Source organism: Paramormyrops kingsleyae, chromosome 13, assembly GCF_048594095.1.
Source record: "Paramormyrops kingsleyae isolate MSU_618 chromosome 13, PKINGS_0.4, whole genome shotgun sequence".
In the NCBI taxonomy this organism is placed as follows: Eukaryota; Metazoa; Chordata; class Actinopteri; order Osteoglossiformes; family Mormyridae; genus Paramormyrops; species Paramormyrops kingsleyae.
Genome location: NC_132809.1, coordinates 32,406,536 through 32,478,624, shown reverse-complemented (window position 1 = coordinate 32,478,624; position 72,089 = coordinate 32,406,536). Strand labels below are relative to the sequence as shown.

The following is a 72,089-nucleotide window of genomic DNA, read 5'->3' as shown; positions in this document are numbered from 1 at the left end:
TATCCTTTCAACCCCAACCTGCTCCCCACCCACTAACACCACCCCCGACAGCACCATGCCCCTATCGCTCCCTTCCAAATCCTCACTTCCAATCTGCCTCATTCGCAGGGTGGGAGCTCAATTGAGAGCATCACTCCATAACAGGTAATGACATGGCATTTAATGATACTGTCCGGAATGATCCAGGCCTCGCTGACAAGTAATGTGTGCTCATGTCGTAGAGATAAGCATGGCTGAGTGTGCCGAACACAGCGGCAATACTGTACCCCTACCCACCCTGTCACCAGATATCATGTGACTTATGCACCACCATCCTATCTGGCTTCTCCTTCACTTTGGGGCAATTGGAGCATTTTGCTGACGTACCTAAGTAAACCGGCAAAGTGTAAAGGAGAATATTAGTGGCTGGGAACGACTACTACAGACGGGGATTAAGGATCCATAGGCTTTGCTCTGTGGCTCGATTAGCCAGTATTACTATGGGGACCTGGAGGATCATGGGTAGACAGACTGAGAAAAATACTGATGATGGAGTAAAGTGAGGGAGCCTTGATCGATTCCTCTACACGTAAGTCTGATGCAAAGCTGCTAGAAACAGGGGAAGTCAAGTGAAGGGCTGGTAGGCTATATAAGAGCAAGACAGGCCGTTTGGATCTCCCTTTAACGCGGTCGACACGAGTCATGTGACACAGTTGACACGAGTCACGTGACACAGTCGACACGAGTCACGTGACACTCGTCTCTCATAGGTGAAGCTTACATTGTTGTTGCTCAGCATGTTAGGAGGGTCGTCGGTTCAAATAATATAATCCCGGCAGAACAGTCACATTCCACTGGGCATGACCTTAACCCCCAGAATGGTCCAGGGACGCCAGATAAATGGGTAAGCCTGCACTGAGACCCCAAGATTCAGTCTCACTGGCATATATGATATACCTGTATATGTGTGTGTTTGTGTGTCTCAAAAGAGAGCAAGATGGGATATGTGAAAAGAAGCATTCCGATGCATCTGAACTCGTGCAGATGGCAAATAAAGCTAAAGCATCATTTCCTTAATGAAACTACGCTGGTATTTTACCCTTTTGTTTCTATTTGGCAGATGAGGTATCAGTGATGTGTTTGACGCTCATCGTTATGGCCCACTGTCCGTCTGCAGTGACAGCAGCATCTACGGAGGCTTTCCTCCGCTCACTCCTCCTGCCGCCTCCTTGCTCGCTGCCTTAGTGCAGACAGGTCTGCCGACCGCACGGCAGTGTTCAGAAACCAGCAGTAGTTTCTTCTGTAATACTCAATGCAACTTTCTTTAGTAAAGGAGCCATCAGTTGAAGAAGAATATGGATCATTTGCTAAATGGAAATGCTTTAATTTGAGCAGAAATTAAAAGATAGTAGCAAGGTGTTGAATGCATCGTATGGCCCATCATCTGCGTTCTCATCTGCCCTACATCTGTAAAAGCTTCATCGCTTTATCTCTTTGTCATTTCGAGTTCAGAGCCTTTTATCTGTGCTGCAATTTAGCTGTGTCTGACATGGCACTCGCTTTTATTTTGATTTGTTTTTCTTTTTTTCTTCCTTCCAAAGTGCCATCAATGGAGAAGGTCTGTTAATTTGGCTTGGTTGTAAAGGTGTCCCTGTCAGGTCGTCTAGTTCCCAGCCCTTAAAGAACCCCCCCCCCCCCCTCTCGCCACTCCCAAGACGATGGATTGGATCCCCTGCCACTGGAGGGTGAAACAGCCACTTCGGCAAACGAGCTTTGTCACAGATAGCCTTAATGACACCTTCAGACAGAAAAGCATGAATCTGAAGCAAATACTCACTGGCTGTGATAATGAGCGCCTTAGTCTAATACACTGTCAGAACTGGGGGAAATAAATGTAGGCATATTCATCTTGTAATTAGAATGTACCTAAAATATCTTATGATAATAATTTATATGGTGCTAATAACCACCTTTCTGGTCATTTCATAGTTGAATTAAACAGTTTAATTCAGATTTCTTTTTACTCTTTTTTTTCTTTAGCAATGAGTGGATGCTTACCCCTGCATGCGTGTGTGTATGTGTGATCTACTTCTGGAGCTGGTTTGTTTCTATGTCCTTGTTTTTTTTCTCTCAGGGTTGCCGTTTCTGCTTCCTGTTCTTAGTAAACCGCTAAAATCAGGGCTGGACCGAGAGTATTTTCTTTCATGGTTTTTTTTCCCCGCTTACTTCTAGGTACAGAAGAAACAAACAAGGAAAAAAAAAACGTAAGTATAGCAGAGGGAGAAGTGCAGCCCAAGGCCACCCGCAGAATGAGACTTTAGCAACATAAGCAGTCAAAACTTGGGCGGAGTTTTGCATATATGTCCCAAGGTTAACGAAATAAGCTTCTGCATTAGCACCAAATGCAAGCACCCATGTCTGTATATATGCACCACATGAGGACACATATTACACATGAGAAAATGGCTGTGGATGACAATGAGCTCCTAAGGAAGAGGACAGGCAGGACATATCATGGCAGGGAAGCTAAGGTACAAGAACCACACTTACATTCTTCAGAGAGACACGAAGACACGCATTTGTCCTCTAACTGAGCACTACTCCATCCCCCAGCCCCCAACACTCTAAAGCTGTCTTTTGGTTTTATTGTTTATTCTAGATTAGCAAATGCATCAAGATTATTTAATGATGTACAGTAGGTCTCACAAATCACCCACCAGCTCAGACAATCATTCACTGGCAAATATTTTACAACACAATTATTTCCTCCCTGACAGAAATGAGCTGCAGATGAAAACCCACAGCAAGCTAATTACGTGGGTGACGGCCGTGGCGTTTATGAAGAAAAGGGGGGGAAAAGAGAACGGGAGGAGCGTCTTCAACTCAACACTGCGGCCTGGGTCGCCTCATCAGCCGAGGCTGGTGCCGTGGATCAGCTCCGCCTGCTGAACCCAGATCCGAGTTGGCAAGCCAGCACACGCACGCTTGACTTCTCACACTGCCAGACACTGAGATATAACCTTTTCCCTTCAGCCTGGGCAGCTCATTTGAGAGAGTATTTGGGCCTGTAAAGCAAATTAATGCACTAATATCCAAAATGTACCCTTGAAAGCACTTAAGTATCCGTCGTCCTTTTGGCACCAAAAATATGAACCCACTCCATAAGCTATTTTTCCCCCCAGTGATAATGATCTGCCTGACAGTGTGGGATTCTGTATGTATTTGAAATGATCCTCAATCCTGCAGGCACGTATCACCCTATAATGAGAGAACTGCTAACATGGCATGTTCTAAGAAAGATGTTCCAGGTTTAAGGTGCATTGTTCTAGGCTGCTGCTTAATTAGCTTTTGTGATGCAACCCTTTGTTTTGTTGCAGTTTTTTTTTTCTTTTTTTGATGCAGTCCTTTTGCTAGCCATATGGGATGTTTGAATGAATATTGCTAAAGCCCCAAAGTAAGTAGTAATGAAACAAAAAAAAAAAAAAGATTTATACTTGCTAAAAGTCCAACCCAGCAGCCATAATACTTTTGACATGAGTTGAAATTCCATTGTTGTGCATCAATGACACATAGTCATTTTACTTAAGGTTTGCGCTTCTTGCGGATTATTATCCAAATGTGCAGGCCCTCTAGTTAACTTCCTTGCTGGGCAGAAGCAGGTGGGGGGGGAGGATATGCTGACAGGCCCCTCCGCTCCACTCCCTGTCCCAGGGCTGTGCCAAAGCCCAGATCCCTACCATAAGCAAATCTCTTCTCTGTGTGCATTGGTGCTCCTGTTAATTGCCATTAAGGTGCCCAGGGCAGAGGATACAGTACACACACCATGTGTCGGCAGGTGCTGGTGCGGTGGCTGACTTGTCAGAAAATAAAATTTTCCTCCTTTTGAACTACGTTTTTTGATTTAAATATGCAATCAAAGCAGATTATCTTTCATCCTAATTACCTCTGCTTATGATTTCATATGGTGTCTGGTCTTTTTCGCAGATTTTTTTTTTTCTCACAAAATGAGTTAATGTTACTATTATTCTGTTTAAAATCAAGGGTTTTTGGTTTTTTTTTTTTTAAACCAAAAACCAAACAGTCAGAAAACTAGAGTATGTTTCTTCAGGGTTTTTTCTGCGTCAATATCGGAATCATTGGTGGCACGAAGTGACAGCCTGTTGGACAGCCAGCTCTATGGCTTGGTCCGGGTCATGGGTTGGGTGCGGCTCGGAAACTTACACCCAGCCCAGTGATGTGTGGGAATCCCGAATGTGGGGACACACACAGACATAATAGAATTAGCCTAACTGCATCTCATTGGACCGCAGGAGGAAACCCGCATGACATGTGGAGAACATGCAAACTCCACATACGCAGAGCAAAGATAGAGCAAAGCGCCAACCCTAGAGCTGTCAGACAACAGCACCACCCACTAAACCACCATGTACCAAGTGAGCCAAATCCAATCATTTGCGCAATGGGTATTTCACAGAGACCCAGAACATTTGATGTGGAGATTAGTTAAGATCCCACCTATTCACACACTATCCACTTTACCTCTCTCAGTCTAAGACACCCTTTGGTCAGCAAAGAAGGAGAGTCTCAAAGATAAACTATATTAAGACATTCTCAAGCAGGCGCTAACCTACTTATGGCCATCATTACTCCTGGTGGTGTGTGTGTGTGTTGGGGGGGGGGGGGGGGGGGGCGCTTTCTTAACAGGCCCACTGAATAGGTAAATGGCTCACACAAGGCCAAGGAAATCAATGTGTATATCTGTAGTAGTGGCTGACTCGAGATGAGCTTGTCAGAGCCATTTTGTTATTGCTCAAGGAGTCGGCATCGACCGGGCTGTTAACTACCCAGAGACGGCGAGTAACAATTCAGTGAAAATGAGCTACCCTGTCCGCCAAATCTGGATGTGCGTCCTTGGAGTACTCTAAATAAGTCACACCTTGTGTGACATTTTAAATTGCAGCACTGATACTAGCAGGATTCTGGTCTCTGGCAGGACCGGGGCTCCATCAGACACTTGACGACAATTTAGCGTTTAAAGACCCACTTCCCCTTTCTTCCCTCGAACATGAGGCGTACCAGTAAATATTCAGTGTTTCACACTAATATTTTGAATGCTTGAAAGTTACAGTCGCTTAAATATCATAATAATATTCAAGTTATTTTGTGCAAACAATTGATCATTTACTTGGGAGAGATATCCTACTTTGTTTAGGAACATTCTGCTACGATGTTAAACCTTGAGATGAAGAGTCCAGAGTAGACATTACGTCATTAGATAATTTGATTTAGCAGAGACCCTTACACAAAATGGCATACATTTTGTACAGTTTTACCTTAATAACAAATCTTTCTGGAACAATCGAGGTCAGGCACTTCGCTTGATAGTAATGAACACAAATGCACCTGATTGGCATCTCAACATTCAGAGCTGTGTCTGATTTCTGAAACAGACCCGCTTCTGTAGCATCATTTGGATGTCATGTGACATCGTCCCTGGAACCAATCACCACCTGCCTTGAGATGACAAGTCAGCAGTAACATTTGCCGTGTACTTCTTTTTTTATTGCAATTGTTGTTTAAGTGCTTGGCAGCCCCGAAGCATCTATCTATCCCAGAATCAGACTGCACTTCCACACAATCCAAGGGCTCTATAGATTATATATTATACACCCTGTCTATAAAGCAAAACATTATGAGAATGGAAGGATTTGAGAAGATAGCAGCAGGAAGAATTGCAAAAATATTGGGTGGTTTAGTTTTCACAGTTTCCTCTACAGAAAATAATAAAAGCAGGAACTATTTCCTGTGTCCCCTGCTGTGTATAATGTGGTATTAAAGCCGTATTTTGTGACATCGCTGGCAGATATATGGTGTGTCCTAAAACAATATGAACTGTGTGTTAAGATATAAACTGCTTACATGGTTGAAATTCTTGAAGGAACACTTCAGTCTAGACGTGTGATCTTATATACAATTGTTTGGGCAGAATTTCCCCTGTGCAAGCAGATGGGGGGATACTGCCATAAAGTATTTTAGGCAGGTGGCCAGTTGCATTCCATAAGGTTTATGTTGTTATAGCATGTAACAGGTATGATTTTCACAGATACAAACGCTACTATTTAAAATGGAGACTGCATTTGTATAAATAAATATTATATATCTCCTTCCTACTATAGATTCCAGCCTTTCTGAAGGGTGTTCCCTGAGGATTATCTTACTGCCCGACTGAGCAAGGGTAGAAAAAGGTAAAAAGTGCATGGAGGCTATTCAAAGCGTGTAACTTCATAAGCAGTCATAGCCATAGCTGAACACACACAGACAAAACACTTAGTCTATACAAAAGGGTACCTATCCAAAATAGTTCCGGTATGTAGCTATCGACTGCGGTTCTGTTTCTTTGAACATGGGAAAGAGCAGCTGCGCGTAAGGAGGTGAGGGATGAAGGCACTCTGTCATGCTGTCGATGGACCATGAGCACAAATGTGGACAAGCAGGGACAGCTGATGTGCTAACTTCTGCAAGGGCTCCCATTACTCCATCGGGGAGGGCGGGGAAATGGCTCTCCGCTCTAAGGAATGTTTGACAGTAGGTGTTTGGTTTTACTGGCAGTGCGGCACCATTTATCCCTCCTGACAGTCTCTGTTAAAGACATAGAGTCACTCCCACATTGTTCTGCTGAGATCTGCTGTCCACTCTTGCTTTAATGAACCTGTGTGAGGCAGGAGGGCCTGGGCCTTTTTCACACCTGCAATCAGTGATGGCTACATGAGCATATTGACAGTGATTTCAGATAGAGGTTAACATGACTACTAGCTGCTAAGTGGATTTCCATTTACTGCAGGGATTTATAAAACATGGCGCTTGCATTTAGATGCTTAGATGGCACGTTTTGTTATACAGCAACTTACGGTTTTTCTATTCATTCATATAGCTGGTCTTTGCTGATCCGGAGACTGTGCTGTTAGATAAATGCTAGAGCTCAGTAGTTAATTTATGTCTCATGGATTCTTAAGCAAGGCCTTGTTCTGGGTCCACACCTTCAACCACCACTCCGCCCACTGCAATTATATGGCATTTACATTTATTTACTTAGCAGACTCTTATGTCGAACGTGACACACAAGGAGTAAACAAGTGCAGCTAGGCTGAGCTTCCAACAAAAAGCCAGTAACAAGTGTAAGTACTATCAGAGCAAAATAATTTCAAATATAGCAAGAACCTAATGGGACAAGTCAATCGAAAAACAAAGTAAAATAGTAAGAGCATTCAAGACACAGGAGATACTAGCCAAGGAACACAGAGTGAGGTTGGCTGGTGGAGATGATCTTGAATGACATGGGTATGACTGATCCCTCTGGAAAATTTAAGAGAGAATCTAAAATCATGGTGAGCGTATTGTTTTTTGTTTTTTTTTTTGCTTAGGTGGTATTCACTATGTCTGGCTTAGTGATTTAAGTAGCAATGAACACTGTGTTCCTGCTCAACCTCCAACAAATGACTAGTGCCACTGAAGACTTGTCCGTGCAGCGTTGATCTCAATGCAAAATGAGAATGTTTTCGCTCATCGTGGAAAAGCGTCCAGCACCCTGACAGCTGTCTGTGATGTCCAACCAGCCAGAAGATAAGCACAGCTCCATCCCGGTGCCCACATACCCTAGTGTCCGTCTTTCAGTGGCAGCGGTCCATCATAAAAGACGGGCAGTAGAGAGGACAGCCCCCCGTTTCCCGCTCCAGGGACATGCACTGCTGGCTTTCGTCTGCCTTTCAAACCCTGCCAAACTTTTTAAAGCGTTTCTTTTCAGTTTATAAATCGCGTCCCTGGCACTGAGGGATCCTGGCAGGTCGTGTTGACAGGTAAATCAAAATGATATGAGTGATGGTGGGGGGAAAGGCATAACAATAGGGAGCTTGAGAGAATACAGGTGTTTAGGTTTACAAGACAACTGCTATTGCCGGGATATTTGACAGCTGCTGATGTTATCAACAAATGGCGAGCTGTTATTGGCTTGGGTCTGGGGGGCCACAGGGCCGTTCTCTTAGCAACGTCTCTGTGGCTGATAACATTTGGCTGAACTTTCAGATGTGAAACTCCACGCTGACTCTCTCACACCAAAACCCGACAAAACCGATCGGGGAGTATGTGGAGGGGGGGAAGGCATGCGGCTGGGGGAAGACAAGTAAAATATTATTGACTGGAGTGTTTCACGTCTATTAGGGAGAAAGAGCAGAAGGGAGGGGAGAGGCGTGAAAAGCTGACAGGCTTCACGATAATCGGGGAAACGGAGTTCGCCTTCAGTGAGAGAGGAAGCCCTATTCTGTATGAGAGGTCACCATGAACAACTGACAACAAGTATGAACTGGCAAATAGAAGTGTGGTTAACTTTGATCCTAACAGTGTCCACTTTAAATGTTATTTATAGGTGTTTGATTCTCTCCCGTCCTACAGCAACACATAAGTGACAAACAAAGGCTAAATATTGGCTTTTGGGCCTAGCTAGTAACATCCCACTTGAATTGAAACTTTGCTAATAGAATGCAGCAACTTAAACACCTTGCAGTCATGCCTACAGGAAAAACATAAACATATTATGATATAGTATCTCCTTCAATCATTTTTGTCTTTCTGTAATTGTATGATTAAACATCTACTTGACATGGCCTGCTCATGTAGCTATTAGCATTATCCGTTCACATATCAGTCCAACCACACATTCCACCTTTGACAGTCAGCAGTTCTCTGGTTTATGTCAATCCTCTGAAGGTTATTTGACATCGGTCCAGAAGCTTCTGCAGCAAGCTTCAACATGGAGACAACTTCCCTCCCACGCCTCCAGCACGATCTTGCAGCTCTCCCTCTACAGCACTTTACACGTTACAGGTACAGGGTGGTGGTCATTGTGTCCCTCAGCCAGACTTTGTAAATAATGAATGCAAACAAAAGGCTAATTTGAATAGCTGGAGAAGTAGAGTTTTTCAGATCATGACCAATTCAAATATGTAAAACAAACATCTTTACTTAATCTAAGGAGTTTTAAAAAATGTGACATAACATTTTTTCAGTTGTATTTTTACAATAAAATGCCCCTCAGTGCTATTCTCAAAATATAAAACTCTCAACCAGCATATTTTTTGTAATTATTGACAGGCTACCAAGCATGCAAAGTTGTATTTCAATGCTAATTAAGTTGAATTCCTCCAATATTCCTTTTAAAAAATATTTGCTTTTAAATGAGCTCCACTTTTCATACCTCCTTAAGGGAATATGTTTAATGTGTTCCTCCTGGATGTTCTATATCTACATTTTCAAACTCTTACTTTTAAAAATACTCAGAGGACATATCATTGGTTTATACAACGCTGTTGCCCATACATCATATAGGTCACTTAATCATGTGCTTGTTTACAGAGTCTGCTGGAAGTTTCAGCATAAGTTCAACATGCTTTCTTCTGTAGATGTTTTTGTGCTTTAATGAAGTCCATTTTCACCATTGACAATTTTCTCTTATCGAGGTCATTACGAGCAGCAGCATGTTCATTTTTGCAGTGTTACCATTGAGTGTGTTAGATGTCCAATTAAGGGTCGAGCTACTCCTCTACACTTATATCCAAAAAAAAACAACACATGCTTGATTTACTTTTTATATACTGTAACACAGAAAGTATTAAAAATGAACTATCGTCCACTTAAGTCTCAAACACATCCCATTGCTAAGTCCACTCTGAAACTTCAGATGAAAATAAAAACTTCTTTTATTAGTTTTAATGCAGCTGTACATTTTATTGAAACCATTTAGATAATTATTGTATTCCGAAAACATACTATTGTAGTATGCATTACAATCCCTGGAGGGTTTCACGGTCTTTTCAGGGGCTCTACGGTGAAACCACTCTGCTGATCATTAGATCAGCAACCTACCAACAACCAGCAGAGCAGCGTAACCTGCTGAGCCACACACTACGGGCCTGCTTGTCTTTTCAGGACTCAAACCAATACTTCTCCAGTTTTATTTCTAATACCTCTTACGAGACTCAGAACAGCTCCTCTCCTACTCACCAGCATTCAAAAAGCAGAACAGACTTAATCATTTGTTGTTGTTTATGTTTAGTTAATGCTGTGATTAGCAGTTGACACTCCAAATTTCATAAATAAAAAGGCAAATAAATATAGTCTGGCAGTGTGAATGTGACACAACAGTCATCAACACAATAGTGATGACAGGATGTCAGGCTCTATGATTGCAATGAATCAGTCAAAATGCCTTTACAGATCCTGTCCGAACTCGCATCACCAAAACTCCCTCACCATCCCACCATACTGTAGTTCCAGAATGATTTGCTCACAAGATAAGACTTTAACTTAAATCCCAATGCTTTGATTCTACCACACTTATCACCCAGGCTTCCATCAGCCTTGCTGTTTTGTCTAAAAGACAAGGTTTTGTTTTAGTCACACAGACAAAATGATTTGATTTGTGGAGATGAAGGGTTAAAGGGGATCAGTGGTTTTAAGGTACTGTGTGGCTTCCTGAAGACATGACATGCATCCTCAGGAGGCCAATAATCACATGGTTTCAGTTAGGGCATTGCTGTAAAAGACGTTTAGAACGAAAGATGTATAGGATGGCAAAGTAAGAGTATGTTTGTAGGAAAGAAGCCCACAAATTGCATTGGGCTAAGAAATTAGCAGGGAAATTAAGCAAAATTAAGGTTTTGGTAGAAACCTTTTGTGATCTAAAATTTCCTAATTTTATAACATCATTTAAACAAAGGATTAACAATTACAGTTACAGAAATATACACACGAGACTAATTCTCTAGTTTCCATGTACTTAAAGCTAAAGCAATATATTTGCATTAGTTGTTTTGTGTGTGTGTGTGTGTGTGTGTGTGTGTGTGTTTATTTATATACAGTATGTAGAGGGAGAGAGACCTTGGGGTAATTTTAACTTTAATATTCATTGATTGATCTGTAATATTTACAAGCGAAACATGTCTATGCACAAAGCCCTTTTAATTTGGGAAAAAAAACAAAACATTCACTGGAGTCTGTTTTTCTGTTCTCTTTGATGGTGAGGAAGCCTGAGGAATGTATTTTTGGATTTTTTTTGTTATATCCTCCTAGGATCATCATATTTAAGTCCTTTAAACTTTTATATATTCAAATACCCCTTTTCAGTATTTTACTGAAAGCCCAAGTGTTTTAATCAACTCTCATTGTCTCCATCAAAGTCCATCTCAAAATCCATCTCCATTCAGTTTTATGTAAGTTTCCCTGTGCATAATTATTATGATTAGAATTATATTAATTATAATTTCATGCTTAGAAGATGGCCATCATTCTTTTAAATTCTTTTTTGTTCCTTTTTCGTTTCATTACATTTGATGAGGGTCCAGCAAACCTGCCGATGTCTTTTGGCTATTGTCAGTTGCTTTGTTAAGTATGTTGCTCTTTCCATTCTCCCACTGTTTCCCTGTTTGTGATGCTTATTGCCTTCAGTTGTGAGCCATTCAGATGTAGGTCTCCCTTGACAAATGGAGTAGCGTTTCACATTGACCTACAGTTTAAGGCGCAGTCTCACGTTGGCCTCCCAATAGGAGAAATGAGAAAATCTGGGGCACTAAAGTTTAACGAACTCTAAACCACTTCCTGTGAAGCACCGTCCTTCTCACCTCCCCCCCCCCCCTCGTAGCAAACTGCGAAGAAGTGATATCTAGGATAACAGGAAAGCATAGTGTTTTTTTTCTAGAGGGGAACTGTCATCTACGTGTGTGTGTGTGTGTGTGTGTGTGTGTGTGTGGATAGATAGATAGATAGATAGATAGATAGATAGATAGATAGATAGATAGATAGATAGATAGATAGAGGATGTAAGTGGTGTACCTCCTTAGTTGTCAATGAGGCATGGAATCACAAAGTATACACAAAGTATATAAACAATGCTTCAGCTGACCAGTGATTCCACAAGTAGAAGAAAAAGGTGAATCTGAATTTTAATCATCCACACTGCTCAGCATTCCGGTCTCTCTGCTAAAATATACTCCATCTGCAGAAATTAATTATGCATTTATGCTTTTGATAATATGCAAAAAAAATCTCTGGCTTCTAATATCTAGTTTCCTCTAATTTTAAAAGTGTTTCATGTATAAGCTTTTATTTTGCTTTGAGGGAAAGAGGCTTTTTCACACAAAAAAAATAAAGGGGGAAGGGATCAAAAATATGACTCTACACAGTTTAACTGAAATGGGCCCAGCAGCGTCAGCAGTTTTTAATGGAAAAAAACCCTGCGAATGAATGTAAACAGCTCATCTACACGCGAGTGGCTGCGAACGTATCTCTGTGGCTGCAACTCATTACAATGCATGTCCTTCTCAACAGCTAATCACAGAAATTACTGCATCTAATTACTGCTAAACCTTTAATTAATTCTTTTGGTACCGCATCGTTTAGTGTGCTTTCACAGGGTAGCACCTGTTTTTGAACATCCTGTCCGGTAATTTGTTCGTAAACAAACACAATTTGCATAAAATGTTTAATGAGTGGTTTTGCGACTTTGACGTGATGCTCATACGGCATGCTGAATGTATGCACGAGCAGGAGCGAGTGGGAAGGGCCAAATTAACCTCTGGAAATTCCTATGCATAACCAGGGAGTTTTTCCTCTCATTAATACATTAATAAGATGAAAACACTCTGCACTAATTAATATGAACGGGCAACACTAATTACACTGCTGTATAACAAGCAAATTATTGAACCCTTTTAGACAATGATGTCAGTTTGGGTGCTAATATGATCTCTGCATGGTTTGTCAAGTGAACAAGGCGGCAGGGAATGAGCACAGGCAGTGGTGCTGATACAGGAGACTCGGGGCAGGTAGTCTTCATGTTTAGGGCACTGTTTAGTATTTGTTGTTGTTTTTTTTATTATATCTGCATACTGTAGATAAAGAGAAGGTTAGTACATTTAGGGGGCTTTGGGGCCCATGTTTAGATGCTACATCAAGATTAAGACACTCAAAGTGACATCCGTTCCCTGATTTCATTTCCTTTTTATCTGAAGTCACCCACAGACATGTTAAAACACACAGACAAGCCATATCTGTAATCTGAGACTCAAATAAGGGGCTGGGGGGAGAGAGAAACAACAATGCTATTTAAACAAAAGAAGAATTATTTTTCGAGTTGAAGTCGCCAAGAAAAATAAACTTGGAAAGCAGCATTTGTTTTCAGTAATAAGACTCCTTTTGCAGGTTGTTATTTGGTTTCTTTGGACACTGTTCCCCCTACTGGTGCAAAGGCACAATTGTGCTCAAATACTTAATGAAACAATGCTTTGTAGAATTAAATTCATTACAAGCAGTGTGAGTGTCTATGGTATGTTTCCAAACAGAGAGTAAGCTAGAATTCAGGTCCGGGGTCAATTCCAGGTGCCATGCACTTGGCAGAAAGCTGGTTCTTCTTCCACTTCTGGTATATTTCACGAGTCAATTCTCGGTGTATTTTTCATGTATAATTGTGTTTTATTGTTTCTGAACATAATGCAGCAATTTTTTTCAGTTTTTTTTCCATCTAATTTTGAATTGATCTTGAAAATCCCCCATTTAATGAGAGCAAAAGTGGTGTTAGGTAGTGGTTTTAATAGTGCTTATTATAAATGACTTATTCTTAATCATGTATAATGCATTTCAGGTTATTCATACATTTTTAATATCCTCTATTGGAATGTTATTCGCATGGGATCAGATGAGTAAATAATGTTGACATTAAATCCGTTCCACAGGAATGTCAAAAACGCTTCATTTGTTACCAGACTCTATTCCTCCTAGTGGTGTACAAATATGGAAATAGAGAGTAAAAAATATACACAGCAATTTATAACACACCTTTATTTGCATTTACTTTTATACAAAGCATTCACATGACATACTCACACTATACTTCATTGTTACACACATGCAGGTAACATAAATACCCACTCAAAAGTGCACTTTAGTTTAATTAGTACACAATCTGCATGCATAATTTTAAGGATTAGTCTGATATAGGTTATTCTGCATGCTACTGGAGAAAGGCAATTTTTCAGAACAAAACAGAAAAACGATCAATTAAACTGAAGCATTTTTTTCAAATTACGGGGTGCCATAGACAACCCTGCACCTGCTTATCACCCGTTGTAATTTAGTGAGTGTCTGAGGTTGAAATGTTCTGAAGCTATTACTGTCATATGCCAAAATCTTACTCAGTAATTATTGGGAATCTAATTACAAGCATAGCACAAGTTTTTACTTTTAACATTTGCCAAGTTCATCCAAGAACTACACCTTGGAATAATTCCACTTGTCGGCCCATGCATTTCTGTCATCTGCAGTTAACAAATGCAATTTTTTTGACCATATATTTTAAGAAAATATCCGCCTTCCACATAACCACCAGCACGTACGTGACAATTATCCATTGCATTTTTCTTCTTTCTTTCAAACCTCATGGTAGCTGAGGGATACTAATCAGTATTGTTATCATTAAACAGCAACGGCCAACAATAGTCTTAGTGAATCCTAATGACTACATGCCTTGCAGATTGTATTGACCTTTTACATGTGCTTGGTCAGCACCATGCCTTGCTGTGTACTTCGTTTACATGTGACCTGTATGAAGATAGAACAGAGAGGATCGTTACTGTATGGCACTAATTCTACCATTCACGGGTGTTTGTTAAGATCAAAGGTATGATGGGCACAAATGACACTCTCATCCGGGGTGCTGTAGGGGCATGGATGCCCTGGCAGATTCAGGGGGCCCAGAACTTCGAATATATAAAATTCTGCATATAATTTGGTGGGTGGAGGGGACCATATGTAGTATTTGGAATATAAGTATCTTAAATAAAATAATATATATATATATTATTCCTCAATTGCACATCTTTTAAAGACTGCAGTTGTTAACAACTTAACCTTTGGCCTGTTAGGAACATAATCGATTGTGGCTATTGACATAATTAATAATAAAAGATGTATTTAAGAAAAAGGTAACAAACAAGAACATCTGCCTAAAGCAGGATAACCGTAATAGGGTAAGTAGTGAGTGAAAATAGGTGGATAGATTTTCAGAACAATACGCTATTGTGTGATAATGAAAGTACTCAAAAACCAAGACTTACCTTGAAAATCCCATCTCAGCATTTTGCCCTGAAAATGAATTAATCACACAATGGTGTATAAATTTTGCTTTAAATTTCTAATTTAAACTTAAATTTCTAACGAGAATATGACTCAAGTCAGCTTTGTGAACGTATAGAAATATGTCAGCCTCGTTTATGAGTGGCATAAGTAAAATGAGCAGGGGGGCTTCTCTTATGTACCCTCTAAACACCTGCATCATTAACATCAGTCCAGCATTTGCACCCCCCGCGCCTTGCGAATCCACCCTAAGATTATCACAGACAGGTAGAAAAAACATACTTCGCTGTCTGCATTGACCTGTAAAGTCATCTCTTATCTTTGACAAACAGGAAACTTTTTTTCCCATTTCATTTACAGCAATTAATACTTCATTTATCAGTTTGGTTTAGCATTCTGCCCTGTTTTAGCATTCTGCCCTGGTTTAGCATTCTGCCCTTTTGCCTTCGTCGTACACCTGCCACACGTTTTCGAACCCTGCAGTTTGCTTCTCACCGCGAGATTCTCTTTCCTTTGGAAACAATTGCCAGCCCCACCTTCATTTCTACCTCCACATTGTTTGAGGTCTATTGATCCAGACCAGCTCAAACTGGGGGGAAGCAAACACAGCATGTGCACAAATGGTCTTTAAATTTTTTTTGCAGGGTAAATCCAGAAAGGGCAAACGCAGAACACTTGGAGCGTCCGGTCAGGGTTCACGCCGAGGTCTGTGCGCAGGGCACGTACGGCACAAACACCGGGGTCAGCTGGGCCGAATCAAAGGCAGGCTATATAAACAAATGCGTTCGATTTGCTGAATATCACATTGAGCTTAGCCCAGGGGGCATAACACTGCGAGCTCTGAGAAGATAGCACTGGTCAAGAAATGGTAGTCTATTGTATAACACGATAAGACACATATAATATGAATAAGTGTAAAACACGGCAAGCTCCACTGTATTAAGTTAAGATATACTCTGCCCTGCGCCTGAACCCTGGATCTTTTTGTTTTATTTTCCAGTTCATTTCTGTTCTCTAAAGTCAGTTTTGTTTTTTTCCCCCAAAGCGATTCATAATTTGTTTAAGATAGCTGTAATAACAATGTCATGATTGCAGTAATGCAATCATGACAGTTATATGTCAGTTATAAACAAATGATTTAATAGCCACACACACACTGTACAGACTGTTTACCAGTGTTCCCCCCCCCCTCATATCTGACTCTTAAAGATAGAATTTTCCCGCCATTGTCAATCCCAAAACCTGGCACAATTGTGAAGCGTTTCCTCCCAGGATCCAGGGGGTGATTATGTAGCGCCTGGCACTGGCAGACTGCGACGCAGCGCTCCGTCCGGCCCCCCCAGTCACCGGTGCCCCCCCCTAATTGCCCTCCATGGGGGACGTGGCAGCCGCTCCTGTAATACCAGCACAGATGTGCGCTGTCCCACCGTCCCGAGGCCACTGGCTTTATTACAGCAGCTGCTGATTGAGACAGGACCCAAATAATTCAGGACGACACGTCGATGAAGACGTGCATGCAGAAACCTCCCTAGGTCCATAACACCAAAAATGCACTTTTATTCAGCTACTTAAGAAAAAAAAGCGTGCAGAGATATTGTCTCCGCAGAGTCAATACAGAATTACTGATTTTTACTTCGTACCTCATCCAACTACCACCCTTTTCTGTACAATTAAATATTCAGATTTAATGTCTGATTGATATTAGAGATTTCTTTTTTGCTTTAAAGAGACAACTAGGAAATGTCTAAGGATATAAGAAATAGAACCTGCATACTTTTGAAAATCAAGATATTTTCTTTTCCGCTTATTAGATAAAAAAAGAGACACTACAGCAGTCGCTGACAGCAATTATAGCTGAATTTCCACAACATTTAATGACAGTAAAGCTTGATTAAGCGTGATGTGTTTTTGAAAGCTTAAGGTCAGAGAGACGTGGCGGTGACTGTGAGGAGTCATGTGATCGCTCCGTCTGAGGAGTCATGTGATCGCTCCGTCTGAGGAGTCATGTGATCGCTCCGTCTGAGGAGTCATCACCCACTACCTGCAGTGGTGTGTGAAGCTCAACAGTCAAATCAATCAAACCTTCCTCGTAAGTGAAGGCCTCATTTAAAAGTTTTATTTCAGCTAATTACTGCATTTCTCTATAATACAATTAATCCATTTAATACATGGTTTACTGACACTTTCTATTAATATATAAATAAAATATTATTATACTATATAAATATATAAAATTAGATAAAAGCATTCATTAAGCACTTAAAACTAAAACAATTAACATAAATACAGTATAATTACGTATATTTGGAAGTGTTTTAGATTGTGACCAAGCAAACGTAAGATAAAAGTTACTTTTGGTAAACTTCACCAACCAAGCGACAGTCGTCTCCCAGCTCCTGGACTGTTACTGTGGCTCATTGCCACGCTACTGGGGGCCAGTACACCGGGGTCGCCTGCCTCTTTGCTATCGGGCTGCAGATGGCTGTAGCTCATTAGAGCTGGGCTTGGCTCTAAGGGCCCCTCTTAGGTGTCCTTGGCTCTGCCTGCCAGCAACCTGCAAACATTGATCAGTCAATTTGCTTGCCGGTGACCCCATCTTTCTATAGAGTGCAGAATTCACTTTCCCTCCCTACCTACAGAGACAATTTGTACGGTGCTGTCCGTAAATTTTCAATCATTTCTTTGCTGGCCCTAAGTGATTGGGACTAAACAGTGTCCACTGCTCTCCATGGATTAAACAAACTGCAAAATCTTGGGTCACACTTTACTTAAGGCCATGTTTTTGTCATTTACAGACACCTTCATAATGCAGTATAATGCATCCCTAATTCTTATACCGACCATTATAATGCATTATGAAGGTATCTATAATGCATTATAGATGAGAGCTTATATATATATATATATATATATATATATATATATATATATATATATATATATATATATATATATATATATATATAAATTACTAAAAACATAGCCTTAAGTTAAGTGTTACCAAATTTTGTATACGGTGGCACAAATGGTACCGCTGTGAATTCCAATCAGGATGGATACGAAGGACTGAGACCATCGAGCACCACCAGAAGAGGAGAATTTATCTGCTTGTGATCTGTGCATCCGAAAGACAAGGAACTCATTATCTGCTGTTCCGTGAAGCCTGAATGATGAAACAACCTGGGGAAATAAACTGTTTTTACGTTTCTACACTGCAACCTACCTCACTTCTCTCCTCTTCCACCTAAACGGCCTTTACATCACTCACCACAAAGGTAATTTCAATTGGGTTTTAGCATAAAAATGTAGGTTCCTCAGAAACTGGTGGCAGCTTCTTGATTGAAAAGAGGGGCTGTGAAGGCACACCTGTGTAAAATTTATGACAGTGTTGAAAGGAAACATGAAATGATTTACATGAAATCTAACATTATTTCATCATTATAGGGGTGAATATGGAAAACAGATTCTTGCCACACAGACAATGATGGATAAAAATCTATCAAGAAAAGCCGTATCTTAGCTTTCAAGCGAAGTCACCTATTTGAATGGAGAATGGAGATGGATTAATTACAGAGTTTTTCCGAAACAGAGTGGCGGAGTCGCCCTCCTCGGTCTATAAAAAAACCATATATGAGTTTTTTTAAATATGTGTGCTAGACTTTTAATCTAGCGTGAGTCTGATTCCTCTTTACTCATTGTTTAGTTAGCAGTTAGCAGGTTTCTTTAATATGTGTCTCAGACTTTCAGTCTAGTATGAGTCTGATTCCTCTTTACTCATTGATTAGTTAGCAGTTAGCAGCTACATTGTTGCGGTTATTCTGGGGTGCACATTGTAGGCCACGCCGAGCCGTACTTTGTGGGCGTTTGTTATTTGCTGATGTTGTAAGTGATAGCATGTTCCTGAGTGTGAGGAGTTTAAAACTCTCCCCCCAAGCGCCTCTGTTGTTCCCACACGCGGCTGTTTACTTTATGCGTCCTGCAGTCAGTCGCCGTCTCCCTGCCGCCGCTCCGGTGGATCCCACTGTCAGCACACCTGTCCCACTGCTGGGACTGTGCCTGACAGACAGCGAGTCGCAGACGGGCACGACACACCGCGGCTGCTGTCAAGGCCGGCCGCCTCCACCTTCTCAGGAGGGGGGCAGGGGGGGCGCTGGAGTGAGAGGATATCGGCTGTCAGCCACACAGTCACCCCGGATTGATGGATGCCAATCAGAGTCTTAGGTCTCCAGTATTGATCAGCAAGGAGGATTGGAATCATATTCTAGCTCCTCCAATATCTGTCTCTCTCTCTCTCTCTCTTTATTGCCCTCCACCTGCCTAGGGCAAATCTTATAAATTATTTACTGCTGGTCCTCTATGACTATGCTCACATTATTATTATTATTATTATTATTACTATTAGTTGTTGTAGTAGTAGGAACATTAACTGTATTATTACTGAAGATTTTCAAGCATTTCAATTAAAAAAAACATTGATTTTATCAGCATTTATTCTAAATTCCGATCACTCATTTTAATTTACACAGCAAACCAAACTTACGCAGTCAGCACTCGCCACTGCTAAATGCTGCACCAGCCAATGATGGGAAAACACAGCTACCACATTTGAGTTTAGTGTGGCTTTCAAAATGGACTTCCTTCTCTTTCAGCTGCTTTATTTATTCTCTTATTTGTCTTCGTAGTATGTCTGAGAAGTTGGACTTGCAGATATAAAAAGCAAATAGGTTGAGGTGTGACTTTTCCAGTGGAGTCTCCCCTGATTGTGCACCCAGGGGGCACGAGTCATTGTCCTCAGAGCAATCTTCCAGATTGTTGTCTCCCTCCAAAGGCCGCTGATGAGAAGCTTACGGAACTGGACAATGGATCCCAGGTCCTTGACACAGAAAATGGGGGTGGGGGAAAGTACTTTTACATCCCCAAGCTATTTGATTTAACTGCAGAGAACAAATTCTATTTTTTCTCCTTCATCATCCAGCTAAATAAGGAGGTTTAACGTGTCAGGACATGCTGTATCGTACTTTTAAATGCCTTTGGTTACGAGCACAGTGAAAATTGCACTGCTGAAGGAAAGGACAGACAGGGTGAAAAATCAACAAAGGAAATTCAGAAAAGGGGAATTTGGCCGAAGTTTGCTTGTTGTCCATGATAGGATTTTGGCATCTGAGACTCACCTTATTTAAAATGTTCTCAGATTGTTCCTAGTCTTACCCAGACACAGATCTTTAAAAACAGATCGATACAGACTTTTTCCTTTTCACTTCCTCAGCCTGAGTCTATTGTCATCTGAGACTCCAGCCCAAAATAAGGCAAAAGACCTCTCTGAACAAGCGAGTTTGGAATCTTTGGTAACGTCATAAAGCTTTGGATGGAAATACTTCCTATTAATGCGCTACATTATACACTGTGAGTGGTCCTGGATTGGCAGAAGTCATCACAAAACACACATATATGTTTTTTATTTGAAAACAGAGCGGAGGTGCAGTGAAATGTTGCGTGAAGTTCGGGAATCGCCTGCACTATTTCCTGGGCTCTCCTGCTGCTGCCGTCACGCGTAATGACAGTGCGGTGTGGCGCTCTTGAGAGGTCTGACAGGTTGTCACCAGGACATCACTGCCACACCACTGTCTCCCCCTCCCCCCCCCAGAAAGCTGACCCCTCCAGCTCACCGGGCCCACTGGTCATACCGCCCCTGTCTTTCTCGGAGTGTTTCTGACAGGAGATGTGACTGCTCCTCCTCTCATACAGGCGCCTCGGACACATCGGGGAGTACACAGGTAAGACTGGGCATTTCTGTTGTCTTCTGGAAAGCAGCACCGGGGTGGGGGGCGGGGGACGGGGGGATTTGGGGGTAGATGAGAAAGGTCTGACACTGAAAGCAGCGGGTGCTAGATTTTAATATAATAAAAAAAAAAAATATGTGAAACTCTTTCGATATCCGGAATGTAGAAATGTCCAACCCAGGGGACAGAATTTTGCTAATATATGAGAGCTGCAGGTAGCAGAATATGAAGTGTGTTAATCTGTATTCAGATATAAAGCAAGCTGGGGGTGCTTTTCACACTGTAAACGAGCAAATGGATTCGCGTGGTGACACAGTGACAGCGTTTACAGTGTTTAAGATGTGTATTTCCAGTGCATTCCTCTAGAGAATTATAATTTCAAATTTTTCCCGGTCATCTGAGTGTTGGTAAATTGAGCCAACACAGGTGCCTTGTACTCTTTGAATGAGCTTTAATGGGCTTGAAAAAAAGTACAGATTAATAGCTACGCCAGAAAGACTCATTACCGTTAATTCATAAGTTTTGATCAACGGGAAACTGGGTGGGAACTCCAGCATAATTACAATTAGCTATATTATTTTAATATTCCCAGAAGGCCTCAGAATTCACTTATTTTGTTAAGAGTGCTACAAAATATTATCATACAAGATATATAGCGTTAATATAATTCAAGAAAGCTATTATAATATGATTTTCAAATACCACAATATAACAAAGATTATCACTAAACAGACACACACCTACCCTGAATTTGCATAATTTGGTATTTTTGACCAATTAGAAACTAGAAGCTTCCAATGTGTCAGGTGGGAGCATCTCTCTGGGAGCCAATGGTATACAGTCTCTAAACAATGCTTTCAATAACACTCCAAATAGCCTGAGCAGAGAACATATTTATTATTAAAAATCATTCTCAAACCCAATAAATCATCTTTCTTGCACTCGCCAGATGATCTGATGAGGCGAATTCAGAAGCTGAAGGAGGAGCTGGTTCGCCTTTTAAACTAATAACTGGCCTGGTCACTTTAATATGAAGAATGGGTGGTGGATCCAGGCTGCGGTGGAGCTTCAGTGTGTGCTGCACACACCAGTACTGAGGCTTGTTACTCTTACAGCTAATCATTGTCCCACAAAAACAATTCTGTCCGTTTGTTAAAAAAAAAAAGATCTTTAGCCTTTTTAATCTCATTTTATCCAAACAATGTAAAGTGAAGAAGAACATATTTATATTTATTTAGCTTACACTACGCAAAATTGGGAAAGCAAGGTCAGACAGTCACTGGAACAACTGGGGTTCAGTGAAATTACTCTGCAGATCATGGGGTCAAGACGGGTGTCAATCAAGGGCATAAGGGTGCCAATCATGGGCAAAAGAGTTCTAACTCACAGAGCCACACACCTGCCTTCTCACACAAACGCATGAATATTAGCACTAAAGTTAACTAGCTGGCTTAATTGCAGTAACTAGTCTGCTTTGATTGAGATACCTGGGGTTTACCATGGTGGCCCCACATTATAACCTGATAACAGGACACAATGAGAATTATGAAATCACTTCCACGTGAAGGTCTTGGGAAATAAGGGCTGTGGGTTGGCTATAATATTTTATTAATTTGTTTTATATTTTTTATTCATCGCGTTAACGTGCACGTTGATTTCCTTAGCGGTAATCTGAGAGATGCTTGTTGCTAGGCTGCTGTGGCTTCTGGGACAGAATTCGGCTAATGAGGCATTCATGTATGCAAGCTGACTGAGCTCACGGTGTGCTGGGCTTTTCCTTTTCAACTCGGAGCGTCTCTCTGTGGCCTGAAAAAAAAGAGTTACACACCGATCCATGCTGACAGTGTACTGCAGCAGTTAGAAAGTCAAAAGTAACCTCCACAGAACCTAAACCACAAAAGGCCCACATCTTGGAACTCCTCCACACCTCCCCCCGCAACACAAACACACACACACACACACACACACACACCCGCTCAATTCCCTCAATAACAAATGATATAAATAATGGATCCACAAAATGGGACAGACACCCAGAAGCATCATTAAAAATGCAGTGATTAACAATTATTTAAAAAAAAAAACTAAACGTAAATAAATTCTAAACTGATAAAACTATATTGATAAAAGCTTTAATTATATCCTTTTTTTGAGGCAAAGAATATGTTTAGTGTTGCAGTTTGATATTCACCAATCAATGTAATTTTTAGACACGTCATCTTTAGCAGGACCCAACAATTTAGAACAAAAGATATTGAAAAGCAAAGAGAAGAGTGGACATGACTTTATTCCCCTCCGTGTTCAGATGTGTTCCGAGGTCCCTGATCAAAGTAATTATTCAACCAAAATGCAAGACGAGAAATATAATTTTATCAGCAGCCCAGAATCTCGTGATAGTGAATCTACGAAGGCCGCAGGTTTTTGTCAAGCCTGTATAGCTGCAAGGTGTCAAAACATACGTGTGGTGCTATTTATCATGTGATCCAGTGAGCGAATGGATGGGCCGCTATCAGCAATCTGGTATTGATCTTTTCAGGGGCTCACTATTGTTCATCCCTGCACCAGGACTGGCAGGGAGCATTAATGAAAGAAGCTAAAGAATGCGGTCCAATCAAGTCTCCAAATCGTTCAGTTTCACTGGGGGATAAAGACGAAGGCCAGACCAAAAAAAGAACGAGAGGAAATAGGGAAACGGTGGAGCGTTTCGAAAGACGTGGGTGAGACCAAAAAGAACTCTGGGCTGTTTATGAACAGCCACTAAAAATAATGTTTGCACTGAACTCACAGCTCGTGGTGTAGCTCTACCATGATACCACTCTTGCCAGTTATACTGGACCCTAACTGCCAGCTACCACTTCACAAGCCGATGCTCACAAGAGCTATTCCTGGAAACGAATGTCAGCCACCTTACAAAATGCCACTGGAGGAAGAGGCCAAAGCCATGTGTGTTGGCCGCCTGCGTCATCTGCTCCCTCTTGTTTCAATCTGCAGAACATTCATCGCTCAACAGGAATCCTGCATCGAGCAATAACAGCACCCCAGTGGGAAAGTGAACCAAAATAACGGCGATGTATTCTGTGCCTCTGCATAAACTATTAATCCACTTCTGTCCTTTTTCATAGAGGATAATCACAACAGCTGTCCACCACATACTGAGCAAACTGCTTACATTTGTATCTTCTAATTGCATTATACTTTTTATTGCTTTTTTTACTTTTAATGAATTAAAATGTCATTTTTCTCTTCTTCTAAATGAACTGCCTCACATCGACATAAAAATACGGTTGTGTAGGTTTGCAAAACCAAACATGACACCCATTGTTTTTACCCTAGATTTTACCCATCTTTGTGTCAGCTGGTGCTGCACCATAGACACCAGTTTTAATTTCTGTGACTTAAAAAAAATAATATATATATATATATATATATAACTATACATGCACAACGACAGAAAATGAATCAAACAGCGGCATTATTTTTTCCCATATACAGCACTGTGCAAAAGTCTTAGGCAGCCAAAGACAATAATGTCTGAATGATATTCATGTTGGTCAATTATCATATTTCTCCTAAATTCACACCAGTATTTGCAGTAATCTTTGAATATACACATGTATCTGGTGACCTGGACCACTATCTCACCTTGCTTGGCTAATCAATACCTCATCAAGTTAATTAACTAATTAAGTTCTTTAATTAAGTGGCAAAAATGAACAAATTCTTAGAATGGCTGGGGTGCCCCTGATTTAAAGAGGTTTGGAATCTTCTTCAAGCCATCCAACAAGAACTTGAAGTCATATGGATAATATCAATGTTCACGCCCCAGCAGAAGGGAATCCATTTAGTGTCCCTCCGATGTCACGCAGCCGTGCCTTCCCAGCCACACTGCTCTGGCTCATCATTAAAAAAAATGTGTTCATCTGGGGCAAGACTCTGGTGACATCCCAAGCAATGGACACATCTTAACAAATGCCTTTGTCTTCCCCAATAAAACAACCTGATTGGCCGTAACCTCCCCATCTGTCGGGGACTGCGGCATGAAGCTGTTACCATCCCGGTTTCTACTGTCTTGACGAAGCCGTGTGTACGATGTGTAAGGGGGTGTCTTGGACGGTGCTGCTTTCTGTCCTACGCCCCTGAAGCACAGCTTGAGAATTTAATCCTCTTAAGTGGGTTCTTGCTAAAATCTAACAGAATTTAACAGTTCAGGATGCCACAAAACATGGATGTGTGTGCATGTATGTGTCACAGAGCTTGAAATATTCTCCACGCGCTGCTCATGCTTTTTGAAAGTAGCTGGAGGATAACAGAAAGCCAGGTGGGTTCTGTCCTCCCTGTTTTCAGCAGCAGTCTGGTCTGTATGTTTGGTGGCATCGAGGGGACGTCAAAGTCTGATGTTAGATATATCTACGTCCTCGCCATCCCAGCAGCCCTTAATCCTCTGAAACTACTCTATTTGGATGCTATACTCATACACAGTGACTTTATATGAGACCAGCAGGCCCTGAAGATGATGAATCCTGGAGCAGCAGCTGCCATTTAATGCCATTCCCCATTCACGCAGTCCGGCCTTTAATGCCATTCCCAATTCACGCATTCCGGCCTTTAAAGCCATTCCCCATTCACACAGTCCGGACTTTAATGCTATTCCCCATTCACGCAGTCCGGCCTTTAATGCCATTCCCCATTCACGCAGTCCGGCCTTTAAAGCCATTCCCCATTCACGCAGTCCGGCCTTTAATGCCATTCCCCATTCACGCAGTCCGGCCTTTAAAGCCATTCCCCATTTACGCAGTCCGGCCTTTAAAGCCATTCCCCATTCACGCAGTCCGGACTTTAAAGCCATTCCCCATTCACGCAGTCCGGACTTAAATGCCATTCCCCATTCACGCAGTCCGGCCTTTAAAGCCATTCCCCATTCACGCAGTCCGGACTTTAATGCCATTCCCCATTCACGCAGTCCGGCCTTTAATGCCATTCCCCATTCACGCAGTCCGGACTTTAATGCCATTCCCCATTCACGCAGTCCGGCCTTTAAAGCCATTCCCCATTCACGCAGTCCGGACTTTAATGCCATTCCCCATTCACGCAGTCCGGCCTTTAATGCCATTCCCCATTCACGCAGTCCGGCCTTTAATGCCATTCCCCATTCACGCAGTCCGGCCTTTAATGCCATTCCCCATTCACGCAGTCCGGCCTTTAATGCCATTCCCCATTCACGCAGTCCGGCCTTTAAAGCCATTCCCCATTCACGCAGTCCGGACTTTAATGCCATTCCCCATTCATGCACTCTGGCTTTTAATGCCATTCCCCATTCATGCACTCTGGCCTTTGATGCCATTCCCCATTCACGCAGTCCGGACTTTAATGCCATTCCCCATTCATGCACTCTGGCCTTTGATGCCATTCCCCATTCACGCAGTCCGGCCTTTAAAGCCATTCCCCATTCACGCAGTCCGGCCTTTAAAGCCATTCCCCATTCATGCACTCTGGCCTTTAATGCCATTCCCCATTCACGCAGTCCGGACTTTAATGCCATTCCCCATTCACGCAGTCCGGACTTTAATGCCATTCCCCATTCATGCACTCTGGCCTTTAATGCCATTCCCCATTCACGCAGTCCGGACTTTAATGCCATTCCCCATTCACGCAGTCCAGACTTTAATGCCATTCCCCATTCACGCAGTCCGGACTTTAATGCCATTCCCCATTCACGCAGTCCGGACTTTAATGCCATTCCCCATTCATGCACTCTGGCCTTGCCCAATGGGTAGATCCACCAACCCTCTGATGTCCTTCTGTCTTCATGCATACCTCCCCTCCTTATTCGTTTATTCCAGTTCTTGTCCCTTTGTGGCCTTGATCTTGTTGGATGTTTAATTATGAATACATGGTAAATGTTGCTGATATCAATTCTGGTGCTGCACTCTGGGCCCAGAAACACCTTGTGGGGAGCAGAACAGACTATTTTCCATTGTAGAAGTCAGTGGTATGGAGCACTATATACTTTAATCAATGACTTAATCAGAGACATCATGGGGGGTGAGCAGAGGGGAATGGTGGCTTCAGGGCTATGGTGTTTTTATTTTATTTATTTAACTGACACTCTTATCCAAAGCGACACACAATTGAGAAAGCAGGGTCAGCCAGACCCTGCAGCATTTGGGATTAAGGCTCTTGCTCAAGGGCCCAAGCATGAAATCAATGTGTCTGCCATAGGATTTGAACCGCTGACCTTCCAATCACAGACCAGTGTCCTGACCCGCTGGACCACACACCACACCACAAACAAACTTGCTACTTGTATTTACGTAAACTACATTTGAATTTCATAAACTCTAAAGAAATGTGTCACTTTTGTGATTAAAACGTTTATTAAGACTGTTGCATGATATTTCATCAGTATGTTCCAATATATAATAGAATGAGTATTCAGTCCTAAATAAGAGTTGGCACTAGTGAAGGTCTAGAGGATTCTTTGAGAGCTTCTATGATATTCCTGTACTCTTACAGTCTTGTTAATGCTTTTGTGTCACACTAAGGTTGAAAGTACGGGTTATATATATACACACACACACATACACACTATGTGGTGTGCATTCACAATTCCGATTACTAATATTCCAAATATTAAAAACATTAATATGACGATAAAACATGTACAATGGTAATAGAACCTATGTTCTGGTGACTTGAAAGGTCAAAACAATGTGCTACTCCAATGTGAGTCGCCACGATTCCTGTGCCTGATCCACAGTTGATGGCCGCAGATACAAAGGCTCTGGTGGTGTCTGGACCCAGCTCGAAAAACACATCAATCCCATCTGCAATCCGGAGGGTATGATGAAATCCTACATCAGCATGCATCGTCTGCCCAATCTGTTTCCTTTATGGCCTAACCTTTTCCCATCTCTCCCTGAGCTCCTGATGCATTGATAGGAGGGTTTCATTCCCAGACCAGAGGAGGTGCATTGCATTACAGGAAATATCATACATAAGATTGCAAGAAAGTACCCCCATGAAAGAAATCTTTCACTTTTGTCTATGATCCACATGTTAGAAGGATCCAGATAGATTCATAGCAGCAACTCAATGGGTAAAATTTTCACACAGCTACGATCAATACGGACATTTTTATTCTTTTATTGTTCTCATTTAGAGCTACAAAATTGAGAATTTAGATTCAAATAACCAAGAGAATCTTCCCTCAAACTCTGGGCTGACATGTCTGTGTTTTTTCGAGTACGTGACTGTCCTTTAAAACACAGAAATCTCCGACACAGGGTATGTTCTTGAACTATGGTATGTCCATTTAAGCAAACACCTTCTTTGACACCCTGAGGTCAGCATAGTGGTTTAAAATAAATCACTGGTTCTTAACGGAGAGAAAGGGTGGGGGGGGGGGGGATGTTGTTAGAGGAGACAGAGGAACAGAAAACTTCTGCTCTCTGAAGGTTGACCTGGAATCCCCGTTTCCAGTTTCTGTTTGCCATTTTGCTCCCAGTTGGAGAAGCCTGATGCTGAAAAAGGGTTTAGGTAGGGAAGCAGCCCGATTGTACCACAATATTTTATAGAACTGCCACAATCAGATGCAGAGTCTTCGCTGAAATAGATGTTATATATGCTGCTAAATATAGTGAGAACCTCATTCTTCGGGACAATGAACAGATCTACAATAAATGGAGTCTGGAGGATGGAATGTGGGTGTAATCAGCACCCTTAGGAGGTAAATGGACAAGTCGAACATTGGCCTAACAACACAAATGTTGTGGGATTGTATCTCTGGGAGCAAAACAACGTGTAACCTCTTCGCTTTATTCTAATGAATAAATAATATGTGACATGCCTGCAAAGGATATTAGTTGTATTAGTAGGACATTAGTTGTTTACAAATCTGTAAAATTTTCCTGCTCAACATAATTTGGACGAAAGGACGACACAGGAAACTGTAAATCTTTGTTCTTTATGCATCTGAAAGACAGGAAATGGTAAACACCACAGTGATGTTAGACCACGCCTGAGCACCACAGTGATGTTAGACCACGCCTGAGCACCGCAGCGATGTTAGACCACGCCTGAGCACCGCAGCGATGTTAGACCACGCCTGAGCACTGCATCGATGTTAGACCACGCCTGAGCACTGCATCGATGTTAGACCACGCCTGAGCACCGCAGCGATGTTAGACCACGCCTGAGCACTGCATCGATGTTAGACCACGCCTGAGCACCGCAGCGATGTTAGACCACGCCTGAGCACTGCATCGATGTTAGACCACGCCTGAGCACCGCAGCGATGTTAGACCACGCCTGAGCACTGCATCGATGTTAGACCACGCCTGAGCACTGCATCGATGTTAGACCACGCCTGAGCACTGCATCGATGTTAGACCACGCCTGAGCACTGCATCGATGTTAGACCACGCCTGAGCACTGCATCGATGTTAGACCACGCCTGAGCACCGCATCGATGTTAGACCATGCCCGATTGCTGTTTTCACAGGTGCAGAGTGCTGGACTTTCCTTCTTTCCTTTTGTTCTTGCCAAATAACGAATTGAGCAACAGGACAGTTATATTAAAGCGTGAGCAAAGAATCTTGAGGAAAAGTAGGGTACGATACTGTTTAAATAAGTATAAAACTATTTATAAACCATAATTCCATAATTATCTGTCATTCATTTCTCATTCATTTTACGGCAAATGTTTCACATTAAGGAGAGAACGGTAAACTGAACTGAGAGGGGGAAAATATGTCCTGATATTATTAACAAATTTGTGAGTGTGGGAGGAGTGGGGGTGGGGGGGGATTTCCCCCTGGTAATGAGAATGGTGCCGTCTAGAGGACAAATTGTCCTTTCAAATGCTGTGGTCCACATTTTGACGCTTTCCCCCAAACGACAAGAAACAGAAAAGACAAAGCACGCCATAATTAAAGGGCCGGCGTACCGGCGGCACGCAGGAGAGAAAGCTGAACAGTCAGCGTCATGTTGGCAGATAAATTCCATGCACAATTATTCATTCCCGGTACCTTGACATGTAGATTAATGAGTTTGATAACCTGGAGCCTTGCAAAGAGGTAGATTATATTCTTTTTGCACTGTTTCATCTGGCACTCCCTACAGACTACAAACACCACTTGGGTTCACCAAGAAGTAAAAAAAAAAAAATCAATACATCTGCACCACATTCTGTGTGTGAGTTCATTTGTGCCAGAGTGGTACCTATTTAAAATACTCAGATCATTCAACATCCTCATGGCACATATGATACTAACCACTCATCTCCAAGCAGATGCTCTGGTTTTTCAAAAGATTCTGTAAGTATCCATGCATCTAGCTTTAATGGGAATTTGATCTAAAATGTCATTAAAACTAAATAAAATGAAAATAAGTGTGGTTCTACCAAGACATACATCTCTAGTGTGTTCCATCATATGAGCAATAGGAGAGACCTGATTCTCTATTATGGTAATCCTGATTTCACTCGGCAAGAAACTTTAACGGACAAGACCACCTATTAAAGGCTACAGCGTGTCTGATCTGCTAGAGCTCCAAAGTCCGGAAAAGAAAGCCGGAAAAACTCTCCCGGGAAAGTATTTCACAATTCCAGCTTGCTCATTATACTGGAGGGGTTGGATCAATTTGTGATATTTCTGCGGTGGTTTCGTGTTACACAGGGGACCCCCTGTGAGGGAGTTCTCCATATTTTACCAATTTTCTTCTCTATTCCTCGGAAGCGGCAAAACAGTTACACAATGAAGTAGTCTCTGTTCAACTATAACACCTTTGACCTAAGAGTTCCTAAAAATCAAAAGAACCTGGTAACAAATTGCACAATGTGGACAGATTATGGAAAACAGTCACATCACACATACGATACAAATGTAAAACTAGAATGTCACATAGGGCTTAGTTTGCTGTGGCCAAAACAGTAAAAAAAAAGACTGGCAATACATATTGTTACATGTTGAAATAAACCTTCATTTCCTTTCCAAAAATATATTAAGGCCACTCAAAAACTATATATATGATATAAGTTTACAGCTAAATATGAATACAGTGAGCGATTGTGGATTACTCTTGGGTAGAACACCACTGCTGTGGTTGTACAACTCAGCAGTTATCCGCCATGTGGCTGTATCTGTTGCTTCGTGGTGGAGGGTGAAGATTTGGGTTTGTTTTGTAGCCACAGGTCCAGGGCACCTTGTAGTCATTGAGTTGACCATGAACTCCTCTGTATACCGAAGTACCGTAGAGTCAAATGTCCGACAGCTAAAGCTTGGCCGAAATTGGGTCATACAACAAGACAATGATTCCAAGCACACCAGCAAATCTACAACAGAATGGCTGAAAAAGAAAAGAATAAAGGTGTTGCAATGGGCCAGTCAAAGTCCAGACCTCAACCTGACTGAAATGCTGTAGCAGGACCTTAGACTCGCAAGCTTCGTTGAGCCGAAGCAATGTCATAAAGAAGAGTGGGCCAGAATTCCTTCACAATGGTGTGATAGACTGATATAGTCATACAGGAAATGATTCCTTCAAGTTACTGCTGCTAAAGGTGGTTATACAAACTATTGAATCATACTTAGTTTTTCACAAATGGCTTCTCCATTTTGGATTTGTTTTTGTTAAATAAATAATGACACGGTGGAATCTGTTGTGTGTTATTTTACATCTGAAGTTAGATTTCAATCATTTCAGAATCTGGTACGGACCACATGATTTTTAAAAAAATTATGTCCTGAGACGTAAAACCATAGAACTGAATCTGAAACCAGAACTGGGTGTACTTTCTTTTTCGCATGACTGCAAACGGTAAACTGGCCATAAAGACCATATGGTAAGTTGCAGAACATGTCTGTCAAAAAGTGCAGCCAATATTAAGCTCCGCCCCCAGGTCAGTATTAGTCCAGCCTCTAAAACTATAACCAGTAAATCAGGAGTCCAGGTAATAGTGCCACATAAGAACATAAGAACTATACAAACGAGAGGAGGCCATTCGGCCCATCGAGCTCTCCTTGGGGAGAACTTAACTAATAGCTCAGAGTTGTTAAAATCTTATCTAGCTCTGATTTAAAGGAACCCAAGGATTCAGCTTGCACTACGTTATCAGGAAGACTATTCCATACTCTGACTACATGCTGTGTAGGGAAGTGCTTCCTTAAATCCAGTTTGAAATGTTCTCCTGCTAATTTCCACCTATGGCGACGAGTTCTTGTATTTTGACTAATGCTGAAGTAACTATTTGGTTGAACAGCATCCAAACCTGTTAGAATCTTATAGACCTGTATCATGTCCCCCTTCAGTCTCCTTTGCTTGAGGCTGAACAGATTTAGCTCAACTAACCTTTCCTCGTATGACATTCCTCTAAGACCAGGAATCATTCTTGAGGCCCTACGCTGCACCTTTTCTAAGGCCACAATGTCCTTTTAAAGATATGGTGACCAAACCTGCACACAATATTCTAGGTGAGGTCTCACCAAGGAATTGTATAATCTTAGCATTACCTCCCTTGACTTAAACTCCACACACCTGGAGATGTAACCCAACATCCTATTGGCGTTTTTTATTGTTTCCCCGCACTGGCCACGAGCATTTCTAATGACATGTTAACTGTCTCAAATCCATCATTTGTCTGTTATTTGCGTGTAATAGATAGAGGTCGACCGATGTATCGGTTTTGCCGATTAATCGGCACCGATAGTTGATTCCCGGAACTATCGGTTATCGGCAAAAATCCACGCCGATAGTTTTTCCGGGTTGCGTCAAAGCTGAAGCGGCTGAGAACGGTCCGTTGTCCTTATACATTGCGAGAGCCAACATATATATCTATGGCAAGAGCCGCCTCTATAGGCGAAAATCGCTGTAAAGCACATGCTTTTGTTTTGACACTGTTAGTTGCAAGGAGAGCGCAAGCTGCCTGGAGAGAGCGCGGTGCACGGACACGCTGACACTTCAAATGCACGTTTAAAACACAGACAGCGAAAAGGTATGTATACAGTACACTACAGTACATGTTTTCATCTCAATATAAAGTAATTCATTTGTTGATTAGATTCTGCATTGGAGAAAGAACAGCAGTATGTTTGTCGACAAGGCTGAGAGGACGCTAACATTAGCAGTATATCAAGCGGTTAAAATAATGTGGCAAAAATACACGCAAGTCCGACCCAAATGTTTAATGTCATGATTGTTACCATCAGGAATGCATTCGATTTCAGTTCTTTTTATCTTCAGGCACAGGGTGCGATTTGCCGGGGGGATGGGGGGATCCGACTGGAGCGCTTCGAAACAGTGAATCTTTTTGCGACGCAGTGTTTTACTGATTCGGAGTTTCAAAAAGCTCTGTTGATACTTTGCTCACCTTCTCTATATAATATATTTGTTGTTTGAAATGAAATCATTACTATTATAGGCCTAACTTACGATGTTTTTATTAAATTTGTTATCACGTAATACAGCTCCCTTCGTATTAAAACCATTTCATGACGTGACACTCATTATCTGGTTCTTGCCTAAAAAGACGGGTATATAATGAGCGTTGTTAACAGATTACACAAACAGTTTGGTCAACCTCTGCCTATGGAGAGAGAAAAAAGTTTTCAAAATAGAAGCAAATATAGTGGGAGACTACACATATAATATACATTTATATAATTAATATTATATATAATTGTAATATTATATAATTATATAATTATTATTATAATTCATTTTGTATGTAATTTTTTATTTATTTATTTGGAGTGTTACTTTTTCTTTCAGTTTGAAAGCATGTCTTTAATTTACCTCAATATTTATTAATATATTCATATTTATTTCATATAGCACATTTTCATGATTCAGTACTGTTTTTTTGTTTGGTTTTTGTAATAAAGTTTAGTACTATTTTACATGTAGTGTTGTGTTTTAATTTAGTTTTTTTTTTTTTTAATCCAGTATCCATTTTAAAAACTATCGGTTAATTAATCGGTTATCGGCAAGTACGGACCAACCTAGCTATCGGTATCGGTAAAATTCAATATCGGTCAACCTCTAGTAATAGAGTACAGATATTAGTGGTCAGGAACCCAGTGAGTTGATCTCAACCTGCCAAAGTCCTACCCAAACGGAACACTAGAAACAGAAATAAGCACGTTTATGATACTGCATGTTTATAATGCTCCTGAATTGTGCTTATGGAGGATCCCTACACATCCCTCATGAACACTTCCTGTACACTACCTCTCACCTACAGGCACAAACAGTATCTCTGACTGTTGCATACACATGCTGACTTAGCTCTGTTTGTCTGTCCCATTTATCATCCGGACATCGAAATATTGAGGTTTCCCTTCTGCAAGCGGGCAGCTGTCTGTGATTCACGCCTTCCTTGCGATTGTTTGTAACTGATCTTGGCCCCGGCTGCATACGAGGCCCCTCGTTTTACCGGCTGACTCCCTCATGTGGGTGCTGGAGGATGACCAGGCCAGTCAGACCTCCATCAGGTTCCCAGCAGGTAGCGGAGCGGCCAAAGCAGACATGTGGACAGAACAGGGCTGTGTGCTGCCAGGGCTTCTGGCAGGACCAACCGAATCATACATCAACCAGTTTGTGAGACACAAAAGTAAAACTTTTAATAATTTACTTCATTATTTGGAAATTTTCAGAATTACAATTCAAATTTGCAATTATGGAACACAGATAAATATATTAAACTAAGACTAACATTAAGATAAATTAAAGTTTCACATGTTCGCATGTATATCATTACATTTCTTTGACAGTAGAAATGCTTTTTTAAGAGTTACCATGATGGAGTAATTGATGGTAATATTCAGAATAAATAAAACAAGTCAGCTGGGCAACTGTTATGACGGGGTCTGGCAAAGGAGAGAAAAGAGGGACGAACCATGGTCCATTAACAAGATGGAACATAAAGGGGAAACCAGAAAAGAAAGGGACCACGAGGAGTCAAAAGAGAACAGGAAAAATAAGAACCAAGCTAAAAGGAACTCAAAAAAAAACAAGAACTAGGGAACAGCACAAAACAAAGAGCAGGACTAGCTACTAACACATGGTAACAACTACAATGACAGACTAAAGAACAGAATGAGGGCAGGGACTTAAATCTACACAGATAAAGAGGCTAACAAGGAGCAGGTGTGGAACAGGATGAAAAACAACCAATCAGCAAAGGCATGGGGCAGCAAGTAACAGGTGGAGTAAATTACAATTAACAAGCACAGAAACTAGGAAATCTTAAACACTAAGCGTTAACAACACTACGGAAGACTAAGTGTAAGCAGAACAAAATTAATGTCAAGCCTGTGTGTTGGGCGAGCGAGCATGGGACACAGAAACAAGGTCAGGCACACCGAAGTCCAACAGACAGGGGATTTATTTGGGCAAACAGGCAGACACACGGTAAATACTTCAATGATGGAACTGGGGATACAAACTCTGACGTGGACTTAAATACACAAGAAACAGCTGGTTACATCGGGATATCACACGGGGTTAACGAGGGGGCGTGGCACACAGGAGGATCGTACGAGCAGGTCATAACAATTAACAAGGCACGAGCAGGGTAAACCTAAAACAAGGATACAAAGCAAAGACAAAAACAGGCACAAAGGAAAACAGCAAACCAATAAATAATAAGTAGCAGGCTTGAATTTATGACCAGAGGAGTTCTGACTCTGAGCCGCTCGCTCAACCCATTGACCTACTAGGCAGCCCAGGGAGTGGGGAAACACATTAGAGGCTAAAGGGCTAAAAGACAGAGAGGCGGGAAGCAGGATGACTAGCGACACCTGCAGGCCAAAAGGGGACAAGGCACATAGGACAGGGTCGGACGGGCTGACCCTGACAGTGATAAATGAGTACTGCAACTAGAGAGTGTGCTATAATAATAGATGCTGAAAAATAAAATAAGGCTGGTCAATATTATATTTATGGTACAAACTTTTGGTTTTATAACATATTTGGGATAAGAACACAGATTATATTTAAAGACAAAATGTTTTGTGAACATCCAGAATAATGAATAAGTAAATTTAACAAATGAACACTGAATTAGGTTTGCAAACCCTGCGATATTTTCGGGGGTAAATATTTGTACTCAAATCTTAGGAATGGTTCACAAACTCCTGATAGTTCAGAATTTCGTTACAACTCTAGAACAGAATGTTACAGTTTCATATCAGTACAGGTTTGCTGTGTGGCAATCGGTAGTTATTCAGAAATGCATTGGGTGTAGATTTGATTTCAAAATTCGTAGGGACCAAATCAGGCCTGAAGCCCCCACTCCCATACACTTTTGGTACCCCCCCAATATTGGTAGAGACATGCCTACCATCCATACCCAAATCTACACCCTGCTTTCCTTCTGAATAAGATAATCTGCTAAGTAACAGGAAGCAGGAAACAATAACATGGATAAATACTTTCATGAGTCTTAAAAATTTTTGTTAACTTTCTGAAATCCGACTGATATGTAAGGACTGCATTTAATCCATTAAATTACAAGAGTACGACTTTAACTGTTCTTGGTTTTCTTTTTGGTATCTGATTTTCTGGATTTTTTAATTATTGAAAAATAGGTGGCAAAAGAGTGGTGAATGTCATTTATTTGTAGATGAGGGAATAAAAATCAACCTATAAAACTACAGCCTGCAATTCTCATGAAAATAAATCCAAAATTATTTTGTAAATATTGTAAATATGTCTGTCTCGCTCAGACTACTGCCCATGAATTCTTACAAGGCAGAAGTAATTCTAAGAAATCAGACACACCACCCAGCAGAGCTCTGCCCCGTACGGACCGCCCCGAAACACCAGCTAGCAAAGCTCTGCCCCGTACGGACCGCCCCGAAACACTACCTACCAAAGCTCTGCCCCGTACGGACTGCCCCGAAACACCACCTACCAAAGCTCTGCCCCGTACGGACCGCCCCGAAACACCAGCTAGCAAAGCTCTGCCCCGTACGGACTGCCCCGAAACACCACCTACCAAAGCTCTGCCCCGTACGGACCGCCCCGAAACACCAGCTAGCAAAGCTCTGCCCCGTACGGACCGCCCCGAAACACCACCTACCAAAGCTCTGCCCCGTACGGACCACCCCGAAACACCAGCTATCAAAGCTCTGCCCCGTACGGACCGGCCCGAAACACCAGCTACCAAAGCTCTGCCCCGTACGGACCGCCCCGAAACACCAGCTACCAAAGCTCTGCCCCGTACGGACCGCCCCGAAACACCACCTACCAAAGCTCTGCCCCGTACGGACCGCCCCGAAACACCAGCTACCAAAGCTCTGCCCCGTACGGACCGCCCCGAAACACCAGCTACCAAAGCTCTGCCCCGTACGGACCGCCCCGAAACACCAGCTACCAAAGCTCTGCCCCGTACGGACCGCCCCGAAACACCACCTACCAAAGCTCTGCCCCGTACGGACCGCCCCGAAACACCACCTACCAAAGCTCTGCCCCGTACGGACCGCCCCGAAACACCACCTACCAAAGCTCTGCCCCGTACGGACCACCCCGAAACACCAGCTATCAAAGCTCTGCCCCAGACAGACCGCCCCGAAACACCACCCACTGTATGACACAGTACAGTAACCTCTCATCAGAGGCACCTCGCTGAAAAGGGAACATCCCAAGTAAAGCAGAGCTTCATAAATATTTATACCCATAAAGTGCTCATATAATCGGACAGGGAGCTGTCAGGAGAAGTTTTGTAGAAAGGATTGTGTGTGATAGGAATGCATGGTGTCCTGACACACCAACATACACACACCCTGCTCCGCACAGGCTCCTCTGGAGAGCATCAAGAAAAACAGAACAAAAAAAAACTCTTACCAGGATCTTCAGAGAACCTTTCTAACTTCTTGGAAACTACATTTGTCCATTTAAAAATAAGGTATTGTGCAAAGGTCTTAGGCAGTCAAAGAAAATTATTTTTAACTAATGTTAGTGTGGAACTATGATTTTAGGTCTGTCAAAGTATATTAACTTAAACCCCTCAGAAAATCAGCCCAGTATTTGCAGCCACCATGCAATATACCAATGCTTTTCTCGACCTCTAGCATAGAGGTGCGCCTGAGGAGTGGTTTGGGAACCAAAGTGGTGTTCATCTAGCCATCCAGCAAGATATCAGTAACTTTTTAAAGAAGAAATACCCATTTTATTCCCTTACGGGGACCAGTTTCGTGAAAAAACTAAAAATGCAAAAACTCTTGTTTTTGGTTACTTATGGTTATGGTTAGGGCTGGGTAGGAGTTAAGGTTGTCATAGTTAGCGTTAGCATTTTTCCAACAGAAATGAATGAACGGTCCCCATAAAGATATGTTTACCCAACATGTGCATGTGTGTGTGTGTGTGCTGCATAGAATCATGTGAGTTTTCAAAGGCTGGACCGATGCAGCAGGCTGCCCCATGATTCTGTCATTCTGTTCACTTGTTATGGCCGTTCATCACACAACAGCAAACTGTGCCAACTGGCTAAATCAAAACAAGATGTTTGCGGTGTGTGGGCAGGGGCGGATTAACACACAGGCTAGATATGGCTTAAGCCTAGGGGCCCCACGTGTGCCAGCCTGCAAGGGGGCCCCCATTGGCGCGGAGGGGGGCGGGTTTGGGGGGCCCACAGACTACTGTAGCCTAGGGGCCTCTGTACACCTTAATCCGCCCCTGTGTGTGGACCTTCCGCGGGTTAAAAGAGCACGCTGAGCGACAAGCCCGTGTCGTCATTTGTGTTTGGTGACACCGTCGACGTGCCGCAATAACATCATTACAATGTCAGTCAGGCAAAGTCCACTTCAATGAGATCACACTTATTTAAAATGAATCCTTAGAAATTTAAAGTGTTTCAAAATGTTGATATTTGGTGTGTAATGCTCTGGGATGATTCTAGGATTTTTTTTATAGTCGGGGATAAGAAGGGCCGTAATTCATATCGAGTAGGCAACCTTATCGTTAGCCAATGATATATTTTGAATCAGTGAGTGACAGGGGAGGAGGCACTCTCGGGCCAATCAGCTTTCAGCAGGGGCCGGTGCCCCTGTGGCCCCACCCATGTATACATGCCTGGTTATGCTTACTCCAGGATCAATACTTAGGAATTAGGAGAATTATTTGCAGTAGGACAATCGAGGCGGTGGCGTTAATTCCTAATTGCTGTGTAGTAAGTGATAAGAAATGGAATGAACTTCCCCCCTAAACAGACACCCATACACACACACACAGTATCATGATAAAATAAAGCAAAAAATCCCGAAGGAGTGAGGTTCGAGGAATGCTGAGGTTAAGATGTTGTTCTTCGGTCGACGTTGGACTCCCAGCTGAGCTTCGAGGCTGAGCTTCCATTAGAAGAGAACACTCCATCTCAAAAAAAAAATGAAAAAGCAGGTGTCCTTCAGGGAGATGTAGCGGATAAATGTCCTGTGAAAGGCCTGCAAATGTTCCACTGCCTCGCTGTCATTACAGCCATGAAATTATAATGAATCCTGGAAGAATTATAATTCCATATTAATGTGACAGCGTTAGTCCTTCATAAGCAAGCTGAAATATTTATTAGCAAAATGCTCAATATCTCTTCTGTTAATATAAAGCAGGAGGAAGAGGCATCAGAATAAAATGGGAGCATGTAGCAAGCAAAATGCAGGTGATTGGTTTTTATTGCTGTTTATTAAACAAACAATTATATAAAAAATGGTTGTAACGAAACAATTACTTTTTTCCTTGCCTTTTACTAGCAACGAAAATAAATAAATAAACATATAAAAAGGGTCCCCTGGGGGATGTACAATTAAAAACAGAAAATTGTTATACATGTGGTGTTTGACGATACTGTAATCATACGCATTCATTCTGCTCAATTTCGAAGTGCCATATTCTCTAAGTGACACAAACCATATCCAAGAACAAAAGCTTGGAAGTACGGCAGGTAAATTAATATCAGATTCTAGTCCAGCTACTTCTAAAGGGTATTTACTTTGTCTGGAGAAGCCCGACGTCAGTAACTGTGGGACGGATGGTGTGATATACTCCATACCACACATGTTGTAGGGGCAGATAATAAAAAGGATATAGTTCCTGCATGTGTGTAGACACAGAGACACGATGGTGGAAATCACACACAGTCTTTAATGACTAACAAAGATTGGGGAGGAGTTGGTTGCCCAAGAAAGAGAAGAAAAATTAAAAATAGAAATGACTACAATCAATTCTGAAACACTACACAAAATTAATTAGAGTTTTGTATCGGAGGCATAGATTTGGATTCTGTGGATCGGGCCCATTTGTCTCTCCCCTCGTTGGCAAGCCGATTAAAGTCTCAGCTCCGTGCTCACCCACAAGGCCTCGCCCTCCTATCAGGGGCTGGGACACGCAAATGATTAACTCCAAATTATTCAAATGATCGTACAACAGGCTCGACAGGAGGTGCATTTGTTGTGAATTGTGGCACGGTGAGCGAGGGGGCAGATTCACGCCCATTCATCAAAATCAGCAGTGACATGCAGTGTTAGGCCACACGGCATCGCACGGCAACCGTGCGCCATGGCAACAAAGAGCCTGAGCTCCCCAGCAAACAAATCTCTCCTTTCAGCTCTTCTGCATACAATGAAGTATCACAATAATCATGTGTGTGTGCGCGTGTGTATGGATTATGTTTATATTACATTGTGGGGACCAAATGTCCCCCACAATGTAATAAAAACCTGTTATGTTGACGTTATGGGGACCATTTTTCATGTCCACAAAAAGATCTGTGAATGCAATCAAAAAACTAAAAATGCAAAAAGTTAAAGGTTAGGGCTGGGTAGGGGTTAAGGTCGTCATGTTGGGATTCGAGTTTTCCCCATAGAAATTAATAGAGGGTCCCCACAATGATATAATTACAAACCTGCATGTGTGTGTGTGTGTCTGTGTGTGTGTGCGTTTTTGCAGTGCCATTCCGTTTTTCTCTCAAAGCCAGTCTGCCACTGATTTCTTTCAGTGTTTTAATACTATACAGAAAGACTTTTAATCACAAAAGCATGAAGATTAAAGTTTTACTTGACTGGGTGTGGATTTGGCATTTTTGAAATAACTGATTCTCAAAATTTTCAGTGTGTCAAATAAAGAAAAACTGCCTTTCATTCAGCATGTGAAAGAAAACAAATTCTATTTTATTAAATACCTGTTTCATTGATTTTTAAAAATTTAATTAGAATACATATTTAATAAAACACAAAGGAAAGTATTGATGTAAAAATAACAAAAATAACCTTTCATAAATGATGACCACTACAGTAATTCTGATATAAAATAATAAATTCATAATGTATATGTGTTTGATATATATTTAATTAATGGTGTTTAATTCAACCACTTTATGGAAGAAAAAAAAAAGTTTTGACAGCTCTAATTAATGACCATAAGAAATGTGGAAGCTATATGGCGTAAGAGGTTCAGCTCATTAGACAAGTCGTTCTGGAGCATGTCAAATAGCCAAAAACAAATGTGATCCCTCCTTTTTCCAGTGGTGGGAGAGTGCACAGACGAGGGTGTCAGCACATGGCCGCAGATAAATCATTTTTCAACTTTGTCAATGCGATGCCCTCGACAGCGGCTCTAATGAAACCTCCAGAGGCAAAACAATGGCATCTCTCACACAACCAACACAAAAGGAAGTTGATTAGGTTGAATGTTCTTTTTCGCCACCAGATTAATATTGGCACCTAAAGGGGACCCAAAAAAATCTCCCCTATAACGTTTCTCTCTACTTGCTTCCAGATGACCTGAGGTGTGTCCTGCATCGGGTGTTTCATCTGATTTCATCACAATATCCATTTTTTTGATAAGGGAGAAAAGAAGTCCCATCACTTCACCTAATTCTTCATCTGGGGGGGTTAATTTAATATGCCGGTGCAGGTGGCACGTGACTTATGACGAACCCTGAACCAGGGGCAGCGCAGAAGGCATGACCCTGCCCTCATCAGTGTGACACGCAGGGGGGCTCGCTGTAAGGGCACACGACGAAGGTCACACAGGCACCCCAGGTCATAGAGCCCTCGTCCTTCACCCATCAACACTGCGTGCTGTGTCAGTTTTTTGTCTTACTGTAGTATATTCGCTGTAGGAGATTCTGAATGCAACATATGCAATAATTGGAGCAGGGTGGTCTCTAAACCCAGCCTCTTGTACTCAGACAGACACAACAGTGTTAAGGAGACAGGTAGCAATGCAAGCCCCCCCCCCCCCCCCCCCCCCCACACACACACACACACATACTGCAGATATCGGATATCAGAACTACAGCCTGCGTGAAATGATCATTAACTTTTTGCTGGTCAGAGACTGAGACACATGCCTATACTGAACATGCTGAGGTGGTCTTTGCAGTTAGAGCGACATTTTGTTGTGTAGTGACAGAGACTTTCTGAAGTCAATTTCTGAAAATCATAACTGTAAATCCAAATGAATACAGTACGTTAACACGTGAGAGTAAACTGAAGGGAGATGGGGGGCTTGTAAGCCCCCCAATAATCAAAACCAGCCAATACAACCCCGTGGACCCCCGTGAATGGGTGGAGACCACAACCCCCCCTCCACCAATGCTCAACCCAAAGTTACAAATTTTAAAATTATAATAGTATTGTATCCATGCACAGAATTGTATCCAAGCACTGCTATGTTCATTCTCAAGGAACAACTTCAGGAACTTTTAACTAGACTTCCATATTCTAATTACAATAACTAACATATTATTTTTCAGTGGCTCTATGTTTAATTTCATCATACAATGAAACTGAAAGCAGTTGAGTGTACTGATCGCCTGATCTCTGGCTATAGATGAGTATCCCCCCCCCCATTCAAAAGTTTGGACTGCAGAAGCTTTAGGATGGAAATCCTCGGGTCACTAGTTCAGTTTAATGGTGTGTCCCTGTAGATTAGTTCTCTATATCTTTGACCGGGAGGTTGCTAGTTTGAATCCAACAGCCCGCAGAGTGCTCATATCGCTGTTGGACCCTTAAGCAAAGCCTTTAACCATGAGAACTGCTCCAGGGCTACTGCATGAATGGCTGACCTCATATTCTGACCCCAAGCTGTGCTCTCATCTGTATAGACGTGTCAGTCGTGTAGGAGAGTAAGACAGACTATGCAGAAGCTAAAGAATTCATTACAACGTTTTTTCCTGGCTCTGTAAGCATCCCATCCAGGACGTGCCCTGCCTTTGCCTTCTGGGACCGGCTCCAGACTCACTGGGACCCTGCATTGGGTAAATCATTATGAAAGATAAAAGATGGACGGATGTTTTTTGTATGTGTATAAGTATGCGTCTGACTGATGTCTCGTTCATTCGCCCATCTTCCGACCCTGCAGGATCATCCCAGCACGGGTGTTATGAACAGTGAAATGCACTTTTTAAATAAAGCTCACTACTACCCCCATTCTTTGGCAGGGCCTTGACAAATTAAGTTCCGGAATCTTCTGGAGATCCAGCGGAATGTGAAACTGGAAACACCCAAATGCAGTCAGTGCATTGGAAGTTGAAGGTGAGCATGAAGACCCACACACACACACACACACACACACGCAGAAGCCCTACACAATGCAGGCACGCTGAAGCACATCACCCAGCACATTAAGGGTTAGGATAACATAACTGGCACACAAAGCACATGCCTGAGCACCACAACAGTAGAAGACTTTTACCTGATTAGTATCAGCACCCAGGCGAAGAACGGGCACTTCCATTGACAGAAGACTCTCAGCCTGAGGGATGTGTACCGATCCTGGTAATGTGGCACATAAATGCTTCCCTGTCTTCCTCTCTTTCATTCTGGGCTGCCGCCGCATCCTGCCATTGGTTGACTGATTAAAGCAGAGCTCTTGTCAGCCGTCTGCCAGCCCCACTGCTGTTAATGCAGCAGCGAATCTGCCAAATTAGGCTCCGCAGTGTTAACATTTCAATGAGGAAGTATCATTCAGCCAAGATCCCAGTCTGCAACTGCGGGCACCAACAAACATGAGATCGATAGAAGTGATAACATGGAAAGCAAGTTTATTTGGGTTGGGGTGAATAGGAGAATCCACAGGCAAAGGAGGGGCAGTATTAGCTTGTACGATGTGATATGCACACTCTGCCATTCTGACTTGGGAAAGTTCCCACAAACCTGCACACCATGTGTCTAATACAGTACAAAAGGGATTTGTGCAATACATTTGTAAATTTGCAGGAACTTTAAAAATCTCATTCAATGCAATGGCCAGCAAGGTATTTGAAAAGGGAGGAAATGCAGCCCATATACAGAGAATATAACCATACGCTTCCATAACAATAATAAATCTCACCTATGGTTAATGGTGCCCTCTGTAGGTAAACTTGGGCATTGTCATATCAAAACTAGAGCTCATTACATTCTAAGTAAAGGGGTCTCAGACTCACTTCTGAGGGGTGATCTGGGTGTATGTAGAATTCCACTCCTAAAATACTCAATTAGTGAACTCACTTTTAGATTGTTGCTTTACTGTGATGGTGTACACATGCTTGTTATAGCTCTTGGAAGCTGAGAGAATGAATTTGAGTTCATTCAAAGATTAATAACTATACTGACATATAAACATATAGTTCACAACAGTTTGGACCGTTAGACCCTAGGCATACATCAGGATGCCCCCATGTTTAAGATCTGTGGTTAAATGCCTGGTTGCACTTTACTGTGTAACAATAAATATGTAGGAATGCCATTTATCAATAGATTTTACTGATTGGCTACATTGTTTTCAAAACACTCACTGTGTTCACTACAGCCTTCTAGACACAATTACTGTATGTTTGATTCAGTTGTGAAATTACACTATGCAATTGATTGTAATTATCACTGAATATATTTTTTTCACAGTGCATTTTAAGGGCAAGAATCTGATTCTAATCACTTATGTTCAACTTAAATAGAAGCAGCATCTTTCATTATAATAACACTACAATTCTTATTGTTCTGCTTCAAATATCTCCAGGTGTGATATTCAGTTTTTTAAATCAGTGCTTGATTTCATTCTCAAATGTATAATGACTTTAAGAAAATGTGGCATCGAGTGATGCATTTTCAATGGGAACAAACTGTGGCAGTCCTTAGTTCACAAGCAGCACGTAGTGTGAAGCTTTATTATTATTATTATTATTATTATTATTATTATTATTATTATTATTATTATTATTATTATTCCTGTAAGAACATTTGAAAGAAAATACTTTCCAGAATTTTCAAAAATTCCAAAATTAGTTGGTTAGATGCAAAATAATAACAATAATAATAATATGTATTATTATTATTATTATTATTATTATTATTATTATTATTATTATTATTATTATTATTATTATTATTATTATTATTATTATTGGGGCGACATGGTGGTGCAGTGGTTAGCACTGTTGCCTCACACCTCTGGGACCTGGGTTTGAGTCTCCACCTGGGTCGCATGTGTGTGGAGTTTGCATGTTCTCCCCGTGTCGTCGTGGGGTTTCCTCCAGGTACTCCGGCTTCCCCCCACAGTCCAAAGACATGCTGAGGCTAATTGGCGTTGCTAAATTGCCCGTAGGTGTGCATGTGTGAGTGAATGGTGTGTGAGTGTGCCCTGTGATGGGCTGGCCCCCCATCCAGGGTTGTTCCCTGCCTCGTGCCCATTGCTTCCAGGATAGGCTCCGGACCCCCCACAACACAGTAGGATGAGCAGGTTGGAAAATGGATGGATGATGTGTTATTATTATTATTAGTATTATTATTATTATGTAAGCCTATAAGAACATTTGAAAGAAAATACTTTCCAGAATGCAAAATTAGTTGGTGGACATCTTAAGTGTCAGTGCTTAGAGTGTGTAAATGATATCATACAATGGCCATTGTAGCCATGGGGCACTATAAACTGGTTAACACAATGGATCAATATGTACAGAACATGGAGGGAATTTGTGGACAATGCATGATTGTGATAAGTGTGCATAAACTGGTGATCCCCGTAGTAACATGTTGAATCAGCACATCTCACTCCCACCATACAAATGTCCATTCTCCCTCATCATCTTGCTAGCTACAGAAGGGCCTTGTTCCCCGATTAGCCTCCATACCAGCCCATGCCTCAAGGGGGCAGTGCTGAAAGGTCTATGCCATCACAACTGGGCATATACCATATCAATAAAGCCAGCTACATGCCACTTCACTGCACTGCTGACAGGGGGTGTGCTTGCGTGTCAACGTCATGGGATCTATGGCCCCCAGGCATGGGATCTATGCCCCCCCCCCCACCCACCCTGACTACGTCCTCGGACAGTACTCACGCAGCGCTAAGTGGAAGGCCTGGGCTTCATGGTGGTGACAATGTGATCCTCAACCACGTCATCCTCAACCATGTTCATTCTAGCAATCTTCCACAGCCAAGTCAAGACCTCCCTTCTGACGCAACTGACAGGATTCATCTCCTGCCCTTTATCCGTCTACAGAGATCTCCTCATCTGCCCTGGTCCAGACGCTACTGACATCAGCCCTACGGACGCAGGGACTTGCCACCTTCATGGATCTTAAAGACTTATAACTGCTGTAGACCGCAGTCAACAAACATCATCTTGTCCAAAACAGCCTTGTAGACAAAGGCAAGGGTTAGCATGCTGGCTCTGGTCCATGTTTGTTCACAGAAGATGCTGAATTTTACAGCCATTCAATTTATAAGGACTCTGTCAAACTCTCTCCTATGGCATCGTCATCAGTCGGCTTAAAATTATAATTATGCTGGTAGCCCTACAAAATCAGCAGAGAGTTTCCAGAATTATGAGTAGGTTCGATACTGTGACATTCCTTTAATGCTTAATGGCCTATCAGCATCATTAAAATAAAGGTTTGATTACCTTTTCAACTACTGCTCCTTGTGAAAAATTAGTTAGAAAAAATAGTTTTACCTCAGCAATAATCCAAAAACTAATTACATATAAGGCAGATCCACTCTACTGATTTGCCAATTAATTTATACTATTTTTAGGGTGGTACTTTTTCTATAACTCGCTTCTGTCTTTCTTATTGTGATCTATAGACACACACACATACCCATACACAGGGACAGGAACCAATTTACCATTTATTTGGGTCCCATCCACTTACACGAAGTCAGTTCCGCTAAATCCCATTTGACAAGTGTGCAATTGTAACATCTTTCACAAAGTACCTCATAGTTTATAGTGTAAACGATGCCACTGTCACAGGAGAATTATTCCAGATATGGGGGTGGCTGTTATCCGATATCTCACACGTTTACAGTGCTTTCGCTATAGTAAATCCCCATGTGTCACTGCAAAACTGAAGCCCGCTTTCCATGCTCCTTGATCAGTATTCCTCTGCTGTGCATATCTACACGCCGTTTCCTGATTGGCCAGTGCTGATTGATAATGGTTAATGGAGTCCTTTAGTAATACTTGACAAAGGATAATAGTTTGCAACCACTGTAATTAAACACTAATGAAACTTAAACCCCACAGTTAAATTGTGGCCTATATATTATGTCTCCTAGAGTGTAATTATACCTTTCTATTTGGAGTCTAATTTAAAAAATCAAGATATTTCCTTAAAAAAAGCTAATCTTAGGCTGAGAAAGTTAACGAACAGTGTTAGCTGTACAATACCAAGGGTATTTAAATTCCATTTCTCGGAGTACTAAAAAGTCAGTCTATATAAAGGTTATACAAAACGTGCCATTCTGTTCTGCCAAAGAAACTTCATTCAACGTTATGTAAAATTATGGAGACGATCGTCACTTTGGGTGTGTGTGTATCCATCAGAAAAATACAGAATCAGGTCAAGTCTCAGGTTGATGTCGACACAGAGGCGACGTCTGTCTGTCAGGAGCTAAAATAACAGCCTTTCTGTCGCACTATGTTTATGAAATGGCTCAAAGGTTGAGGAAACTGAGTGCTGTAATTGTGCAGAGTTATTAATCAATGTGACGTCTCCATCCCATGTACTCCGACACCCCGTCAACGAGCCGACCGGAGAGATGCCTGTGTACGACTGCATCTGCAGCTTATTTGCTTAAGCAAAGAAACAAAAAGGTGGTTTAACAGTATGGAAGGATGTATGATGATGAACAGTCATTGTCTCATGATCAGGTGCAGTCCCATCACCCCGGGACAATTCGCCCCCTCCCCTCGACTGACATCATATATGTGCAATATCATTTCGACCTGTACCATAATGGACTACCATTTTTTTTTGGTCTTGTACTAGTTAATTTACGTTTCTTGCACTATGTTACTTTTTATTATCTTAAGATGTCTTGCACTTTGCCTTCTGTATAATGGTCTTCTGGAAATGTTTGCATTCCTATTTGTTTTCCTATTTTTACACAAAGTGTTTTGTATAGTGTTTCCCTGTATGTTTTGGAATACTGTTATGTACTTCTTGTTCGGCACTGGACCACAGACAATTCTAGTATGTTCATACATACTGGCAATAAAGTGAGTTCTGATTGTTATTTTGATTGTAAGTGCAGGGAAACTGGTGCAGAACAGGGTTTGCATGAAGCATTTGTTCCAGCTCATTCTCATGTCAGGCTGATAGCAGATACCGCCTTCCTTAGCTAAATGGAACTTTGTTTAAAGGCATCTACAGAACATGCCGGTCTGGTCTGCCTAAATACTTCACTGAGCCACATTAATTTCACTTTGGTGGTATGGTCATTGTGCTTTTAAGCAAAACTGACCACTGTTACCATGCCCAGTGCATTGCTGGGTAATCAAAACAAAGGTTACACATCTGCTGAAGGAAAATGCCTCATCGAGGGGGGAAGGCAACACAGAAATAAAATTATTTTTTATTTTTCCTCTCCCTGCAGATAAAAGAATTGCAATGTCACATGCAGGAGTCGGCTTTGCACCTAAGGGCAAGTTAATTGCATTAATTTTTCCTGACGACTTCACGAAAGCAACACTGTCCGTGGTGTGTAGAACATCTCACCATTTTTCAACCATGATGAAATTAGTGCAAATTGTTCTTTCTGGCTATAATCAATCAGTACTTTTATCCAGTGCCACAGAATACTGCTGAAAACATTTTTTTTTTTCTCACTTGAAGGCAAACACCTCCTGATTGTGTGTTGAACTGCTCTGTAAATATATCTCACAAGGGCTCCTCTGTGCATTAGGAAGACTTCAGGAGAATAAACATCTGTTTTTTCTGACCCTGAGACAGTCAAACTGTTTTTATTGCTAACCTAAGTAACAAAGCAAAGGGCTCTGAGAGTAGACGCTGAAAGAGGAAGCGACAGTAGACACCAGTACCAGTGTATTTATAGAAAATTCAGATCGACTGTTAAACTAGCAATTTGTTTCTGCATGTAAAGGTGCAATGGATCACAAAAGCAGTTTATATAAAGCTGCAGGTTCATTAGGTGAGCCTTGTGGTAGCCATTGTACTAACGTAAAATGAATGAGGTTCTTACACATAATATACATAAAGATTTTTATATAGAATAAGAGGCTACATGGGGATATTTAAAGATTTCTATCAAGAGCACGTGAAAGGCTGTTACGTTTCTTTGCCAATCTGCCCGTTCCCTCAGGAGATTAATTTGTTCTGAAGACTACCCACAAGCAAACAAGAATTAAATATTTATTCGATCACATTAAACTTCCCGAATGTCTCATGTCCTTTTCTGAGCTGAACGACTTTTTCCCCTCTCTCAGGTGAATGCCTGTGGATGAATTACCATTACAGATTCCAGTGGTGTTTATTTTCTTTACAACACGTGCGTTCCTCACTGACTTCACAAGAACCTTTTTTTATTTGTTTACATTAGTTTACCTAACCCTGTCTAAACCTGCTACATTTGTATCCCACTGTTGTGTTTTATGTCACGGAGTGCAAGTCATATACCGTGTATGATAAATTAAACTTTTATTTGAATTTTAAAGCACATCCAGCACTGTTCAAAAACATAGGAGTGTGAGCATTTCTCCTTCAAAAATACACAACTGGTGTTTTTCTACAAGAAAACTGCATTGATTGTGTATCTGTAATTGTGTTAAATCCAAATTGAAACACCCGTTGTAGTGGAGGCTTGATTTCTGCAGAAGTTCTGGGTTCTGCCCACAGACAAAATGAAATTTGTTTCAGGTAACACTAGCATAGCCTGGAAGGGCCTCGGAAACTTATTCTGCCATTGCAGCTAATTATAAACTAGTTTACTATAGTGTGACCACATTGTAGAATCCAGCTCCACTGAAAAGGCCTTGAATTTAATTACCTATCACTATAACTCCAGCTTGTGAGTGATGTTTTCAGCTATGTTTTAAATGAGCTAATAAATATTTAAATGTACTCGTCGAGTTGTTCCAAGGTGCACAAAGGTGTATTGCCCATTTTAAGTGTTTGTATGCATATTTATTAATTATTCAAATAATAAAGAGAGCATTAGTTCCTGGGCCCCAAAGCAGTGATAACACCTTTGAGTGTTTTAAGAATATATATGGAAAGGCTGTCTTGACTGAAATATTTGTTTGCATGATAGGTATATATGCCTTTTCAAAATAATGCAACATCCATATTTATCTTTTTTACGTGACCCTCCAGTATTAATCAAAGCCATATTGAAGGATTATAGCACATATTTTTCATACTAAATAGCTAAGAGTGCCCCCCCCCCCCCCCGGTTCTGAAAAGCTGTAAGGGTTATACTGGATTCGAATGCTTAGTGCAGTATCAGTTCAGTTCAGAGAGGTACATCCTGTTTTAAATCAAACAAAAATCAATCTATGGTTAATTACAGATGAAAACACAGGGACATCTGAATGTACCTTGATCTCATTTTGTTAAGTACAACTTTTGAAAGGCCTGGCATCCATAATTGGGCCTGTTTCAACGGAAAAGATATCGGGGTCATTATTGTGACTTTGCAACATCAGAGATAATGTCCCCTTTATGGGTGATATTTATTGTCTTTATTTCTATACATTAGGGAAATATGACATTAGGATATAAAACGTTCTCTTTCTAATACCTATTTTACTGCATCTTTAAATTATCAAAACAAAAACAGACTATACATTGTTAATCTTGAGCATTTTACCATGAAGCATAATTTATGCAACATTTTCTGGATGAAAAATGTGCTTAGCTAAATACTTTAAGCAAATGTAATAAATGTGGTTTACATTAGATATAAATCTTGTTTGTAGCAAGTTGTTAATTTGATAAATTGGCCAATAAGTTGCTATAAATAAAGGTTTATGAGTTGGATGATCCTGTTCCAAGAGTTCATTATTTTAACTTATGGAGAATTCTGTGAAAATTTTCAATTACACCACAATTTCTTCACTCATTTCTGTAATGTGCATTTCACATTCAACCATCCAAAACATAATTTTGCAGAGTATCATAAACTATCTGTAATTTTCTAATTGTTATTCTTCTCTTTTATGGTCAGTTTTTACATTATTGAGTACCTGTGGTATGAAATTGTGGTTATAGTTATAAAAATGTAATTGCCTTGTTGTTCCTGCATATAATCAAAAAGCACTTTTGTCACAGCACTCAAATCCGCAGGAAAGGAGAGCGACTCTGCTGGCTTCCTGGGTGATTTGTAAACCGAATGCACTCACAATAGATTTAAAGCAAATATTTACTAACACAATAATACATTGAGCCCTACGGATGTTGCCCAGAGAGGTGATATTACGCATAGTTAGTAGCAAATAATAACTTTCACCACTGGAAGGTTAGTTCAAGTTTCATTTGAATGGAAGCTAAGGTTACATGGACATATTTTTCTGGCCCTTGTCATTAACATCTGAGAAATCACAAGTGTTAAGCATGAAATCGAATAATTGTATAATGGTAATGGTACCTGCAAACAGAATTAGTGCACTCTTGTTTGTTAATGAATTTATTTATTTCTGTCCTACTGGTCACAGATCAATAAGCAATTTATTTAACAAACGACGAGGCAAATAGTTCCAAGCTTGAGCAACTGAAAAAGAAAGCAGTGGCAAATGGTGACTTTTTCAGTGTAACTTTCTGGACCTCGCTGTGGAAGACATTTCACCCATCAAAATCCACCACAGACGTGGGAATATTAAAAGAAAAAAAATGGAAATATTGGTGCTGTATTAAGGTACTGTGCTTTTAATAAAACACAACATTAATTAAATTCAAAATAGCTCAAATATTCTGAGATTTTATATTGTACAGATGTCCAATTATTGACAATTATCTATAGAAAAATGTTACTCCAACATAATTGTTATAATATTAATTTTTATAATAAATAATGCAGGATTTTTCATTGTTCTGTCAGTATGATTTACAAAGTCTTAGTAAACATATGAAACTGAGGTTTCACTGTTAGTGGCCCAATGTGAACCTGATTTATATCAATAATAAAGTCCTGCTCACGTTCATAGAAAATCACATGAACCTGTGAGGAAAGAGGAAATGCACCACAGAGAGTTTTGCAGGGGATAAAATCCCAAACTAAGAATCCCGATGTAAGAAAATGGAAAGAGGTGGATTGTGTTTCAAAGACATTTACCAGAGGTGCTACTGGAGAGGGGAGAAAATAAACTGGTGCAGACATTTTATTTGTTTCCCAAGGCAAATAGGAAACATATATTGTTCCTTAATGCCTAAAGACCCACAATGCAATACTTGTCCCTTGATGGCCACAGAACAGCAGAAGTCACATGATCAGATTCAGCACAACGATTTCCCATAAGAACAATACAGTGTTCATTTCCTGTTGTGCTATACAGATGTGTGCAGGGGGTGGCTTATGATGTCGAGCCTCTCATACACAGGAATATATAAAAGGTCCTCCGGAACAACCAAGTCCACTGAGCTACTGACCACCTCCCAGTCACAGCAGCTGGCTCATAAGCAAACACTGCCGCCTGGAGTTCAAACGTTGAATTACTCCCATGGAAATGTCTCAGAATCTCACTAAGTAACCTTTGACCATGCTAATGAATTATTCCACACAAATGAAACATCAATATATAAAACAATTATGAAAGTATTACACATTTAATATCAGCAAAATTTATACACAAATTACACAAATATAAAAATCTATCGACTTCGATCATATCTACTGGATTTCTCTGAATGAAAGAACTTGTTCTTAGAAAAAAAGGTCAAGAATAGGATCCCTGCAAATGACACATGGTAATTCATAGGCACTGTAAATAGGGTGTGGGATGGGGATGGGATGGGGTATGGGATGAGGTGTGGGATGGGGATAGGGTGTGGGATGGGGACGGGGTGTGAGATAGGGTGTGGGATGGGGATAGGGTGTGAGATAGGGTATGGGATGGGGATAGGGTGTGAGATAGGGTGTGGGATGGGGACGGGGTGTGAGATAGGGTGTGGGATGGGGACGGGGTGTGAGATAGGGTGTGGGATGGGGACGGGGTGTGAGATAGGGTGTGGGATGGGGACGGGGTGTGAGATAGGGTGTGGGATGGGGATGGGGTGTGAGATAGGGTATGGGATGGGGACGGGGTGTGAGATAGGGTGTGGGATGGGGACGGGGTGTGAGATAGGGTGTGGGATGATGCCTGGTGCGGCATCTCCTGAGGGGGAGCCGATTAACAAGCCGCTGGAGCAAGCAGCCCCCCCCCCCCTGTGTTGTTACGGGCCTGAGAGCATCTCACCTGTACATCTCATCTGTAAACATACTTGAAAATAAGTTGATTCTGATGCAGATTCTGATACCGATCACAAACTGCAGGATCTGAACAGAATCTGAATGCACTGGAACACAGCACTTTGATTACACCAGTGCATCGCAAAGTAGATAATGCATAACAGATGCTATCAGTATTTCCGGTTAAAGTCTGCCTTTTTCATATGATGCTCGCCGTAGGTGTAACTCTGGAACATCTCGCAGCCTGCAAGCAGCTGCTGCATTTTGCACGTTGTGACCAGTGCAGACCATGCTCCATTTGAGACAGCTTCCTCCGCGGAGAAAAGCCCCAGGTATCAGTCTCTGTAATCAGCAACAGTTCTGAAGGCCCTACCAGTGCTTTCAGCAGGAGAACACAGCAGCAGTCCCACCAATACATCATACCAGCATGGGAGACTCCCTCAGACTGTAGGTAATCACACTTAACATAAAGCCATAATTTATATAATTAATTTATATATCAATATTTATGCATTTACTTTTTATATTTGTTTTTTGCTTCTATTTAATCCACTTCTGCATTAGATTTTTTCATTGTTTTTATTTTATGGTGCCATGTTATGACTTTTATTTTTCCAATTTAATATGTTTTTGATTTTGTCAAATTGTACAGCACTTTTATGAGCTGGGGCTGTTTTTAAATGTGCATCATAAATAGACACTGACTCGACTTCAGGTATTCGGCCTTATATATTCAGGTATATACAGTAAGTTAGGATATTGCTTGTACAGGGGCACTAATGTGCCACTCAGGCATGAAGTGCATCTGTCATTTCTCCCCCTTTCTCTATTTATCTCACATGCATTTCACAGAAACAGAGATGCCAGAACCCAGACAGTCACAATGCACATTTTTTCTCTTCTCCACATACTCAAAAAGAAAAAAAGAAGAACTGAATTCTGCTATTGCGAGCTAGCTTGAAGTATTACTTTAATACTCCGGTATAAATAACCTAATTCCAGCATTCCGAGAAACAGGTGTCCTGCCCTAGGCCACAGCATAATGGCTTCAACAAAGTATATAGGTTGTCACTTCAGGTTACGGGAGTCTATCTCTCTGTCTTTGCATGGCAGCTTGGCCCAGAAGTGTAGATATTACACTTAATAAAATGGAAAAACTATTTTCATACTAATTTTTAGAAAGAAATTGTGGCTTTTCTCAATGATGCCTTTTATTAACATCTTAAGAGTAAGTAGAAAGCCCAATTTTTTACGTAACACCAGAAAGTAAAAATCCAGACCAAGATTTTGTTTCTACCAACCAGTTGAGCATAAAGGGTCACAGTCATAGAGTACTCATCTGGATGGTTGAAACAAAACCTTGGTCTGGATTTTAACTTACTGGATCTGAACTGTCCACCTCTGCATAAAACTAACTATATTTAGACAATTTACAATTATATACAAATGGCACTTAAAGTATGTTATCAAATATATAATGACTATATGGCATTTTTCTATGTCATTGTAGCAATGGTGCAAAATATTTACTGCACAAAATTATGTTTTTGTATTGATGACCACATATATTGATTAACACTCTTGCTGCTGAATACACAGAGATATAATTACTTTGCATAAATATGTGCCAAATAAACCGTAAGCTATGGTGTAGGGGATTAATGCTGCCCATCCGTCCATTTTCTGAAATCACTCATCCTGTTCTGGGTTGCGGGGGGTCCAGAGGCTAAAGGCACAAGGCAGGGAACAACCCAGGGCAGGGTGCCAACCCATCAGAGGGCACAAGGCAGGGAACAACCCAGGGCAGGGTGCCAACCCATCAGAGGGCACAAGGCAGGGAACAACCCAGGACAGGGTGCCAACCCATCAGAGGGCACAAGGCAGGGAACAACCCAGGACAGGGTGCCAACCCATCAGAGGGCACACTCACACTTCACACCTACGGGCAATTTGGTAACTCCAATTAGCCTCAGCATGTTTTTGGAGTTTGGGGGGAAGCTGGAGCACTAGGAGGAAGCCCCACGACGACACAGAGACCCAAGTCCCACAGGGGTGAGGCGACAGTGAGGCGCCATTTCGCATTAATATAGTTCAGTAATCTATATATTTCCATAGTCTTCATTTAAATCTGGCTACACTGACTATGCCTTACCTTAGGCGTGTGAGCGCCTGCGGAGGCAGCGGTCACACCGCTGACTTCCCGTTTGTTGGTGGAACTGAAACAATTTATAACACGGCACTGAGGAGCTAATTAAAACAATAAATCGTGCAAGCACATTAGTGGACCGTTTGGTGGCCTAAGTGTGAGCTCTCAATGTCGTCAACAATACTCTCAACAGCTGGAAGAACTACACTATATGACATAGATATTATCTGCACACTGTGTGTGTGTGTGTGGGGGGGGGGGGGGGGGGGGGGAGGTGTTAATCAATATTTCATACAGTGTGATCTAAAATGATTTAGGTTTCACATTTATTTTTTTCTATTGGTGCTTGTAAGCGATCGGGTCTTGCGTAGTCAAATGTATAACTATTAAGTGATTGACAAATATGTAATTATTACAACAATCCAACCTTAATGATTTTGTAACATTGTGTAAAAATATTGGTCTCTCTCTCTCTCTCTCTCTCTCTCACACACACACACACACACACACACAGGTTTGTAATTATATCTTTGTGGGGACTCTCCATTCATTTTTATGGGGAAAACTCTAATCCCATATAACCTGAACCATAAGTAACCAAACCAAATAGGAGATTTTTGATTGCATTCACAGGTCTTTGTGGGGACTGAAAAACTGGTCCCCACAATGTAACAAAAAAAAGGTTTTTATTACATTCTGGGGGACATTTGGTCACACACACGCACACACAAATAATTGAGGTTTATTAAGATCGTCCATTAAACGTATAGCCTGTGTTCTTAATTTTTTATGTTTTGTTTGGTCTGTGAATAGCTGGAAGTATACAATGAATTAATGAAGGTGTTCGTATTAAGTATGGCCTACATGTTCTCTTCGCTACATCACCAAAATAGAAATACAGGCATTTTAAGCAAGTAGATAAATTATGACAAGCTCTAAACATGGCATCGCTATAGTTCTTTGTAAGTGTTGCATATTTCCGTTTTGCGTCAAGAATGCGGAGCGTGTAAGTTAGCCAGCACAAGCAAATTGAATCACGAGGGAAAATATTTGTTTATAGCTTCAGTAATATAATTTTGCTTAACCCATGAAGGGTGGTAGCAGCAATTTCAATGCTCCCAAAGCAATAGGGAACGGCACAATTACCTGAAAAGTATGCCAAAGTACACTGGAACTTTCTTCATAATGCATAATATGCACACTTAAAATGTACCTTCAAATTTGTTTCAGCACCTCTAGGTGGCACTATTTCGACGTTGTTTCAATCTCCCATAATACGAATGATCTGTTAATGTTTGAAGATTCAAATGCCAAGATCCATCCGTTTCTATCTGCATTATACAGGTTAGCGTCGGGGGGGTCAGTAGCCTGTCCTAGGGGGCACAGGGCGGGGTGCAGCCTGTACGGCACGTCAGTCCATGTAGCGAATGTGCGTCGCAGGGCGCGCATACTACGGGCAATTTGAGTCACCTATTAATCCAACTGCATGTCCTTGGAATGCGGGAGAAAACCCGCATGCAAACACAGAGAAATGTATGCGGCGACATAGCTAGCCACTGAGCCCCCATGCTGCCAGCTGTCTGGATGTATTTATAAACGTTTGACGTATCTTTAAAGCATCCATCCATCTTTCTTGTCATGGTTAGGTCGCGGGGTATTTGCAGACGACAATTTAATATTTAAATGCAGGAAATTTTCGTATATGTATATTTTAAAGGTTCTGTAAAAAAAAAAATACGTTGAAAAGCGGAATGGTGGACATGCACATCGTAGTACGCAAGTGGTTATCCAATCCTCTGTATTCAGGAGTGTGGCTAAATCGATGGTACTACGACCACACCGGAGCGCTGTGATCACATGATCTCGTCGGTGGGAGAGTCACGTGATCACCGCTCCAAGAACGCCATTTTGAGTGCGGTGTGAGAGAAAGGGATCACTTTTACTGCGAAAGGAAAAAAAAGCTCAAAGTCCTTCATGTGGCGAAGCCAAAGATCGTTGTGAATTGCTTGACCAGTAAGTACATGTGTAACGCATAAAAGTCGTATGACCCGAGTAATTCATTACGTGAGGAAATGCGAGTTTTAGTGTTATATATTCGGTGCGCTGGGAGTTAGGGTGACTCGTGGGGTTGCTGAGGTATTGCAGTCGTGGAGGGGTTTGTCCTGCCCCCTTTTCCACATTGCCACGGCCATGGGCCCCATGTTCTCGGTACCACGTCGATTTTACACAGCCTTGAGACCTTCTGGTTGTTGATCATGATGTTCAATACCAATGAGAAGTATTTATCTCATTACAATACCCATCGACCCTCTTTAAAGGCGTGCACGTATACACGCATATATTTATTTTCTGAAATCTGTAAATGGTCTACGATTAGCTTCACTAGCTTTTTTAGGAAATATGTTTCTGTTGGGTTTTAAATTGATGTGTCTAGGATAGAACACACTTATAACATTGATGGCAAATAACACGTTTTATTAGCAACCGGCTCTATTATATTCAGAATACAGTATAACCATTTACTCTACTAGTGTTTCCTTTATGATATTTAATTGTAGTCTTCTTTTACGTACTGCATTGTACTGCACTGCCTTGTACATTCCTGTCCAGAATTTCACCAGTGATAAAATTATTTGCACATGATTTGCTTGCTCAAGATACTTTTACCTAAAGTGACTCAAACTGCATATGTCAAATGCGCCCTTTCGAAAAGCTGGATCGTTACTGACAAATCAGCGTCAGTCTTGAGTGGCTTAATTGGTGGAACCGGAGCATCTCTCCTGGGTCCTGACTCTCTCCCTCTGTATTATAGTGGAGTCCACAGTGGCAATCTAACTGCACAAAGGAGAAGTGAGAACCAGAGACCATTATCTGTGGTCACAAGTATGAAACCAAAAAAACCGCACAGTGAACTGAATGAGTGCCCTATTCCTGGTTTTGTATGGACAGTGCACTGTGTCCAGTCATCCTGCTTTCTAGGGAATGTGTATGTAAATTAAAATACGCTAAAATGGCTCCCATTTTGGAGATGATCTCATTTTACAGTATTGGACATTTCACTATTTGGGCCACCAGGGCTGTAGCATAGTTTTTGTGTTAAAATTCCTAGGACTGCACAGCTGTGACTAGGATAAGTTAGAGGAGTCGTCTCCGGCTCCAGGCCCAGAGAGCCCAGCCCTGCACAGCTCACTTCTTTCCCTGTTCCACTGCACCCGATTCAACTGGAGAAATGGGTGGTCATTAGCAGAGATGTGGAATCAGGTGTGTTAAATGAGAGGAAACCCATAGATGTGCAGGGCTGGGGCCCCCCAGGACTGCAGTTTGACACCCCTGGGTTAGAGGGAGGGAGGATGGATGGATGGATTGGAGGAAATTCTTGTGTTATTTAAGGGCACAGACACAGGCTTTGGTAGGTCCTAAACAGCAATGATGAAAAAGGGATGTGGACTGTTTCTGTGTCTCTTCAAAATCCAGAGCAGTTCACAGCGGACTGCTAGTACAGGCCATGCCGCTGTAAATGCAACGCTGTGTAATGTGTAAGAAAGTGAAGCATGAGCAGCTATTTTTACATTCTCCTCTGCATCTCAGGCATAGTTATTTATACCTACTTGCTTCATGTTCCTTGTTATCCATTCCAAGCTTTCAGGGTTGTGTTTTCAATTTAATCTAAGATTTCTGTTGTGTCAATGGACTCATTGGGAAAAAGTGAGCTCACCTGATATGTCACATAATTTACCTTCTAGAGATGTAATTAAAGCCAGTGGCCATAGAGAGCTCCAGTTACCTGCCTTACATATAAAGCAGAATTTAGTTATTTATTTCTTTTTTCTTTTGCGGTAAAATATACCTACATTTCTGATCCTCTTCAGGTATGGAAGACAACAGTGGTATTGCAGTCCTACTTCCACACAGTAGGGGTCAGCAGGACGCCGTGTTCATCCCAGAGAGAGTGGTGACTGTTTCTGGTGTGCATCTCCAGGACCTGGACGGCAGCCCCAACGAACACAGCCGGGCTGCCGATTCCTTGATCCAGGTGATTGAGAAGCTGAGCAAGATTGTGGAGAAGCCCGTCCACCGTTACTCCCTGTCCGGGAAAAAGAGGCCCCACCTCCCCTGTGTGCAGGTGCAGGACAGCAAAGACGGGAGCAGTGAGACTCCCTGCAAAAAATCTAAAGAGACATGTGCACCTGCAAATGAGGAGGAAACGCAGGTAGAGTACTACCTGTCAGGAGGAGGTGCGCGGGAGAGCGGCTGCGGCAGGGTGGTCACCTGCTACCAGTGCAGCCTGTGTAGGTACATCTCCCCAACGCTGTCCTTGCTGAAGGAGCATTTGCGGCAGCATGAACTGCCCCAGGAGCAGAGCAACGTGATCCTGGTGTGTTCTGAGTGCTGTTTCACCTCTCACCAGCAGAAGGAGCTAGAGGCTCATATCAGGCTGCACCTAGATGGCGGCGATGGTCACACGGCCGAATCGAATGCGGCTAAAGCAGCCGCACACGCGCCTAAGGTGAAATCAGAAAGTGGCGGGCCCCCCGCAGACGAGCAGCCCGTGAAGAAGAAGTGGTACAGCTGCGAGAAGTACGGCATGTACAGATGCTTGATCTGCAGCTACGTGTGCGGCCAGCAGCGCATGCTGAAGACTCATGCGTGGAAGCACGCCGGCCTGGTGGACTGCTCCTATCCCATATTCGAGGACGAGTCAGCCCCCGATCCTGTGACCGAGGCCGTCATGGTCGTCAGGGGCGTTGGCAGCAAACAGGAACCTATACACGGGACGTCCGCCTTCGAGATCGAACTGTGTGAGCCGGCGGCCAAGAGTGGTCGGCAGGCTGGGGTGGCCGCGGAGGCCGTAGAGGAAGCCTACGAATCTAAAGTGCCCTTTACGGAAGAGCCGGCGGTGGAGGTGCAGGTGACGACGGAGCAGGAACCCGAAGCGACCTGCCCAGACAGCCTCCTCTCATCTGCGCAGAAGATCATCAGCCGCAGCCCCAACAGCGCGGGACACGTCAACGTCATCGTGGAGCGGGTCCCCGGCGAGCCGTTCCTGGTGACCGAGGTTGACAAGCGGCTCCTTCCTGGGGAGGCGCACCCCGCCTACTATGAGGACGAGGAAGTGGTCGTCGGTTGGTGCGGTAGCGAGAAGCCACGGGCCGACGAGGACCCCGACGAGGCCCAAGAGGTGCCGGCGCCACCCCCAGACGAGAATATGCCCCCGACGCGCCGGCGGACGCACTCAGAGTCGCTAAGGCTGCACTCGCTGGCCGCGGAGGCCCTGGTGGCAATGCCCACGAGAACAGCTGAGCTGAGCAAGTCTGGCGTCAAGAGCCTGGTGGGCTTGAGCACCCAGGGCCCTGACACGGGCCAGGGCCTCCTCGACGTCGCTCCGCTAAAAGGCCCCCCTCTGGCCACCATCGGGGGGGGAGGCGGCCCCACTGCTCTGGTCAACTTAGAACTGCAGACGCGCACCGGGGCGGTGACGGCCGAGGGCCCGGCAAAGATGGGCATCAGCACGTCCCTGCTGACCGTCATCGAGAAGCTGCGGGAGCGCACGGACCAGAACACGTCGGACGAGGACATCCTGAAGGAACTGCAGGTGAACGCCCAGGGTCAGCCGGGCCCTGACTCCAGCCTGCCTGAAAGCAGCTTGGTGGAGGTGATCCCCAACAGCGAAAGGCCCTTTCGCTGTCGCCTCTGCCGCTATACCAGTGGCAACAAGGGCTACATCAAACAGCACCTGCGCGTGCACCGCCAGAGACAGCCCTACCAGTGCCCCATCTGTGACTTCATCGCATGCGATAGCAAGGACCTGGAGACTCATATGATCAACCACTGCAAGACCCGCATGTACCACTGCAAGCAGTGCAATGAGACCTTCTACTACAAGGTGAGCCCGATGCCAGTGCGCTGCGACTTCGGATCAGAACCTTCTACTGCGATGGAGCGTTGGTGAGAGCAGAGGGTGTGAGCCATTTATAAATTTTATAAAGTGGCCATGATTACACGTTTAAACTCACATACTCTATTGAAAAGCATTGGTTTCAAATATTCCCTCTTGATTACTCCACAATATGGTGGAAGGATGTGGGTGTAAATAAAGAGCGAAAATGTAAGTTGCGTGGAAGCACTTCGCATTAAAAGTGAATGAAAATGCGGTCGTTTGTCAGTATTGCAAAACAGAACTTGGGCATCGCAACCACACAATTAATGCAAATACATCTTAAAAGGAGACATTTAGATCTGACAGACTTGCCCAATAATGCGAGGTAGGCAATAGATACGTGTCATTTAGTAATCTGCCCTGAGTGTGCATCCTGCAGTGGGTGGTTGGTATATTGTGATATATATATATATTATTTGTGATATGTATATATTATTTGCAATTAATCATCAAATTAATTAGTATATTATGTAAATATTAATGTAATCATTAATAATAATCTGAAAAATTACACTTTTTTAGCAGGCGTTTTTATCCAAAGTAATGTACATATTTGGGAAGGCCAGCTCAGACGGTCCTTGAAGCATTTGGGGCTCACGGGCCCTGCTCGGGGGCCCAGTGATGGTATCTCCCTGCCGACCACAGGATTCGAACCAGCGACCTTCCGCTCATGGGCTCTGTACCCTATTCTGCTGAGCCACACACTGCCCCCAGTCAGCCGTCTCGTTGAAGGACGCAGAGACCGACTCGAGGCGCCTTAATGTAAAACCAAGCCTGATTAACTCCACGGCAAGATGCCTCAGTGTCCTTCTAAAGATTGACTAAGATGAAACTGCAGTAAATGGAAGTTGTATGATGTTTCCGGTTGGTGTTTCACACGTTGTTTAACTGCTAGCATCACTTCACAAAAAGCCATTTCGGTGCCTTCCCCAAGTTCCCAAGGTCTTTGAGGGTAGATTCTTTCAAAAAGTAGCGAGATTATAGAAGTATACTTTCTGTTTCCTAATATATAAGGGCTTTTATATTAGTACTGCATTAGTACCTTTTTTATTAGTACCTTACCCCAGACTGCACTGCTGTTGCATTGTTACAGTGCTTGTAATGATACTCCAAACTGTACTGCTGTCCTAGGCCAGGGGTGTCGAACTCCGGTCCTGGGGGGCCGGAGCCCTGTGTAGCTTAGTTCTTTCCCTGTTTTACTACAATTGATTCAGCTCAAGAGCTGTGTGGTAATTAGCAAAGGGGTTGAATCAGGTGTGTTAAACGAGGGGAAACCCAAAAATGTGTAGGATTCCCGCCCCCCAGGACTGGACTTTGACACCCCTGTCTGTACAGTATAATGGCTGTACTGTCGTCTCATACTCGCTACACTTGTATTAATACTTCAGGCTGCATTGCCATTTCATGCTTGCTTCGGTCGTATTGATACTTCAGTCTGTACTGCCGTCTCACACTTTCTGTCCCTGTACTGATGCCCTTCAGAGTCAGCTGAGGAGTCACGAGCGAGAGCAGCACGGACTCAGGTACGCCGCAGCGCCCCTGATGCCAGTCACCGAGAGCGGCTCGAGCACAGGGGGAGCGAAGGAGAAGGCCCCAGAGCAGGGTGAGCACTTCACAGGCAAAATGCATGTATGTAAGGGGTGCATCAAGGCTCCGTGTGACATCACAGGCAAAATGCATGTATGTAAGGGGTGCATCAAGGCGCCGTGTGACTTCACAGGCAAAATGCATGTATGTAAGGGGTGCATCAAGGCTCCGTGTGACTTCACAGGCAAAATGCATGTATGTAAGGGGTGCATCAAGGCTCCGTGTGACATCACGCCATTGTTTTCAGCCACGTCACTATCCGTCCATCACTCATACCAAAGCAGTTTTTTTTTCTTCCCATTGTGTCTCAAAGACTTTGAGAGAATTGCCATCTGTCTTATCAGCAGTAACCTTTAACATGCTAAAAGCGTTTGGCTCTTGGTTGACTGTTGGATGAATTTAATTCTGGATCCGGACACGTTTGTTTCAGGCATTGATATTGCTGTTCATGTAGGCCTACTTTTTTTGACAAATTATGAAAGAGAAATTTGAAAATTAAATGTAGCGATCAAACTGGCTCTTTACCTTTGATTATAAGTAAAAACTGATACATTTTTTAAGGCAGCAATTGTACAGATTGTCTCCACTGTGTGTTTGCTTCTAGTTTCAATGATCACTTCAGAAAAAAAAAAATTCTGTCAGTCACTACTTGTGTGGATAGTTCGCAATTAAGTCTCTAGAGGGAAGTTTTATGGAAATAAGTCGTCTTCAGCATTCCCCTGCAGTCTTATGTCTTGCCAAGTCCATGGCTTGTTGGTTTGATACCCTGTTGCATTACCTGCATCCTGCAATAAGTCTTTTGAGTGTTTGCATTTTATACTTTGTTTGCTCATTCGCTCTAATTCACGGTGGTGTACAGTCCCGTGCAAAAGAAATGTTTAAAGCTATTTGTCTGAGTAGTAAATGCACATTTGCTCAGAACAAAAAACACAATTTAGCATTGGAATATATGCAAATGAAGAGTAGCACAATAACAACTAGTACGTCATTCTTTTTTTTTCCACCAAAAAGTTGATTGATTTAGTTGGATGCTTAGATGAACACGGCTTCAGGTCCCAAACCTCTCCCCAAGGGCACCCCAGCCATTACATGTATTTATTAAATATCACCACCAGCTCACTCAACTAATTAATTAGTTTTAAAAAGTCTGTGAGATATTGATTAGCTAAAAGAGTGGTCCAGTCAAAAAATACATGGGTGTGTTGGATGGTTGCTGGAAACACTGGGGTGATTTTAGCAGAGGGTTTGAAATGGCTAAACTGACACACTTTGATAGGCATAATACCGTAGTTTTACGCCAACATAAAGATCAATTAAACATCATTTTCTTTGGCTACCTAAGACTTTTGCACAGTCCTGTATGCCCAGGACAGAGAAGCATATATGCAAATGAAGAGTAGCACAATAAAAAACTAGTACGTGATTCTTTTTTTCACCAAAAAGTTATTGATTTAGTTGGATGCTGTGTGTTCTGTGTATTGAATTTCAGTGCCTTATGAAGTACAAGGGCCAGGAGCAGGCCTGCCTATTCCTAGCCCCGCGACCAGGTGGGGGGCAGCCCTGTAGATGCTGCTGTGCTCATTCAGACTGAGTCCCCGGGGTTCGGCGGACATGTCGTGCCTTCCCGCACATGCTGTTCCGTTCCCAATTAATGACGCATCAGAGCAGGATTTAGTTGGCTGGACTAGATCAGGGTCTCTCAGCTACTATTCCTATAGGTGGATCTGTGTTAGATGGGCCCTCACTTAGGGAAATCTACAGAGAGACCCCCCCCCCCCCCTTGCCAGGACGTAATAATGGTCAGCAGCTGGACCTTGTGGTTGGAAAGGTTACCCCTGCCCTAGATGGTGACTCAAGCATTCTCCCTCTCGCATGTCTCCTCCAGATGCCTGCCGGGTCTCCTCTCGAACCCTCCAGAAGCTCTACAAGTGCGACGTGTGTGATTATACCAGCCCCACGTACGTCGGGGTCCGGAACCACCGGAGGATCCACAACTCGGACAAGCCGTACAGGTGCATGCGTGTCTGCGTGTGCGTAAGTGTATGCGTGTCTGTGCGTGTGTGAGTGTCTTCGCATGCCAGCATGTGTGTCTGTCTGTCTGTCTGTCTGTCTGTCTCCATCCCATGCTTCCCTTTGACTGACCCTCAACCTGATTGTTTTCAGTCTGAAAAAAAAACAGGTACCTTTTAGTGTAAAAAATCCAAAAATCGCTGTATTCTTTTTTTCAAGGCAGTCTTGGCCCCTTTGACCGTTCTTGGTGTCTTGTGTTTTCCTCACTCCTTATCTCAGGATAGTAGATAGTTAAAGGCCGAGCACTTTGTGAATAAACCACAGGAGAAGCAGAGCTGGTCTAACACGTCCTTATCAGTGTGGATAATTTCTGTGTCAGAGCAAGCCCTGCTTTATCTACCCCCAGCCTCACTGCCTCGGCGCTTGTAGAGCCTGCCGATTCACATTTGCATTTCAAGTCGACGCCGCATGCCTTTCTGCATAGTTAGCAGCTTGTAGCATCGTAAGCAGCGGGCGGCTTGGAGAATCGGTTTGCGTGTCATCCCCGTCTGCGCAACAGGATGCGGCTGCCGGGCCTTTAAATGGTCCTCGCTGCCCGTGGGCGTGCAAAGCCGACCTCTTTTCCCGGCTTCTCCATCTCTTTCATCTGTGCATTTGCCATCCGCCACGTTCGGCACGCTCCGGCATCCGATGCGTACATCAAAGGCTCAGGAAGTTTCATCCGGGGCTTCCCAGAAAACCATGTTCGACAGAACTACGCCCTCGAGACACTCATGCACGCATATACACATGTACAGCGTGTAAACAGATGCACGCCAAATCTCTCCCAGTGCAAAACACCTTCAGCTGTCAACACTTTCAGTTGCATCAGTAAATTTTTTTGTTTTTTTTTTTTAAACAAAAAGACACCCAGGTTCTTCCTGTGGATGTTTGTCTTTGTTTGCAGTGAATGTCAGATCATCTTTTGCCGTTGTCTGTTACAAACAGGCATAAAAAATACAACTGAAGATAAGTCTCTCAGCAGAAATACATTTCTCTCACTTTTTGGATTTGAACATTGGTGCTAGTCTCGGGTTTACCTTTGATTTGTTAACTGTGTTTGTTTGTGGGTCTGAATGCCTTTTTGAGTGAGACTGTGTGGAGCTCTGATTGGACAGAGCAGCTGGCCCTTGACGCCCCCTGCTGGACCTGCCCTGCAGGTGCTGTAGCTGTGACTTTGCCACCACCAACATGAACAGCCTAAAGAGCCACATCAGGCGTCATCCACAGGACCACCAGGCCGTACAGCTGATGGATCAGTACAGGTGAGGCGGGAGTGTGGCGTAAGGGCCGTGCCTGTCGGGCCGGGTGTGAGGCTGCAGGGGGCTGGGACAGATCTGTCTGGTGCGTATCCTAAACAGCATGAGTTTGGATGGGCATGGATCCATTTGGTCTAGATCATTCACAGCACGGGCTGGACTGGAGCAGTAGTTCTTGGTGAGGAATGGCATGTTTGTACTCCGGTTAGGGTTGGTGCTAGTTCTGTTCCCTGGAAGTGTTCACCCTCTTTTGGACTTTTTTGCATATATTGCAAAGTTTTGCGGTATTTATGAGTTTACGTGAACAAACAGTCCCAAATAAATTATTTTATGCCTACTTTTGCAGAACATAGATACAATATTTTTACATTTATATTTATTAAAATCAAGTATCAAAGGAAGCCGTTGCATGCCAAAAATTCAAATTCTGGATTTTAGCCATAAGCATCCCAAAATGGCAGTGATGCAGATCCCTGGGCAACGGCAGAGAGTAAACTTCGGGGTTTGACATCCGCCGTTAATCTGCAGCCCGTTTCAGCCTGGTTTTACTCCAGGGAGTTTTGTATCCCTTCGAACGTTTGTTAAACTCACTCTGTGCTGCAGCGCACAGCAGGAGAGCTTCGGAAACGCAGGAGAAATCCTGCGCGACCCCAGGGATCCTCTGCGGGGTGAGCATGCGTGTGGGAGCTGATCACGTACCTCTGCTCCTCACGGCTCATGAATCAGAGAAGCCTGGACCAATTTCAGCACCATTTCACTCAACCAGCTCTCTAGGGGCAGTGTGTGCTTCGGAGACTATGCCCACGATTGGACGGTTTCCGGTTCAAATTCAGTGGCTGGCAGAGTGATTTAGACCCTTAGCTCTTCCAAGGACCATCTGAATACAAGGGTCTCCTAAATAAACAGAAATCGTAGCGATTTCCCCATAGGCATGGAGGGGAAAAAAAAAGTTTTAGTATTAATTGAAATATTGATTTGACAGGCAAAGGATGTTGGTGAGGTCACACATGTGATGTCATCTTAAAGCCCTAACTTTCCTCTTTAAGGAACAACAGGACTTGAGTGGCTTGTAAAGTATGAGAGAGATGAGCATAATCATAATGTCCTCTACAGAAATGAAAATGAAGCACTGGATCCCAGGAGGATAAGTGTCTAGCTAAGCTTCTGTCTCTGTTTCGATGACAGTTGGTTGATCTAAATTGCCTTTATGGTTGATGGTCCGTAGTTACCTCACATTCTGCCTTTTCTGATTCACTTCCTTGTTCCCTGACTGGTCGGGTTTATTATAAGCAGCAGAGTTATTACCATACGAGTATCTGTTCGCACTGTTCCTCCTCACCCCCTACTCGGGCGTTACACGGTGCCCCCGCGCTCCCTGCAGGTGCTCTCTGTGCGGCTACGTCTGCAGTCACCCCCCGTCCCTCAAGTCACACATGTGGAAACATGCGGGCGACCAGAACTACAACTACGAGCAGGTGAACAGGGCCATCAACGAGGCCATGTCGCAGAGCAACCGGTGAGTGTGTCCCCCCTCCCTCGCAGCTGTCCCCACGGCCCTGTTCCACGGAGCCGCTCATCTCCGTGTCTGACGCCGGCAGGTTATCCGGGGCGGCTCACAAGTCCATGACCGTCTCAGAGGTGATGGAGGAGCAGACAGGCCCGGCCTCGGACGCCCCTGCCAAGCATGGCGTCGATATGGAGGCGCCGGGGGCGCCGGCCCTGGCCGCCATGGCCCCCGCTCCAGCCGATAAGGCCACCGCCGCACGGCTGGGTGCCGAGCACTGCGTCCTGCTCTTCTGCTGCTGCATCTGTGGCTTCGAGTCGGCCAGCAAGGAACGGCTCATGGAGCACATGAAGGAGCACGAGGGCGAGATCATCAGCATCATCCTGAGCAAGGAGCTGCCGGGAGCACAAACCGCCCTGCCCCCTGCAGGGCAATGAGACGCACTGCATCCCCACTACTCTCAAGTGTTTTGCTCTTCATCCACAATGAGGTCTGCGGGTCACCCTATTAGGGCTTGAAGGGTCCCTTATCACTTGCCCATGGGGCAACATGTACCTGGATTTGCAAAAACGCCCAATCTTAGGTATTTTTTTTCCTTTCTGTTTGCCATGCAAAATTCCCTCCACCTAAACCACCATATACATTTAAACTATTTTGATAGCCGTACCTCCCTTGTGTTTCCACTTTCATATGAAGGGTATAGAGTGAAAAAATGAGATGTTATAGTCTCTGCACAAAAAAAGTAAAAATATTTAAACATTTTTATGTTTGCTTAAATTGAATATCTTATCAGTACAGCAGTCCCAAGTTAAACTTTAAGTTGAATTTTATTTGGGATTTCAGTTCTTTATAAATACTTGGTTAAATCAGATTTCGGTATCGAATTAATACTGAATTTGGTCATTATGTTCAAGACATTGCATACCTCCTCAAACAAAAATGCTTGCTTGGTAATGGTATTCTGCCCTGAAAGGGTATAAGCATAGTTTAATGTTTTGTTTGGCAGCTTTGGTTGAAATCACTGTAATATTAAAACTATATTTATAGTTAGACGTTCACACATTTTCACACATGGCTGTAAAATACCTTGCTACTGTATGTTTTTACTATTTGTAGTTATGACGATATTTATTTAATTTATATTTATGCACATAGTTTTCCGTTAGCTATGTCAGCTGAGAAGCCTTTCGTACGATGTTCTCTCTGGTGCTATTAAACAATCCTTTAGAAGTAAAAGCCCTTCTCTCGACACAGCCCTTCTGTCAGAGACACAGAAGGACAAAAAAAAATCACTTAAGGAACGAACCGTGAAACTGTGGGCTTGACCGACAGGGAATTGTCATTCAGGGTGAGTTTGTTGTCTTGATATAACTGTCACCAAATACGTTAATATTTACTTTCTTACCGCCTATGAACTGACCTTAAAATCAAGGGGATTTCTTCATTTTTTTTAAGACAAAATACTCTTCCTGTATTGATGCATAAATATGTAACATTAAGTGCTGAACTGGCTAAATGAATGCGATTTATCATTTATAGCCACACATTTAATGGCTGAAATTGTTTGCTGTTTGGTACGTCACATCTCACCCCCAAGACTTTCCCGAAGCGTAGCCGCTTAAGGAAGGGAACACTGACGGCTGCCTTCATTTGCTCGCTACATCCTCCTGTGACTTTTCTCCATTCATTACGTGGAGGGATTTCGATCATCGTAACTGTTAGGCGGCCCACTGCTGTCCTAAAAGAGCTCATAATTTATCCATGTGACAACCATGACTGACACCTGAATGATTCTCGAGCTTTCCCAAAGTCGTATTTTTTCCCTTTTTTTTTGACAGTTATAACTGACATTTGTGTTGTATATTTATATTAGGTAATTCTCTGCTCAGCTGTGTGTTTGTCTAACGTTTGACATGTTGTGGTTGTATCTATGTGTACAAATGAACCATTTCTTGGGTATACATGTGACATTTTCTGCCTTGTCATGAAGAATATTGCAATATTCTTTTTTTTTTCCCCCCAACTGAATTTTTGGGCATAGGGGTCATGAAGGCATCACCAAGGGCTTGTCTTTTGGCTACCTCTGTAAAATGAGCTTTATAGTCATGCAGCGCTATAGTCGTATGTAGAGAATTTAATTCAGAATCTTAATCTTAAGAACCTTAGCATCAGCTGAAACCAATTAGAATGTAAGACCTGGACTCTGGAGATCACCTTATCTTTCTGTTCCTAAGTCTAATTTAGATCTCAGATTATTGTTGTTCTTCCTAATTTACAGTTCAGAGCGCCTGAGCAAGGAGCATCAAACGCAGTTTGCATTTAAACTCCACGTTGTTTCGTGTTTTAATGCAGGTTAATGACCTGTTAATGCTGTCACAGCTCAGTGCAACCTTGACGGTGGGTGTGAATGTCTCTGTTTCAGCAGGCAATGTTCTTTGTGTCAGGCTGCTGAATTTTAACACTTTTCCCGTACTTTGAGTCGCTTCTACAAGAATCATATGACTATCCCCTCTCCCCCCAGCACAATCTGCATAGGACAGGATCTGGCAGTTTAGTTCGTATTGTAAACAGTATTGGAAATAAGCTGAACTTTATGGCAGCAGGCCTGTAGTTGTAGGATTTTTTCCTAATTATTTTCTGAAGCTGTGGCTTATTTATAAGGACATTTTATGTGTCTGGTGACCATGGGTATTTTTTGGTGTGGAATCTGTTGTGTGCATTTTAGTTAAAAGTGCGTGCGTCAGTCTGTCTGTATTATGAACCAGCCGTCAGCACGTGTGAATCTGTGACGGGACTGACTGACAGCAGTCTGCTGATGACTCTGGGCCAAAAATCAGAATACCTCCAAGCTGGGCTGACTGTGCGTGTATCCTGGGTGCATTCTTTGGGGCTCTCCTTTGCCATGCCGTCGTTATTTCTCTGGTCCGTATCTGCCTGGTTTAGATTTATTGTGAATTTTTAAATAGTCCTGGAGAAAGGTGGTTGTATATATGAAGCTTCATGCCTGTTTGTGCTAATGAGCAAGCACAGCCAGCGATAGGCCCCGCCCTCTTTTGTAGGCCCCACCCCCATCTTACCCTCAGTGCCATCTTCCAGCTGACCAATGGGAGTGCCAGCTGGTTCTGGAGATGTGCAGACGTCCCCTCAGGCATCCGTATACTCGGCAAAGCTGTCCGGTCCCTTCGCGTGCCTTCTGTTCCCGATGGTCTGGCCTCCACGTGCCGTGTGGTTAGGGTGGGTGGGTCTTTGGTTTGCCCCCCCCCCCCCTCTATGAGAGGCCTTCCTTGGAGATCATGCTCATTAGTATTTCAACCTGAGCACCCTCTGTAATGAATAGCAGATATTGGCAGGGGGTTATACAGAATTGCTTATATTGAAATCTTTCACTTGTGTATAATATTACAAAATGTTTTTTAAAGATGTCTATATTTTTAAAACATCTTGTAAAAACCTGATGATCGTAATAAAGAATATGATTTTTTATTTTTTTTTGGCCAAAGTGTGAGGGAGGAAAAGGCTATATACGATTTTTCTTTTTAAATTCCCCAGTGCAGTGTAGTGCAGTGTAGTGCAGTTTTACTGGGTTGGGCACACTAAGCTGCATGCCTTAATGCCAAAGACGCAGAGTGTGGACTGATCTTTCTTTCCCTGTTAACGTCGCCTTTGTGTACATTTGTGTTTCAGCTCATATCTTCGGCTTCTGTAGACTCGTCCTTGTTTTGCCTTTTGCATTGTATTTTGGTAATAAAGACGTTTTAAAGATAAGCTTGGGTCAGAGTTTAATGCTAAATGTATTTGGTTTGCATGTAATTAAAAAATTTTTTTTGCTTTTCACATTTCCCATCTCTCCTGTCAGGGACACACAGGTGAGAGCAAAGGTTAAAGTTTCGTTGGTTTGAGGGCCCAGCGGCAGTGTGAATATTTCTCCCGACAAAGGGATTTGAACCAGCACTCTTCCGATCACAGGCACCGAGGCCTAACCGACTGGGCCACTCGCTGCCCCGTGTTCCCGATTTAC

At 42.6% G+C, this 72,089-nt stretch overlaps 1 protein-coding gene and 1 long non-coding RNA gene across 2 annotated transcripts; both read left to right on the top strand.

Annotated features, from left to right (window-relative positions):
• The first annotated feature begins 20,861 nt into the window (after positions 1-20,861).
• Positions 20,862-49,127, top strand: LOC111849656 (uncharacterized). The gene is made up of 3 exons (XR_002839605.2): positions 20,862-20,930; positions 43,363-43,456; positions 48,783-49,127. It is a non-coding gene; the product is annotated as an uncharacterized lncRNA (long non-coding RNA).
• An 8,505-nt stretch (positions 49,128-57,632) lies between these two features.
• Positions 57,633-71,836, top strand: znf507 (zinc finger protein 507). The gene is made up of 7 exons (XM_023822723.2): positions 57,633-57,747; positions 59,604-61,618; positions 63,155-63,275; positions 65,145-65,271; positions 66,469-66,573; positions 67,949-68,083; positions 68,166-71,836. The coding sequence occupies exons 2-7, from the start codon at positions 59,606-59,608 to the stop codon at positions 68,506-68,508; spliced, it is 2,844 nt and encodes a 947-aa protein (XP_023678491.1). The 5' UTR covers positions 57,633-57,747; positions 59,604-59,605; the 3' UTR covers positions 68,509-71,836.
• Positions 71,837-72,089: the final 253 nt, after the last annotated feature.

What these genes read in the sequence shown, in the direction of transcription:
- znf507 (XM_023822723.2), top strand. Translation starts at nt 59,606, where the DNA reads ATGGAAGACAACAGTGGTATTGCAGTCCTACTTCCACACAGTAGGGGT. An exon ending in ATGAGACCTTCTACTACAAG is followed by an intron (nt 61,619 to 63,154) that starts GTGAGCCCGATG and finishes GATGCCCTTCAG; the next exon opens with AGTCAGCTGAGGAGTCACGA. An exon ending in GGAGAAGGCCCCAGAGCAGG is followed by an intron (nt 63,276 to 65,144) that starts GTGAGCACTTCA and finishes TGTCTCCTCCAG; the next exon opens with ATGCCTGCCGGGTCTCCTCT.